This window comes from Trichogramma pretiosum, unplaced genomic scaffold (genome assembly GCF_000599845.2).
Source record: "Trichogramma pretiosum strain Unisexual culture from Peru unplaced genomic scaffold, Tpre_2.0 scaffold39, whole genome shotgun sequence".
Classification (NCBI taxonomy): Eukaryota; Metazoa; Arthropoda; class Insecta; order Hymenoptera; family Trichogrammatidae; genus Trichogramma; species Trichogramma pretiosum.
In genome coordinates this window covers 1,347,305-1,419,393 of record NW_019640828.1, presented here as the reverse complement: position 1 = coordinate 1,419,393, position 72,089 = coordinate 1,347,305, and the positions used below count along the sequence as shown (strand labels likewise).

The following is a 72,089-nucleotide window of genomic DNA, read 5'->3' as shown; positions in this document are numbered from 1 at the left end:
GATTCACAGACACACACAATTATCTGGAAAGACGTTACTTCTGTGCGAACTGTCATCGCGAATCGAACTTATTCTTACTCCGTGTAGTTATACTCGAACCAAAATGTTTCTCGCGAGACGATTATCGAGCGCGAATCTACTGACGAGCCGACGGCGGACGCTGCTGCAGCCACTGCTGGAAAGCGCGGCGAGAGGTATGAAGAGCATGAAAGTACGGGCGCCTCTGTTCTTCGACGTCAAGGGCATCACGTTCAATCCGTCGAAGAAATCGTTGCTGTCGGCGGAGTACGGCAAGCAGCGTTTCACCCACAAGGGAAGGAAGAGACCCCAGAGAGTACAGGTGACCTGGGAGTGCGAGAAGTGCAATAGGCGCGATACCGATTTCATCTACAAGAATCACTTCGAGAACAGCTTGATCTTGTTTAGATGCCACGGCTGCGATTCGCTGAATCCAATTGTCGACAATTTGGGACTGGAGAATAAGATCAGAGAATCTTTCATGTCCAGGACATCTCCGCTGGGCGTACTCAACGAGAAGCAAGACGATTCGGAGGAATCTTCGTCGTGCCTATTCGACGACGAGGATGAGGAGGAGGAGGACAATTGTACGGAATTCTGGATGAGTCTTTTTGACGGGGCGGAAGAAAATTAGCCCGAAGAATTACCAGCGAGGTCTTGAAATTTTTTGCAATTGTATCATTCTTAATTATAACCGTGTACAGTGTGTAACGTGATATTTTTTATATTGAAATATGCACTTGAAGACGATTGAGTGATTTTTAATCATAATTTTAAATAAAAGTTTGCATTATTTTTTATATTAAAAAAAAAATAGAATATCATTCAAGTTACTTTTCCTGGTGTCACCGAATCCTTTCATAGTATTCTTCTGTACAAGTATTTTACAGTTAAATGAGAAACTCATTGGTCGATTTTTGGTCATAATAACGATTCTACACTTTAAATATCATCGAAGACATCAAAGCAGTCGTCAAAGACGTCAAGTTGCCCAAAGCTCAAGTAATTTTGTTATTGTTTTGGTTAGGTACACTATAAGCTGTGGGGCTGAAGAAGCAGCTGCTCGATTTGACTCTTCGTCGAAAGAAAAAAATTAATTACTCAAAAAATTTAATAAAACAAAATCATCGTTGGGTTCGACACACGTTTGCATGTATGATAGAAATAATTAGTTTTTCCAAAAACTTATCAAAATCTTTAATCGCCAACTAGTCGCATGCAAAGTTTTAACGACCTTCGTGGATCGTCCTCTGGTCAAAGAGAAAAGTCGATTATTGTCAAAATTTCTTCCCGCAATTGTCACGTTCAAGATCATTATAACCTTCATGGACTGACCTTTGGTGCTTCAACTAATCTGCTTTAGTTCCACATTTCCTGTCACACTTGTCGCATGTGTAATCTTTGCGACCTTCGTGTACTGTTCTTTGATGCTTGAAAAAATCTGATTTTTGTCCAAATTTTTTCTCGCACCTGTCACATGCGAAATCTTTCTGACGATTGTGGACTATTTTTTGGTGTTTAGTCAAACCGCTTCGTTTTGCAAATTTCCCCTGGCACTTGTCGCAAGCGTAGTCTTTGAGGCCTCATGGATTGTTTTTTGGTGCTTGATTAAATTGCTTCGAACTCCAAATTTTTTCTCACAATTGTCACATGCGAAATCTTTTCGACCTTCATGGACTGTCCTTAAATGGATGTGTAAATTCTGTTTTTGTGCAAATATTGTTTCGCAATTGTCACATGCGAAATCTTTTCGACTTTCGTGTACAATCTTTTGGTGGGAAAGTAAAAGGTTTCTATGTCCAAATTTTTTTTCGCATTTGTCACATGCGTAATCTTTCCGACCTTCATGTACTGTCCTTTGATGTTTCAACAAATAACATCGTCTCCCAAATTTTTTCTCGCAATTTTTACATGCAAAATCTCTTCGACCTTCGTGGACTAATTTTTGGTGCTGCAAAAAATCCGATTTTCGTCCAAATTTCTTCTCGCATATGTTGCACGCGTAATCTCTGCGACCTTCATGGATTGTCCTTTGGTGCATTAACAAATCTGGTTTTTTTCCAAATTTCATCTTGCACGTGTCGCATGCGAAGTCTCTACGACCTTCATGGATTAACTGTTGGTGTCTAATTAAATGAGATTTTTTCCCATATTTCTTCTCGCATTTTTCGCATGGATAATCTTTCCGGTCTTCATGGACTGTCCTTTGGTGAACACGCAAATACCGTTTTTTTCGAAATTTTTTATCGCAATTATCACACGCGAAATCTTTAAGACCTTCCAGTATGATTTTTTGGTGAGAAAGTAAATGCGATCTTTGTGTAAATTTTTTCTCGCATTTATCGCTTGTCAAGTCTTTGCGACCATCATGTACTGTCTTTATATGTATGAGCAGACTTTGTTTATTTCCAAATCTCTTGGCGCATTTTTCGCATAAGTAATCTTTGAAAACTTCGTGAAATATTTTGTTATGTTTGAGTAAATTTGATTTATTTTCAAATTTCCGCTTGCACTTATTGCATGTGAAATTTTCATCATCTTTGTGTACTAATTTTTGGTGCGTAAATAAATTTGATTTTTTCACTAATTTTTTTTCGCATTGGTCACATGCAAAATTACAGCTTTTGTGTTCTAATATTTGGTGTCTACTCAAATGACTTCGAAACTCAAATTTCTTCTCACATTTGTCACATGCATAATCTTTTCTTTCATTGTGAATTGTGTCGCGGTGTGCTTTCATGCTTGATTCCAGTGTAAATATCTCTTGAGAAATATCACTAACGTATTTTTTGTCGTCTGAATCAACAACGTCTTGTGTACTTGAATTATATTCCGAAACAACTGCTTCAGATTTCTCATCACTTTTATTCATTTTGGCGCATAAGATAAATAATTATTATTTCTATTAAGTACCATGAAAATTGAATGAGTAAAATTTGTTTTCTTGTATTATAACTTCGAGAGAGATAACGTTCAAACTAATTTCATTTTACTACAAACAATATCAGTGTGTCGAGGGAATATGTCAAATTTGATACTGATCATATTGTTTACAATTAAGTTACCGATTTATTTGTTTATACATTATCCTAACAATACTTGAAACATTTAAAAATTCTAACTTAAAGACATTCAACTAAGTACTTTAAAAAAACTCCTGATAGACAACAGCGAGTTCACACAAAAAAAAACATTGAGTAAATAGAACGTCGTACATAATCGCAATGAAAAAAATGTAATATTAATTCTAAAATTTGTCCCCCTCCCCCACGACGTGATTGGATTGCTCCATAACCTGCAACTGGTTGCATGAATTTTTCTTGATAGGGGCGTTAATTTTAGCTCGAATTAACCTTCGAAGTCAGCAAATCGACCTAACTCGAGAGAGCTAATGAGATACTTGGTTTTCCTTGGGTTAGTTTTGGGTTTGCAGAGTAGATTATTTAAAAACTGCACGAGCTGGAAGTTTTCAAATATCATTGAAGACATCAAAGGTCGTCAAAAACGTCAAGCTGTCTAAAGCTCAAGTAATTTTGTTATTGTTTGGCTTAGTAACACTACAAGCTGTGGGGTTGCAGAAGCAGCAGCTCGATTTGTCTCTTCGTCGAAAGAAAAAAATAAATTACTCGAAAAATTTAATGAAACAAAATCATCGTTGCATTCGACAATGATGATTCGTTCGTGCTATGTTTCGTTGAGCCAGTCGCTACTACCACCGACGTCGCAGAGCCATAAAGCAGTAATAAAACTAAGGGCAGAGACGAGAGAGAGGAGAGAACAGTTGTTCACCCAGTTGTTAAAATTAATATTTTTACTAAAAAAACTGCTGATCACATCGAGTTCCTTGTATAACCACATATTTTGAATAAATGAAAAAATCAAGACCAGTTCTCAACAACTTAGATACGTATAACTTTAGATTTTCGTTACTAGATGGCGAGTTTACCTTAATCCGTAAATCTGCAAGTGGTAAAGTAAAGGTAAAACTATATATAATGCATGTATTCTATCATGTATTCTATCTATGTATAATACCGATTTTAACGATTTTTGATTACCGATTGAACCGCGAAATCATCTGACGTAATCGCGATCAAGAACAGTCATCTCGATTGCTGCCAAAGTCAATCTGTCTTATTACCTTGATTTTTGCTCTCTTACTCAGAGATTAGACGACATTCGTGGGCGCTCGAATCGAGCTCTTCATTGCGAATTCGGAGCTTGTATCAATGCTCAACATTAATAATGGCCTAATGACAATAAGTTAAAACATATTGGCATTTTCGAAAATATATTATAGATTTTTCCAATAACGTGACTTATATTAAACGAAATTTAAATGAAAATTTGATTGATGACAAAAATGTGGACCAATATTCAACCACCTAAAATATCATAATGTTACTTAAAGTCATCACCGCTAGGTGGCGGGTACTCTAATCTGTAAACCTGCAAGTGATAAAGTGAAGATGATGGCATAAATCAAGCATGCTAAATGATTAAATATTATTATCGAATAGAGTCGGTCCCGAGATGTCGTTCACAACGGACGGGTCGAACAGCGATAAGCGAAACATACATAACCACTCGTTTACTGGAAATAGTACAAATGAAAGTGATTCAGAAACCAAAATTAAAAAACTTAAAACAAATATAACAGATAAAATTAGTTATAACGTGTTACCCCGAATAAATTCAGTGCACTTCAACATCAAAGTGTTACATTGTTAAACAACACACAAGAAAGCAAAAAAGTCTTCGAAAGACTTCCACCCATCCCTATTCCTAATGCTTAGCTCACATACCGAAACCACTACGAAGCTCGAAAAGATATTTTAATTAATGACTTCAAAACTCAACTTAAAAAAAATGGACTCAAAGTCAAGGGAAAATTGAAAAACTAGTCATTAAAGGGTTACCTAACCTATCAGAAGAAGAAATATTACAAGACCTTCAAACTAAAAACATAAAGTGATTCCAGTCTCGTCAAGATTATATAATCTTGAAGGTGCAATTTTATTCTGTGACTGAACAGATTTCAAATTATTAAAAAATATATCTACTTTTTCTTTGGTAAATCCACATATCCTCTGAAGACTTGTTGAGTCAGGCTTTCTGATACTTAGATTTTCATTTCGACTAATGAAATTACGAAGCCACTCGACACCTGCTAATCTTTTGTGGAGTTGAAGGGGTTAGGTAGTTGGCATTTCTCAGCAAGATTAAATGCTATGCTTTTACACTGCCTCCTTGTAACACCATGATATAAATCAGTAGCTTTTAAAACGTTGTCTTTCAGCATACTTTCTTGTTCTTTATTAAATACTGGGAGTCTTCCAAATGAAGGAGAGCTCGACCTATTCCCTCTGGGCGTTGAAGATTTCAAGCGCTGACGAATCGTGCTCTCCGGAATGCCTTACCGTATACCCACTGCTCTGATTGAGTCACTTCTTGGACCGACACTCTTCACACTTTAGATCAACGACATACGAAAAATGACGATTCAGCGTTCTTTGCTTCCTCATGGAGCATATCAAAATCACTAGAACAAATCAAAAAACACATGAATCTACTCATGCCATATTACCAAAAATGGAAAATCAAAATCAATGAGAAGAAAACAGAATTAATCATATTCAGCAAAAAGAGAAGAAAAGACAAAATCAAAGCAATCAACATGAATGGCACATAGATAGAACGGTACTCGGACAAAAAGTTCAAAACAAAAAGGTCAATACCGGTAGGGTCAAAACTATTAAAAGGTCAATGACAAAAAGGTCACAATTAAAAAAAGGTCAAATACCTAAAAGGTGAGCTCGAAAAAAGATAAAAAAAATAAAAACGTACAGTTCAGTACGAGCATATATATGCTACGTAACTTCGTCTGTTTATCTACATAGTTACTATTATTTATCGCCCTCAACCGATTTGCGTCGGTGAGGGAATACCCACTAAAACTTTATCTGCCCGAGCGATGGAAGTGCTCGGACGCGGCTTTATTTCGTGGTGCCGTCTTAGATGGTGGGAGACCACGTTCTCCAAAAGATGTGCGCGAGATGATGCCAAGGCTACCCTATGCCTTCTCTTCGACCTGCAGAGTTAATACCTGTATAACCACTGATGTGCGTGGTCATTTTATTCCACCGGAGCCAATTCATGTACGAACCACGGAGAGCTCTAAACGTGATGGAATCCAAACATTTGCTTAATCCGAGTTCGCACAGACTCGCGGCGGAAGCAGCGGACCAGATACCCCGCCAGGAGATCGTGATCGAAGAGAACGAGATGTTATCGTTCTCGACCCCATACTCACTGGCGACCTGATGACGAATGTCAGGGGTATCATTTTGGCCGAAAGACATTTCACGAAGGTCGCAAAGATTACACATGCGACAAGTGTGAGAAGAAATTTGGAAATAAGTACCATTTGCTCAGACACCAAAGGATAGTCCATGATGGTCGCAAAGATTACGCGTGTGATCATTGCGAGCTGGTATTTGGAGAAAAATCGAAATTGACTAGACACCAAAGATCAGTCCATGATGGTCGCAAAGATTACGTATGCGACAAGTGCGAGAAAAAATTTGGAGAACAGAGTGATTTGTTGAGACACCAAACATTAGTTCACGAAGGTCGCAAAGATTTCGCATGTGACAAGTGCGAAAAAAGATTTGGACAAAAATCGAATTTGCTGATCCACCAAAGAACAGTCCACGAGGGTCTCAATGACTATTATGCATGTAGCATTTGCGAAAAGAAATTCGAAAAAAATCGAAATTGTTCAGACACCAAAAGACAGTTCACGAAGGTCGCAAATATTTTGCATGCCGCAAGTGTGAGAGAAAATTTGAAAATAAATCTACGTTACTCAAGCACAAAAAGATATTCCACGAAGTCTTCAAAGATTCTTTATGTGAAATATGTGCGAAGAGATTTGGAAATAAACGTATTTATCTCAAGCACATAAAGACAGTGCACGGGGAAGGCAAGTAGAAACTTGAACAAAAAAGTCAGTTGCTCTTCCACCGAAAAGCAGTCCAGCCAAAGGTCGCAAAGATTTCGCATGAGATAAATGCGAGAAAGTATTCGGACGAAAAGGGAATTTGTTTAAGCACCAAATATAAGAATCACTGCGATTTTATCACTAAGATATGAGGTTTATTAAATTAGTGAGTACTAGTAGTACAATTTCTAGATTATATTGACTCTTAAAATATATTAAGAAAATTTTTATTGGAGCTAATTTTTTTAAAATGATTAGTTGACCTAACTGTATAATAACTAACGCTCGAGTCCTCGTCCGGGTCTCTGGCCGCGACGTGGCTACCCTGCATCGTCACCTCGGTGTCGCGCGGGCTGTTCTCCGCGATCCTGCCCTCGTACGATGCCGAGGAGAATATCGGCGCGTTGTCGTCCTCGTCGTCCACGATTATCATCACCTGAAGAAGATTTTTTTTTGTTTTTTAATATAGCCAACGTATGGGGTAAAAAGGCGGCAGCGGTAGCAGCGGCATCGACTCACTTGAAAAATGCCGATGCCGCGCGGGCTCTCGGCTATCGCCGTGATGCTGTAATTTTTACGCTTCTCCCGATCGAGGCCCGTGGGCGTGTACAGAGCTCCGGTCTCGGTGATGGCGATCTCCGACATGTCCTGCTGATTGGCGATGAGAAATCGCACGTTCTTGAGGACGCTGCTGCTCGCGTTGACCGGCACCACTTGGCCGATGAAGGCGCCCGCGGCGTTCTCGCGCACGTGAAACGTCAGCGGGGCCTTGGTCGTTCCTCTGGGAAAATTTAATCAACAAACGTGAGGGGGTTGATTTTGGCTCGTGACTCATGGAAACTACGGAAATAACTTTGACTATGGGAATTTCAGTAAATCAATCGTCTTTTTAATTCAGAAAACTTGAGTGTACATACTTACAGCTATAAGAATTTATATACATTTTATCGTTTAGTTTCATTTAGTATGTAAAATTAGAACAGAGTTAACTTTATATTCGTGTCTTTACGTTGCTATCACGTTACAAAGTTCCACGACGTGCAAAAACAATCACGTCGAGCTCGCTTAAAAATTATTTTTTCATTCGTCAAGGGCCGCGCGCGCCTCATCAAGTTCTGTGGTTCTTCAACGGGCATGTCTCCGTCGTGTGTCCTTGAGCGCCGCAATGAGAGCAATTGAATGCCCCTGATCCACCGTCAATAGATTGCGTCTCTAATCTACGACGCAATTGTTCTAATTGTCTCTGCTCTTCCCTGTTCTTTCTCATTTCTGCTTCGTATGAGAGGCCCAATAGTTCCAATCTCTCCAGGCTTGTGATTTGGTCTACGAAAGGCGTCAGCCAGTCGCGATAATCGGGCAGCAGATTGTTGTACACGACCGTCAGCAGGTTGTCCTCGGGGTGCCAACGGTACAGGCGGTGTGTCGTGATGAGGTATCTCACCTCTGCCACGTAGGCCGACACGGACTCGCCCGGTCTCTGCTTGCACCCTAGCACTGACCGCGGAAGCGGCATCGGATGCGGACCGCGCGGAATGTCAGAGGGCGGCTGGTTCACGACGAATTCGGCGGGCTGCTCGACTGCGGCGGCTCTGGCGGGCTGTTGCAGCTGTTGCTGTTGCTGCTGCTGCTGCTGCTGCTGCAGTTGCTGCTGCTGCTGTTGTTGCTGCTGCTGCTGCTGCTGCCGCTGAATAAATCGCTGACCAAATTCCGCGAAAAATTGGTCCAAAGACTCGAAGGACCCGTTCGAGTACCAATCTAGTGCCGAGCCTGAGAAGCATATCGTCAGCGCGCGTAACAAGATGCCGTCGGGCGTGACCAGATGAAGTTCGACGAGATGGAGGATAAATTCCCACACTCCCCGAAGGAACTCCCGGGCGTTGTACTCGCTCTCACCGTCGCCCGAGAAGCGCAAGTTCCGGTTTCGCAGTATCTGGACGATCATTAACTCCTTCGACACTTCATCCAATGTTTGTCGTGGTAGTTGTTGTTGTTGTTGTATTTGTGGTAGTTGTTGTAGTTGTTGTTGTTGTCGTTGTTGTCGTTGTTGTTGTTGTTGCAGTAGTAGTTGTTGTTGTTGTTGTTGTTGTTGTTGTTGTTGTTGTTGATGTTGTTGTTGTTGTATTTGTGGTAGTTGTTGTAGTTGTTGTTGTTGTCGTTGTTGTTGTTGTTGCAGTAGTAGTTGTTGTTGTTGTTGTTGTTGTTGTTGTTGTTGTTGTTGTTGTTGTTGTTGTTGTAGTTGTTGTAGTTGTTGTAGTAGTCGTTGTGGTAGTTGTTGTAGTAGTTCTTGTTGTCGTTGTTGTTGTTGTTGTTGATGTTGTTGTTGTTGTTGTTGTTGTGCTTGTTGTTGTTGTTGTTGGACGGGTGGATCATGAAGGTACCGATCGTGATACGGGAGCGCCTCGGCCGACGAGCCACGTTGCATGGGACCTGGATTGATCTGCGGCCGTTCCGCCATACCGAGCCGGTTCGCCGGACTCGGCTCGGCCGACGCGGGACGTGATCGTACGGGACCTGGATAGATCCCCTGCCACTGGGGCAGCCGTACCTCGCGCCACTGGGCCAGCCGTGAATTTGGACTCAATTCTCCGTCGGATTCCATCTTACGAGCTGGTGCGATTGAAAATTTCTTCGCTTTTTGTCGGTGAAAATTCCTTGCGTGTAATAACCAACGGAGCTACGCACGCTCGTTTGTCGTTCGATTTCGGCGGCTGTCGGCAGCTAACTGAACTCGACACGCGTTGTCGAGGTGACGCAATGTCCCCCCGAGTTTCCTTGTTTTGTTTACAAATCGAGCAATCGAGCCGATCTATTATTAATTTTCTCGCGCCTCGACGTGTCACGACGCTAAGATTTTCATCTGTGAAATTCGACGTTTTGTATACAAATAATCCGGATCGAACTGTGTCACAATGATTTTCTAGTACATAAAAATTCTCTCAACTATCAATTATTTTTCAATTATTCTCGCGCGTATTACTGCAAACGCATAAATCGTTGCAAATGCGCCCGCTAAAAATTTGTCGCAACGAGAGGATAACGCCTCTCTCGAGCACGATCGAAAATTAATTGTACACGATTATCGCAAGTGGAACGAGAGATTATAAAATATTGCATTGTCTATCGAATGCACGACATCGTACATACACAGTCGTGTGCAATATCTATCATTACTGTAAGCGAGTAATTGTCGTTTCTATATGTATACACAACTTACTTGGTGAAAAGGCCGCTGTCGTCGTTGGGATCGACCACGTGTATCGAGACGTTGGTCACGAGGCTGAGGTTCCTCTCGTTCGTCACGACGGCCTCGAAGTCGTAAGTCGACCGCTTGAACTGCTCGATCTCGTCGACCACCGTGATCGTGCCCGATCTTTCCTCCACCGCGAAAGGCACTTTTTGTGGCGGACGCACAAAAGAATAAATATATATCGAAGCGCGTGCGTAATATATAGAAGTATACGTAAAATCTAATAATTTTTTTTTGATCATCTACCTCCTTCGTGATAGCTGTGCAGAAGGTCGTAGACCACGTCTTTGCCCTTGACGGCCTCGTTGACTCGGATCTGGCCGACGCTCGTGCCGACGGGTACGTTGGCACCTACCCAGAACTCGTACGGTGCTCCAACGAAGTCCGGAGTCCTCGAACCCTGGCCTTAAATTACGTAATGGGCAAAAAGTATATAGTGAGAGGAGCGTTCAAGTATTTTTGATTAATTAGGCCAATTGGGAGTACTACATAAATCAAATGCACAGTGCACAAGAGCTATTTCGAATATGCGAAAATTAATTTTCGGCAGTCGCGCTTTCGTGACAAACTAATTGATGATTTATACGATGCACAGTGCGAAGGTTTCGGCTCGTTCAAGATAAACATTTGCATCGATCGGAATATCGCGCACTTACTGTCAGGCCGGAAAACATCGATCGTCACCACGGCCAGGGAGAAGCGACGCTCGCTCGGATTCGAGGGCTGATCCGCCGCCTCGATGAAGATGGCGTGGCGTCCCTCCTGTATCGGACTCTCCGCCACGGATATGACGCCCGTGTCGGCGTTGACGTCGAAGGGTATTTTGCCGGTGACGTTGCCGGGCCGCTGAAGCTTGTAGCGCACCAATCCGTTAGAGCCGAGATCTTTGTCCACGGCGTGTACCTGTGTATCGACGTGAAACGATTAGTGCGTTCGAGTAGTTTACGAAGGAATTGTAGGATCAAAAAAAAGATGTTAATATAATTTTATCAGATAAAACGGTTCGCGTGATACATTATCAACACATTGGACCCTAGTTGAAGTGATCAATATTAATAAAGACCCAATGAATAAAAATGGCCATTTAAAATACTTTAAAATGCACTACAATTAATTTGAATGTTTTTGGATATGTTTTTGTTTAAATTACGTTAAAGATATTAAGCAGATTTTATATGATTTAAACCCGATATTTTTTTTAATTTAGGCTAGTTTCCAACCGCTTCATAAAATGCGTAAATACTACTTGAGGTCTTCATCACTAGATGGCAAGTACCTTTATGTGTAAATCTGCAAGTGGTAAAGTAAAAATACTTGTATAAGTCATAGTATGGGTTTGAACTTTTGCTTTACATTCTCTTAATATTTTCTATTGATAAAAGTACCAAGAAAATGATAAAACAATTATGCGACCTTTTACTAATTTAAAAAAATGAAGAAAACATTTTTTGATTTCAATTAAATTTCAATGGTTTTTACGGTAAAAGCTCATTGTTACTACCGATCGCGTTTATCTTATAATCGCGAATAATCTGCAGTCTATGACATATTTGATAATTTCAAATTCACGATATTATTACGTGGGGTTTATCAAAAACTGAGTAGCCAATTGAATGATCGCCCCATTCACTGTTCAGAACAAGAAGTGGAAAAAAATCTGTGCTGATGTATTTTCACCACACTACAATGACAGTGTACAAAGGTGTAATGACAGTTGCACGCTCGAGGTTTAGGTAAGACACAATTGTTTCAACACAATTTTTATTGAAATTTAGAAAAAAAAATGTGTACAAGTATAATCAATTTCCCGATTTAACTACTTATAAATAAGTATGAATCCCGGCAAAGTATTTTTTTATCCTTTATAAAACACTTCACTCATTGACTTTTTCTCCCATCTCTTAATGGATAACCATTATCGAACTTTTTTATGATGACCATCATTTACTAAGAGAATTTAAGAAAGATTAGAAGTTTGAATGAATTACTGAAAGATTATATCGTCTCATAAAATATAATTCATTAAAATGTTTAAATATCAAAATAATCGTCAAAGATCACTTTGCGTGCCCAGAGCTCATTGGCCACCAAGTACTGTCGTGAAATTTTTTTCAATTTTTCAGAGGCTTCAATTAGTAAAACTACTTTCTATTTCATGTCTAATCTCTAAAAATGAATGTTAAATTGGACTTATTTATATTTTATTTTTATTCAATTTAAAGAAATAATTTAGGAAAAGATGATGCAAGTGTACGCTGTAAATATAGTTAAATTTAATAAAATAATAGACTTCTTGACATCGTAAATAACAACTCAGAATTTATATCACATTAAGTTTGACCCTGAAATAAAATTTCCATAATATTATATTCTAAAAATGGTGAATTTGATCATTTTACTTATTGCATCTTCAGCAACAAGATTATAAAACCAGTCAACACCGTGAATACTGACTTCTTAAATTCGCGTATGTAGATCGAGGGATAGTTGCACAAAAAAAACTGTGAATTAGAAAAAATCGTGGATAGTGAAACCGTGAATATCGAGGTTTCTCTGTATGTACTCGAGAGGATTCAACTAAATGGTATATGAAAAATGGTTAAAATTATTAAAAGTGCGAATTCTTTCGATGCATTAGATTGATTTTGTTCACATATAAGCCAATGAGCTCTGGGCACGCAAAAGTGATCTTTGACGATTATTTTGATATTTAAACATTTTAATGAATTATATTTTATGAGACGATATAATCTTTCAGTAATTCATTCAAACTTCTAATCTTTCTTAAATTCTCTTAGTAAATGATGGTCATCATAAAAAAGTTCGATAATGGTTATCCATTAAGAGATGGGAGAAAAAGTCAATGAGTGAAGTGTTTTATAAAGGATAAAAAAATACTTTGCCGGGATTCATACTTATTTATAAGTAGTTAAATCGGTAAATGAGATTTTAACAATGTCATATTTTGAGTTTTCGTAAAATTGTTCAAATTTAAAAAAATACTTTGCCGGGACTCATACTTATTTATGAGTAGTTAAATCGAAAAATGAGATTTTAACAATAACATATTTTGAGTTTTAATGAGTTTCACATGTTGTGATGTTGATATTTTGAATATGTACATATAGAGTGCGCATTGGATTTTTTTCAAAATTGAAAGCCATTCATTAAGGATAGGATCTCTTCTTACCACAAAGCGACGATTATTCAAATGAATGAAAAATATCGAAAAATAGCGAACGAGTTAATAATCGAAGCTCGAAATTTTCTGAAAAGTGAAAATTCTGAGTGCGAACTATTGTATTACCGCCGAAAAGCTTTCCGAATCACCGGACAGAATTTGGTTAAAATTTTTTTTCGCCAAGATCTCGTGGCTGACACAAAAGCAACGATTTCTCGTGCGTATGCAAAAATATCATAAAATTGCACATGAGTTACGAATCGATACAGAGCTCAAAATTTTCTGAAAAGTGAAAATTCTGAGTGTGAACTATTGTAGTACGGCCCAAAACCTTTCCGAATCACCGGACAGAATTTGGTTAAAATTTTTTTTCGCCAAGATCTCATGGCTGACATGAAAACGAAATTTGAAACATATTTGAAACATAACCTCTAAACGGCACTTCACTCAATTATCGATTTAGAAGAGGAATTTTCCGGGAAATCGGAAATTCTGATAGTGAACTATCGTAGTAGAGCTGTATACCTTTCGAAATCTCGCGTCAGAATTTCGATCGGTTAAGTATGTCCCGAGATCTCGTGGCTGACTCATGTTTGACAAAAAATCGAAAAAAAACGTGTTTTCATGCTAAAAAAAATTTAGATGGCTCTATCTTTTTATCCAATGCACCAAATCATCTGAACATTTGCACGAGTTCATTATTTTCAATTCCCTATCGAATGATACCTATCTGGTAGCACTTCGAATACCAGAAGTACCCTAACTAGAACTACCTTTTTTTATTTCTCTCGTGCAGACGTATAGAATAGGTGCGCCGCACCTAGCCGACATTTCTTAGCTAATAAGCCTAATTTCTATGGATTTCAATGGAATAAATTTATTTTAATAATTATATTTTTTTATAAATATATAATTTTTTTATTAATAATTTTTTTTTTATACTTTGCCGGCTAGGTGCTACCGCATCTCTTGATTTTCATCATGATATTGGAACATAAATTGTCCCAACATGACCTGTGTTTCACCTAACATCAATTTGTTTACACCTTCCATTCTCTGTCGTGGTTAGTGCTTTATTTTTTAATCAGATTCTCCACACATTTTTTGGCTTATCCAACGACCAACGTGGAAACCATTTAATAATTATTTAATTCAAGGAGGTACCTCCGTCGAAAAATTATAAGACGGAATTGAACCAAATTACGAAAACATGCTCATTTTTATAATAGGAATGCACTGTGAAAATTTTGTGCAAGTTCGCTACTTAGTTTAAGAGATACGAGTAGAACATTTTTACACTATCTTATGCAAGATTACATTATTTTGTGAAAGTTTTGTGGTAAGTACAATGCAATTAATTGAAAACTATTTATGAATGCCCACCCTAGTGACATTCCATGCACATAACCTGCACACAACAGCAGATCAATATAATACGCGAACAACGCTAGCCCTAGTTACTTTCATCATACGAGCAACTATGAAAACTTGACTAGAGCAGTACTCCGAGGCAACTCCTTAAATCAATAAGTGTTTTCTACGTTCTTAAAATGATTAGAAGCTCTCCTGATTAATAAATTCTCTTCCTGAGAATTTTATTCTACTTATTTATAATCTTATTTTAATGCATCGATTTTAATTTTCCGAGCTTCGAGAGGCACATAATAAATAATCCGCCCCTGTCAATAATAAACTTTTTTTAATAAACATTTTTTAGCAATAAATTTTAGTGAAAATGATGTTTTATTGCAGGTTATAGGAATTAAACAATTTCATTGAGATTTTTATTTACTTTTACTTTTATTTAATATTACATTGATATTATTAATAATAATAATTTATTATCTACATTTACGTGGTCGATATGGCAAGAGACAATGCATTCTTAGGGTTTTTTATGACACGTCTTTACGTGTTTTAACAGGTAACTTTTGCACGCAAACGATTTGTCACATTTGTCACAATCGACGCGTGGGCCACCGGCGTGCATCACCTCTACGTGTTTCTTGAGGAATTGCTTTCGCGCGAATGATTTGTGGCAAGTCTCGCATTCGAAGGGTTTTAGCTGATTGTGTTCCGAATTCATGTGCTTAACGAGTTCCTTCTTGTTCGCGAACGATCTTATGCAGGTGTCGCACTGGAAGGGTTTGCTGCGATCGTGCACACTGTCGACGTGAACTTGGTAGTGAATTTTTTGCGCGAACGATTTGGAACAGATCTCGCATTGGAAGGGCTTTCTGCGCGCGTGCACGCCGCTCATGTGTTTGACGAGATTACCCTTCTCCGAGAACGATTTCTCGCAAATCTCGCACTGGAAGGCTTTGCTTTCGCTGTGTACGCTTTGTACGTGTCTACTGAGATTACTCTTGTCGCCGAACAATTTATGACAATGGTCGCATTCGAAAGATATTTCGGGATTGTGACGGAAATTGATGTGCTTATTGAGGCTACTCTTGAACGAAAATATCCTCTGGCAAAGGTCGCACTCGAAGTATTTCGTCAGATCGTGGACCGAGCTCGAGTGCTTGAAGAGGCCGTTTTTGTCACCAAACGATTCGTGGCAAATTTCGCAATCGAAAGAATTCGTACCCTCGTGCACCTCGATCGTGTGCTTATTGAGTTCACCCTTGGTCGCGAAGGATTCGCTACAAACGTTACACTCGTAGAACTTGGTGCAATCGTGTACTTGCACTATGTGGCATCTGAGGATTTCTCGATGACTGTACGTCTTGTGGCAAATTTTGCACTCGAGAGCTTTGCCTTCGCTCTTGCTGTGTTTCGATTTTATGTGAGACCGAAGGTTCTCCTTGCGGGCGAATTTCTTGTGACACACGTGGCATTCGCAGTGCTCGCTCCGACCGTGCACGACTCTGACGTGATGTTGAAGGGTGCACTTCAGTCCGAACGATTTTCCGCAGATCCCGCACTCGAAGGGTTTTTTGCCCTCGTGCACCGAGAGTTTGTGTCTTTTGAGATCCTTCTCGAAGAAGAATGCCGTTGTACATTGGTCACATTTGAATGGTTTGCATCGAAAGTGTACCGCATTCATGTGACGTTCGAGATAGCTTTTGTACGCGAAGAAGTTGTGACAAAATTTACATTCGTGCTTCCTCATCTTTTTAAGTATAATATTAATATGTGCTTTCAAAGATTCACTTCTTTACAAATTTTACTCCTAATGAAATAATTTAATTTGATTAATTATTGAAAATATTCGAGAATATTTTTTAGGATAAGAGTGATTATAATAGAAACTCTTTTTATCAAAATTATCAGCTTATTTTCATTGAAATAATTTGTCCGAATTTGATACTTTATTTTCACATAAAGTAGGCAGACAAGTCAATGATCAGATTTGTAGATGGTTGTCGATATGGAATGTTTTTTGTCTGAAATAGAAATTGTATATTAGTTTAAAATTACAGATAAATAGAAAATAATTTAAATCATTGAACTCACAGCAAAAAATTTTTCAGCTTAAATTACTTTTCACTTTTTCAGATTCATCGTGTTATTTAGGTTTGACATCCTTGCACTTAAAATCGATAAATATTTTTGTATCTAAGTTGTCCTGTAGTCATGAAATGAAAATTGGGCAGTAGTTTCAGTATCAGTTTTACCCGGCCAAGTATCGTTTAGCTCTTGTTTTACCCTGAAGAATAATCAAGTTTGATGCACTCGTATAAAAAATTATGAAAGCATGAATTAAAAAATGTGTACCTGCGACTGTATCCTCTCTGCTTTCCATTGAATCCATCACTGAATTATACCGAGAAAAAAAGTATTCACGCCACGCATTTTTTTGTAAACAGATAACGTGTAGATGCGTATAATTACTGCAAATTTTTAAGATATCTTTGCGAAAATAACCAAGTTTCGACACCTCGTGTACAGCTGAGACCGCGTATATCTACTCCTTTTTTATGGAAACACTGTTTAACTCGACTAACACTCGTGTACACCGAGCACATTTGCTCTTCGTTGCCGACTAAACGCACACTTCTGATACAAGAGCAGGGAGACCCCTCGATTGTTGTTGCAGCTTGTTGCGGGGATTATTTTCCCCTCCTTTCCTAGACCGGCCGTTGGCAGTGATGTACGCGTGAAGCGTGTACAGGCGCGCCCGAATATCTCGTTCATTCAGGCGCACGATTTGCGAATACGTACCTGAGCGCTACACGCGGAGATACGTATACACATGAGAAAAAAGAAATCTGAATCCATTGCTAGAGGAAATAAATGTAAATTAGTCAATGGGACTGTTGCCGTTGGCATATGAGTAAAATATCTAGGGCAGTTGCGTTGGCATTTCTAAAAAATAATACGAAATATAATTTTCAATTCTACACAGAGCCCTTTGTCGAACGAAAATTTCGTCATCGGATTCAAAAATTTTTATCCATCGAAATGAAAAACCTCTGACACGAGAAGGCAACCGCTTCAAAAGGAAGCAACAGTTTAATTTCAATTTACAAAACAGACAAAGGGAACTTTTAAGGGGAGGTTCTCATCGAGCGACCAAAAAATTACGTTATTTTCAGATGGTAGTAAATAAAGTTGTCAAGTTTTTTGATACTTTTTAAGTATGTTATTACGAATTTTTTTGAACAAAAATACCGAATAGTTTAATAATAATATGCATCGAAAAAATACATCTCCATAAGCGCCAAGGTAACTTATCCAATTTTTTACTGAAATGATTTGCCAAAAACATTGTCTTTGCACATTTCTTGCTCTACAAAGTGAACTAACAATAAAAAAAATAAATTATAATTTTATATCCCTTTAAAATAACAAAAATTTATCTCGATATCTATAATAGCTTCTGAGATATCTTTGCGCCCGTCTCAAAAAACATGGTTTTTTACAAAATTTTAGCAAGGGATTCTTCAAAGTATAAGCAATTCGAAAATACAACAAAAAAATTTATACTTTGATCGAGCTTATTGAGAACCTCCCCTCAGAAGTGACGAATCCACTTCGAAATAACAGTGAAAATGTCGTATTCACGAAAACAAACCGAAATGAATAAAAATTGCGACTTTTTTGGAATACCTATATTTAGCGTTAATACTAGTTTTAAAGCTACGGTAGGTAAACATTGACGATGGCTCAGGAGGCTGCATGGTCTCGGGTTCGAGTCCGGTTGTGGATGTTTTTTTTTCTTAATCAAATGCTCAGTTTTTGAAATGAATATTTTTATTGCAAGTTTGCATAATTCAATTTTCCCCAAAGCTCGTGAAAATTTGGTCCGAAACGTTTAAATTTGATTTTAAATCAAAGTCAGACAAATTCGCTTGAATTCACTGCGGAAAGACGAAATATAAGACCGATATAAAAATAATGATAAAGACAAATATCGATGAAAAATGTTGCAAAGTATAACAAATATTTTCAAATATTTTGAAATACGTTTTGTATCGTAGTAAGATTTATCATGATCAGAGCTTTTTGATTCCACCGACAGATGGAGTGTTGTAAACCGTCAAGTGGCAAAACAAAGTTTTCTTAGGTATAAATACCTGTCTTCAGCTTATTTCTTTTCAGTTTTCAACATATAATAATCATGGACGTTCATTGGTCAATCCGAGCTTGAACTAAGAAAATAATTCCTTTCTAATAATAAACTAATATAAAAGAAAATTATCCCCTACAAATTTTCGCTCACGAAAGCGATCATCTTCGATTCAGTATTTCCCTTCGCGCAGACGCACGCGTATAAATTTCATGGTCGAGATCGGAGCTTTCGAGCTTTGCATTCAAGAACACGAAAGGATCAGTGACTCGAAGCTATGCCACGTCGTTACGATTTTTGCAACGACTCGGAACTTTGCGTACGAAGGGAAAGTAGACTTGAAATTCGCGGGTTTTTAATAATGCGCCGCGTTTCGTCGTCACTGCACTTGGCAGCCTCGATGCACTACGCGCAGCCGCTGCTCTATATACTACCCATACAACGAAGCTCTTCTCTCTCTCTCTATCTCCGTCTCGCTTGTATCTCTGCGCAGCTGCTGATGCTGATATATAAACATACAATGCAGCGCGTGTATGCACCGTCGCGTGTCGGTGTGTGTCGTTGGAGTAGAGCCTCCCCCACCAGCTCCGGCCGCGGAGATCAGCTGACGGGCTGACACACAGCTACACGTACGTTCGATCGTGCTTTGTGCGCGTCTGTGTGTGTGTGTGTGTGGTTGTTTCTCCTCTCCTGCGCGGCCGTTAAATGCCCTCGGCCCCCGGACTGTCCGCTCTCGAGCACACACACACACCAGCACCAACTCCCCCCTTCCTTCGATTCTGACGGCATTGCACTGTATAGATATAAAGTGCACACATCTTTGTGTGTGTGTGTGTGTGTGTTGTTGGCTTGGTTATAGCTTGGCTGCTGCTGCCAGCCCGCGACGACGACGACGACGATGACTGCTGTGTGCTACAATGCTTATACACAGCCGCAGCAGTCAGCCAGTCAGTCAGTCGCTGCCGCGAGCCCTCGACAGCAGCAATATCCACACATAATATACATCACGACGCCCCGCTAAAACAAAAAAAAAAAAACCGCATAACACGGCGTTGCGCGTTTTACTTCATTACACACCGACACGACACAAGCAACAACAACAACAATAACAAACACAAACATATATGTAATATAAATATATAAATATATCACGTATATAAGTTAATAAAAGTTAAATTTAAAAGAAAAGAACTATACACAACAAGCAATCTTCCAAGTGTATAAATAATTATTAAATATATAAATATATCATCGAACACTTCGCGTAACTGCTAAACCTGCTACTTTTATTTAAAAAAAGAGCAAGAAATAAAAGAGCCCTTATCTACTCTATCTGTACGTACATGTATCTGTGTGCGTCTATCTCTGTATATTAACGTGTAATAATATACGAAAGGAAATAAAGTTTGACACCTCCGTCGTACACGAAACAAACACAGATATATTAAATAGGACCAGACGCAGTTGACAAAAAAAAAGATAAATAATCCATCGACGAGTAGTTATATTGTTGTTATTGTTTTATTCCGAAACAAAAAGCAGAAGAAGAATCAGCAGCGATTTCTCGACTCTGTGCGTTGTTTTGATTCAAGAGTGCTATATACAACAGCAACAACAAACAACAACGCAAAAAGTGAATTTTACGACGACGAGCCGACCAGTGAATCACACACACGTACGCAAGATTAATCACACACGAGCGAGTCAAGAGTTATAAACGAAACGAAGTAAGTGTCGACTGTCAAATTACTGCCTTTATTTGGGGATTGTATATAATTTTTTTCATTAACGATAATAAAAACTAAAAACAACAACACACACAAATATAAACATTAATATAAAATAACGTTATATACGTGGTGGCCTGGTGTGCGCGTGCGTGCGAGTTGGCAATTGTGTTCGAGCGTGTATGTGTGTGCGCCTGTGGGTGTTTGTGTGTGTGCAAACGACGATGATAAGTGTACGAAAAAAAAGGAAGGAAAGAAGGTTTTCTTTTCCGTCTCCGTCTCTCTCTCTCTCTAACTTTTTTTTCTTTTCTCTCGTATATATGCTCCGTGTGTCCGCAAGTGTGCAAGAGAGAGAAAGAGAGCCTCTAGGAAGTGCTGCGGAGACGAGCTTGTGCTCCGACACACGGCTTATGAAATATAATATCGATCCGAATTTCTGGTGCTGGTGTACTTGTACCTTTGTGTGTGCGTGTGATGTATGTACGATACGTGTATATATGCACCGTTGTCGTGTTACATACATAACGAACGAGGAAGCTCGCGAATTTCCGTGTTTCGATGCTGTCATCGCAATGAGAAAACCCCGAAAATCTTTGTTTTTTTTGTCGATTGATGAAGAGAATCGATGTTGGCGAATTCGAGCGTCGTTATATATCCCTGTCTCTCTGTGTGTGTGTTTGTGTAATATACAGTGTGTCTCTTTGTCTCAGAGAGTCTAGAAGCTCTCTTTCTTTCTTTCTTTCTCTCTCTCTCTCAACTCCATCGTTGTGCCCAACGAGAGAGAGAGAGAGAGAAGTGCATCCTACATATAGTACAGTGTGTACACCTCGAGCTCGAGCTCTGCTGCTGCTCCTCCGCGCGCAGCACACAGTTCACTCCCCTTCTCCTTGATTATATATATATGTGTATTTTTGCCTTAGCTACCTAGCAGCCTACCTAGCTAGCTGCCTTCTGTATATAAATGTTTAAAAAGTATCCTTTCGCTGCTGCTGCTGCTGCTGCGCACGCAAACGTATAACTACTACATAGACACACATCCTTGTATCAGCTGCTGCTGCTGTTACTGTATACCCTTTATACACAAGGTTTTTTGTTGTTGTTGTTGTCTGTTTGTGTGTTTGTGTGTGTCAGTTAACGAGTATACCAGCTTCTGTGCCTTTTAAATGCCACATAACGTCGATGCAGCAGAGCCGCTGCTGCTGCTGCTGTCATCGGGAATTGCGCGCTGCGCTGCGCGTTTCGGAGTTTGTTTTGCTTATAACGAAGCATCAAAACATACGCACACATATATACACACACGCGCTATATACGTGGGTACATATGACGACGACAGCAGTAGTAGTATACAAGCATCGGCAAAGCAGCAGCAGCAGCAGAGAAGGAGAGAGAAAGAGAAAGAAACGCAGTGTTTACGTTTTATACACGATAGGCCTATATAGGCCTTTAAATCCCCCGAACGCGCGCGCGCACACTGCGCACTGCGCTCGGAGCTCGGCGCTGCTGATGTATACAACACACACATACAGACACGTATATATATGTGTATCACAACATACATTCGGCTGCATTTAAATGGCCGCGAACTCTGTCGTCGTCGTCTCTCTCTTGCTCCGATATATATTTTATTGTATACAAACGAAAACGACTCTTAATTTTTCGAGCTTCTTCTTGCTCTTCTTTCTTTATCGATTCCTTTTTTTGTCGCTGTGTAATATCGATCGAAATTAATCGAAACGCCATCGTCAAGCACGAAAGACAAAAAAGCTCCGTATAAAATTACGCGTCTCCAAAACTATATGTGCTTATCCCAAAGTTACAAACAAATAACGCACATACATACACAAATACAAACTCGGTCTTTCTACTTTCTGTGTGTTTATAAATGTGTGTGTGAGCTTGTGTACACGTCTGGTGAAAAAGGGGGATTTCGCGCGGCGGCGGGCACTGGCAGGCAGGCAGGCGGACAGGCGAGGGTGGGGAAACGCAAGGGGATCCTTTGTTCGCTCCGTCTCGCTCTGGCTCGAGCATCATCAGCAGCAGCTCGTGTGTCGGCTGCGCACATACACACACAAACACACACAAACACATAGACACGAGCTTCGCTGCTGACTTCGACTCTCTTTCTCTCTCTCTCTCTCTCTCTCTCTAGAACGAGAGACGACGCGCTTATATGGCTCGCTTGTTTACGTGTTATACATATACATGCTATATATGCAACACAAAAAGTCTTAGCCCATTATTTTTCCACGATTAGATTTTCATGCATATATACAGTAGTAGTCGTACAACACACACCTGCGCATAGATATATATATATAGGCTTGACGCGCTATATACGCGCCTTAACGAGCCTTTGTGTAGGTGCATTCATCATTTCGTCGTCGTCGACGCGCGCGGCCCGACGCTAATGCACAACACCACTGCAGAAATTCGTATGTGCTATATACGTATGTAACACGAGCTCAGCTGCCTATATTGCTATTATCGCGTGTCTGTGTGTGTGTCTGTGCGTTTGACGTATGTCTCTCCGTGCCGCACCTAAAGCGACTACTAACTACCACGACGTCTTTAGCGATGAGCCTATATACATATTATATACCTTAAAGCTGCTCCGATACAGAAGCGAGTCATTTTTAATCGAAATTTTCACATTTTTTCCATATCCACGTCTATAATACGAGGAAGCTCGAATTATAGGAAATCATCATTGTCGTATCATAAAGCGTTGACACACTTTCGTTGCGTAGTTTATAACGCAGCACACGCGCGGAAGAGAAAATTAAGGCTCGCGCGTTTGTTTATCTCTCTTTCGCGCGCTAATCCTCGCATATATACTATATACACCGCAGCCGCAACACGCCGCGTATAATGCACATTACGGAGAATACTACTACTACCACTCGTTTATAATAAGAAGGCAAAGTGAAAACTCGAGCTGTTTTCGCTCGAGCTCTCGACCGATTATTATTCTACATGATACACATCGGTGTGTGTGTGTGTGTGTGTATGTGTGCGATTGCACGAGATTTTCTTTGTTGTTGTTGTTGTTGTTGAAAATGGATTTCTTACCGAAATTAATATTGACAATCGTTACGAAAAAATCTTGAAAATATATAGCAATTGTTGCTTTTTGTTCCCATGTATGGACGTGTGCGTGCGTACGATAATGACGATATTATTATTGTATTGCACATCGGTTGCGCGTGCACAGTGCACAGTACTCGATGAGTAGTTTCTCTCTCGTGCGCTGCGGTGGATTAGGAAAATTTTCACCTTATCGCGATCGCGAGAGGGAGATCAGCAGCTACATTAGAGCTCTGGATATGTGTGTGTTTGTGTATACTCGATGATGACGATGATGGTGGTGGCGATGTGTTTTTGTTGCGTGCACATTTGCGGTATACATATGAAATATACGTGTCGCAGTTAGTGGTAGCAAGATTAAATGCGCGCGCGTTATCCTCTCATAATATATGCATGTATCACATACATATTATAATATCATAATACCGTTCTGTGCTGCAGAGGCGAGACTATTTTCGACGTCCGTGTATCGAAAATAAAGAATATCGAAGCCCTATCGAACTCCGCTTTTTGTTTAAACGAGCTGGCCCATCGAAGAGCCCGGCCTCGATCGTTCGGATTACTTCTTTTTTTCGTTCGCGTTTTAATTCGAGTCGTTTTTGGGGCCACGCGATATTATGTATACACACGCGCTTCGAGTACAACTCCGCGCGAGAGACTTTCTCTTTGCAAAAAAGAAGACAAAAAAAAGAAAAGAGAAAAAAATGGTTATAATCCACGCGCGCGTATACGTATACAAAAGTTACGATACGATATTTATTATGTTATACTTACCGATTCTTAACGATATTCCGGGTTTTTCTCCGTGCATAATAAGTTTGTAAATCTGAGCTTGGATTTTCTCTCTCTCTCTCGTTTACGTCGATATCCACGTTATAATGATAACATATTTTATTAAATGCAATTGCGATCATCGGCACATATATAGGCCCTTTGTTTCACTTACTGCACTGCTTACAATGCGCGCGGCCGCAAAAGAGATCGCGCGGTATAGCGCAGGGTTGCATTATATACATACTGCGCAGTTCGTGCAGCAGCAGCAGCAGCAGCAGCACACATAAACACAGGAGAGCACACACATATATATACACTCAGAGTTGTAGAGAGGAACGCATATAGTAGTAGCAGCAGTAGTAGTAGTCGAGTCCGAGAGCTAAAAAGTGAGAGGAAGCTCGGGATTTATATACGTATAACGTGCATATGCGCGCCTCTCTCGCACGTGTGCATATATGTGTCTGTCTGTGTGTGTTTATGTTTACTCGATGTTTCTAATCGTATTTATCCAGCAAGAGAGACGCGTGCGCGATCGGCTGTATATTACATACAGATTTAATATGTCCACGCTCGATGGACGTGATCCATTCGGGCTAGGGTTACTTGGGTTATCATCGTCGTCGCGTATCGTAAAAATATCGGGTATTATAGTTGGGTCACGTTCGCCCGGCTCTTGCGAGCTTCTATACACCCACAGCAGCCGCAGCTGCGGCGACGGCGGCGTTAGTGTACGCACGATTCTGGCCCATCGCTTCTTCAAGCTCGATCGTAACGCAATCAGAGGATCATCAAGACAATTATAATCAAATTTAAAAGACGACAGCATCGTATGAGCCACTGACTTTGCTAATTTAGCTGCGAGTTTTTAATGCGACATCTAGCGACAACGAATGAGTTAACTATACAAACCCTAGATCTGTCCCAAAAGCGAGAACACCAAGAGAATATCTATGTATTTTTGGACCTCTGGAACGATCGCGCTACTTTTCGACCATGTAATACGCATTATAATATCACGAGTGTCTTTTAATTTTTTTTTTGTTGCTTCCTCTTTTTATCCATTTATCCTCCCGTCCACCCGTGGTGATACATCGCAGCAGACGGTGTACAACGAACGTGATGTTATTATATATTCTCGCGAATTTTTTCTCGTTCGATTATATACATACCTATATTATTTATCTATGCATACGATATACACATTCGTAACAAAGCGCAGTTACACACAATCTTACATGTCTCGCTACGTAAGTGTCGCGATCCGCAATATAGCCGAATCATTACGTAACGCGTACCGCCGATCTCGACTTTGGAATATTACGACTCGATAATCGCGTGACTCTCGTCATATACAATAATATCGCAACGGCAGCAGCGCATTGTCATCTTTTTCGTCGGTATACAATTCGTCGTCTCGCGTGATTAATCGCTCGTAATGTGTAGCCTCTTATATATTTGTATATATTCCCAAATGCGGTCGCGCGAATTATGTCTCGAATTCCGAGTAGTACAGAAGTATAATGGTCGGTATAACGCAAGAAAAATAATAAACAAGCTCGCGGAGAGAATATATATTACCTATCTCTATCTGGCGTGTAGGGGTGTTGGTTGGTCGGACTCCAAAAAAAAAGAAAAAGAAAAACGCGAGTCTCGTTGCATCTGCCAAAATGTGTGTTATACGTATACGTCGATAATATACATCCGGGCGCAGTGTAAAATATTTTCGTATTTTCGAGAGATGCAAAAAACAATTTCTCAAAACGTCAAACAATTATGTACAATGAAAGGCAATGGTATATATCAACGAAGTAAGCTCGCTATTACCACTGCTCTCGAGCTTTCGCGAGTGAGATTATCAAGTATAAATCATCGGAGCTTAATGTACCCGTGCTGCTAGCATCTCTTTTACTCTATTTTTTTTTTTTTTTTTGAAGAAAAATTTTCCATCGACGCGCGAGATCGCCACCACACGCACACACACACGTACTTATATTTTATTATCGGTATTATTATATCCGCGCGGCTAAGTGCACTACATTATATATACACGTGTACACGTCACGCGTCTCTCATACCTATATATGTATAAAACACGTGTGTGTACATACGTATATATACGTATATCGATTTTGTTCGTGTTACATAGCTCACGCAGAAGAGGCAAGTCGAGAGCCGCGCTGGCTGGTTTATACTAGCGCGCCAGCAAAAGCAGAGCTCAGAAATAGAGGAGCCGAGCAGAGCAAAGGCAGAGGCAGAGCTAGTATTATGTACGCTCGGCTTGGCGTTGTTATAAATTTAAACCTCGCGCGCTGCCACGCGTGTATATTTGTAAAATTTTCCCTTTCCAAGGTCGCCGGCAGCAGCAATAATAATATCGTATCGTACATATAGACACGTTGCAATTGTAACACCAGAGCGATAATCTCTCTCTCTCTTTGTAGTTTGCGATATTTTTACTAGAGATAGAGACAGAGACACACACACGCGAGTATAGAACGAGAATCCACCGATTTAATGCAGAAGTTTCTAGATGCACAGACACACACACATCCCTCCTCCGCCTTTTTTCCGCCCCCGCGCCAGCGAGCCGAGTATTGGTCGAGCTTTTATCTATGTATAGCGCTACTATTATATATATGTGTGTGTGTATATAATACCGGAGTGCAGCTCGCGCGCGCGGAGGCTGCTGCTGCTGCTGCGGCCTTGAACTTGCTCTTTGATACCAGTCTCTCTCACTCGCTCTCTAGCTCTTTCTCTCGCTCACCTTCGAGATTTCCGAAGGTACAGCAACACACACACGGGCGTTTATATATAATACATTATACGTACAAAAAAGAGGCGAATTTTCGCGCCGGTTTATATACATTATATATATACACGTCTGTATAACTTGTCACGTGCGCGCGGAGGTCGCTCGTACTTTTTTTTTCGTCTTCTCCTGCTCGTCGTCGTCGTGTCGCGTTTAATACAGCGACGATAGAATAAAAATGTCCTGACGCTATACTTAGCTGTGTATAGGAACAAATAGTTTGACATTCGTACCAACGCGTGAATTTTTTTCCCCAATGTATAGAAATCGGCGAGTAACGTCGATACAGCGATCGCTTCGAGGTCGTTTCGAACTTCGTTCGTACATATACCAGAATGATGATGTACCGGTAGTAATCGCGCAGCAGCGCACTCGTCATTTTCTCGCGTCAACGGTTAAATTTAGTTACGTACACGTATACGTGCACTACCCACACACACACAAAAAGCTCGGCGATCCACGCACCGTACCTATATACCCACTGCTTGTTTTTTCACTATAAAAGCTCGTTGCGATACGCCGCGATTAAGCTTATAAAAAAGTTTATAAAGCACGACGCGCGCGTGCATATAGTATAGGAGGAAACGTGCATATACGTAAGCCTTAAATAACGTTATTATTACAGGCTTTAAAGTTTCTTTATGGCTAAGTGAGTATATAGAGGGAGAATGAGAGAAAAGCTCTTTAAATACGCGCGCGCGTGTGCGAGCTTGCGGCGGTGGGCGGGTGTGCCCGAGCTTGCGACTCTCTCTCTCTCTCTTATTTCCTTAATGACTATCGATTGCACTAAAGCTATACGTATGCAACTACTGCTGCTGCTGATTGCCGCGCGATTACGATTACGATTTTGCGCTTGCCTGGCCATTACGTATATAATGTGTGGCGGTCGTATATATACTTCTCGCGTGTGTGTGGGTATGCGTGCGTGTGTGACCCACAACAGTGGTGCACGCGGGAGAGTAAATTAATACCTCGAGCTCTCTCGCGCTCGCTTATATAGGTGCATATATATAATAAACGAAGATTGGCCCTGTGCGTTACGCGATGACGCACACAACATACATCGTGTGTGTACGTATGATATTTAAAATATTTAAAATAATAAAACCACGTGGCGCGATTTATATCGTATAGTGCCCAAGATTATATGCAATGTATAGCTGCAGTGTGCCGAGAGAGACCCTATACGTGTGTATATGTACGTCGAGCGCGACTCTAATGCGCCTAATAACGAGCGCTTGAACGCGTGCGCGATGATGTAAGAGCTTAAAAACGATGATGCTATGCTATCATTAGCCAGCTGCTGCTGCTGCTTCTGCTGTCGTTGTCAATGTCAAAGCTCTTTCTTTATCGCACTGTGTGTACGTGTGTGTGTGTGTGTGCATACAAAGAAAAATAGAGACAGAGAGAAGAAAATATATATAAGCACGCACGTGTGCCGATGTACGCTATACAAAGGGTCGAAAGTAGTAGTGCGTATACCTCGACTATAATGTTCTGGTTCACACAGACGATGTATATGCATAAACGTGCCTGTGCTTGCGGTTATAATTGTGTGTGTGCGTACATGTGTTTGGATACACAATGACGTAAGGTTTTTAACGACTCGAATCTAATTGCCACCGCGTTACATTGGCATGCGGCGAGCAGCGGGCACGGAGCGGGCGCGAATTATATCATCCGCGAGCGCGTATATAAAAGCTCGATCATCGCATCTCGATCTTGTGTGTGTGTATACGTGCTCCAATATACACAAAAAAACGTGTTCTCGAAACTTCGGATCTGTGCAGCTGCAGCATCAGCAATAGTATAGCGGCGAGCGTTTATTTTCAACGCTCGACTCCGACTACGAAGTCGCGCATTGAGTTTCGTAAATTATACACACAGATATACGACGCATCGATATAGATCGCGCGAGCTTGCGCTAAGATTCGTATAAACGTGTGCGAATATGCGTGCGAGCGAGCGAGTCGCCGAGCCAGCTCGTCGCCAATATAAACTCCTTCCTCCTCTCGTCGTCGTCGCACATGCCACACACGTGTATATATGTATATAATACACACGTAACTCGCTGCTGCAGTACCTATATAGATATATATATTATGCACTCGCACGCGTGCTGCTGCGTGTATATAGCAGTGCTATATAACGTCTTAAATAATGCCGCTAAGCGAGAATACGAATAGCGGCGGCTTTGACTTTTCGCGCGCGCGCAAAGGTCAGACTTATATATGTACTATAAAGCTTCGTTGCACAGTATAGTTGTTTGTAGTCGTCTAGCCGTCGATATGCATATTTTTATCCGTTTTTTTTTTTCGTTTATTTCATTGTCTGCGTACGCGTGACTTTTTTCCATTTCGATTAGGCTAGCACATGTATAGAGTCGATCGATTAGACACTCGCGCGCGGCTCGTTGGACTCTTCCGCGTGCGAGCTTTTATTTTATAGTTATATAGAGAGCATACACACGATGATGATGATAATAATAATAATGACGCGAGCGAGGCGACGTATACGGATTATCGATCGACTTTTGTGTACATAGATATACACTCGAGAGTCGCACAAACTATATAGCCGTTGACGAGGCATATCGAATCTTTGTCTAGTCGCCGCTGCTGCGACTGCTACTGTCCTTGACTCTTGCGGGTACGGGATGACGACGATGACTCGCGGAGTCTATCTCTCGCTCGAGTTTCATTATTATCTATCTATCTCGACTCGACCGTTTTCCCATATAAATGCAACTCCGAGATACATAACGTCATATAAAGATCGAGCGAGACAATTACGCACGCGTACGGATGCGATTTTTTACAATAATGTATTTTATATACATTTGCGTTAGACGCCGTCGTTGTAGCGGCCTCCAAAAGACTATGTGTGTACCTTTTTCCGAGTCCCAAGGATGATCACAAACAAACATTGCGCACACAATATGTGTGCACACGAATCGCATCCTCGTTTACCATGACCGTTTTTTTTCTCTCTCTTCTTTTGTTTCGTCCGCGCAGCCGCGTAATTCGTTTTATCTCGCGTCGAGTGAAAAAAAAAGAGAGAAAAAAATTTAAATCCAGCGGCAGATATTTAGCCGAGTCTCGAAGTATCTTTAATGTACGTTCAAGGTAATGGATCGTGTCGCGCACTCGCGCAGACTAGAATATTAAATATTGATATGTAAGGCTTTATATATGCACCGTCCGATGCACACGCGGATAAAATACGAATGTATACGCGTATGGCGAGTATCGTATTACTTTTTTTTTTTTTTTGATAGATAGTGGAAAAGTCCTCCGATTCGTTTGAAGAAAGCTCGAACTGCGATAGCGCGTATGCGATATCTATAAAGTTCCATTGATTATTAAGCGGGGAAATTAATCGCTAATGCCGGTATGGACTAGTTTCGTATAGCTGTATCAATGTGTGTTACAAACAAAAGTCGCGCGTTCAATTATGCGCCCAAACATGTATGTGGTACCGCATGATTTGTATACAAACGCCTATAACCGCGCGTTTATTTTGGGTTATTATTACGTATAGCTACTTAACCAGTGGCCGCGATATTACACGTAACGAAATGCGCGCGTATTAACGTTTTGGTGAGGAAAATTTGTTTGACCGAGTTTCACCGCGTTAAATATGGGAAAAATTCGAAGCGAAGTGATGATATTTTTAAAACGTGTATGTGTATTTTTTCCCCCGAGCGACGTCGAGTGTATATACATACGTATATATACACAGAAGTCACTCGAGCGCACGGGACAATTTAATTTTAACGAGCCTCGAGTTTATACGTTTATTCCATGAGGAGTGTAATATATAGGGTATGATATCTACAGAGTCTAGGAGATATAAAGCGCAAGGCCTGCAGGACAAATAAACTCTTCTTTTTATATATATTGCATTATATATAAAACGCGTTATTTTTAATGGATCATCAACGACGCGCAGTGACGCTTTTTCCAATATTACGTTGATAAAAAGAAAAGGGTTCTCGACGGTGTAAAACGAAAAAAAAAAAAAAATGAAAAAGAAAGGAGGTAACGAATCGCGAGGGAATAATCGATTATTTGTCCGAGAGCCGATACGAGAACGAAAAAAATAAAAGGGAGACTATGCGCGTTTTGTTTGTCGCTCGTTCAGCACTGCAAGTCGAGCAGGCAATTTATGAATAAAAAAAAATATACGTATGCATATCGTGCTGTACGATTTTTCTCTCTCTCTCTCTCTCTCTTTATTCTCTGTCACTCTGGCGTCATTCGAGCTCGAGCTTGCATATAACCGCTGCTTCTGCTGCTGCTGCTGCTGCTGCTACCGAACTCTAAACTAAACGCGTATGCGGAGATTATTATTTTTGAGCATCGATAAATTTAGCAGGCCAGTAATACGCGAAAGGATAAACACACAACTGCGTAGTTAAGAAAATCGGTAGCGTTACATATGTACGTCTTTTCGTGTACGTATACCTTCTATATATCTGCAAGTTTCGTGTGTATATGTATGTTATAATACGAGCAGAAGCAGAAAAAAGAGAAGAACAAAAAAAAAGGAGAGAGAAGAAGAAGAAGAAGGTCAACGGCACCGCGCAGCCGAGTAGTCGCTTATAAACTCGCGCGCACACGTACACATACATATACTCGAGCTTTTCCATTCGTTGTCATCTTTCACGAATATACTATATATCGTTTATACGGAGATCTCCGTATATTCTCCGATACACGCTATCCTATACCGCTCGTTTTTGAAATTCAAATTTTTCGGTGGGTACTGTATACGATCGAGAGCGAGCTTTTTTTTTATTTATGCTTTTTATGTAACTCGCTGCTGCGCTGCTGCTGCTGCTGCTCTATATCTTATATGTACACTTTATCTCTCGCTCTTCGTGCGCGCGGCGCGCAAAAAAAGAAAATTTGTCGCGTTGCATATAATATCCGCGCGATATATATATGAAGCAGAAGACGAGCATTTCGTGCTTAGAGCTAGCCAGCCAGCCAACAGTAGCAGCAGCAACATTTCAGTCTCTCGCCAACTGCTTTATTAGCAGCAGCAGCAGCAGCAACGGCACAAAAGCAGCACAGCAGCAGTAACAGCACACATCTAAAGTGTTCCCCTTATTTTCTAAAACGATTATTATATTATTACCCAGAAGCGATCTCGAGTCGATCGAGTATATAGTGTGTGCGTGTGTGGTGGCTCTACTGGTGCACGTGACGTAGACATTAGTTGATATATATATAAATATAGAACACATAGAGAGAGAGAGAGAGCCACAGGATGCACAACGCGCAGAAGAGGCAAGTTTCCTTTTTTTTTTACCTCGGCGTTAAGCGTTTTATAAATTTTCATGTTGTATAGTATTTTATACATTACGCGCGGGGAGAGGAAGTGCGCGCCGATTTCGGGTCGAGCGATGATGATAATGATGCTGCCTCAGCGGCGCGCTGTCCGTAGTAGCGTTAACGACGCAAAAAACGCGCGTATACGTGTGTGTGTGTGTACGCGAGTGTATTAGCGAGAGATCGCTCATTGTTTTATTTTTCATGTATATTATGTGTGTGTGTGTGTGTGTGCGTTCGTGACTCTATGGTATAGTGGCAAAGTCGCGCAAGTGTGCAGCGTACTTTTTTTTTCATGATTTCATTGTGCGCTCAGCATTGTTTTTTTTTGTTTCGTTCTCCTTTTTTTTTCTTTTTTTTTCTTTTTTCGTGACCGTCGTTGTGTATGTATATTATGCGTCACCGCACTTAACTTACGCGCCGTTACCTATAGATGTGCCTTATATACATTTATTTATTTATTTCGAGCCGATGTCCGAGTCGACTAAAAAAGCACAAAGTATCGAAATCGTTATCGCGTCGTAGAGAGAAAGAGAGTCGATCGCGCGACACGTGCTGCTCGCACACGACTCGTATCATCGTCGTCGTCGTGTCGTCGTCGTTGAGCGATGCATACGACGCAGTTTGTGCAATTGCTTTTCTTTCTTTCTTTTCCTCGAGCTCGGGGCGGCGATAATGAATTCAATGTCGTCGCAATTATTGTAAAGCGCGTAATTTTCGTGCCTTTGTTTTCGTTTTGCGTTCGAAAATTGAAAATTAGCGACGCAATACAGTTGCGGATTTACAGTGGCTTTAAAGGAGTGACGAAACGCGAGTATCGGTCAGTGGGTCGGGTGTATACATACGTTTAAAGATCCTTAAAGTGAGGACTTTCTCTTGAGCTAAAAAATCATTGAATTTCGTGATACGATGAATTTTGAAAAAAACAAAGCTTACGGAGAAACCAATATGTAGGAAAAATTAAAAAAATTTTAGTAAAAAAGTGACATTTCTGTCTTGTAATAAAATTTACTATAAAATTTATCAAAATTTATTAGAAATATAGTAAAAATCAGCAGAAACATAAGAAAAATTACAATAAAAGTAGTAAATTTTGTCATAGGTTAGAAATATCAAATTTTTACTATAAAATATAGTAATTTTTTCTATACATTTGGCAATTTTTTCTATATAAGTTTCTCCACGTACTTATATCAATTCGTCTATTCTACTTCGAAATTTCATTTGCCAAAAGTTTGGAACAAGAGTGTGTATAACGTTTCAAAGAGTATATTGCGAAAATTCCGGAAAACTATTTAATACCTTCGTGCGTACGTCACTTTTTTAATTTGGTCAAGAGAGAGAGAAACGGATAAACGACTCTCGAACGCGCGAATGAAAAGTTTTTAACGCTTCGTCCATACGCGATCGAGTGCCAATATAACAAAAATTGCACTCGAAGATCGATGTAACAAAGCGCACGAAACGCGCGTGCACAGTTGCCTGGAAGTAAATTGCAAAAATTTTTCAAAGTAATAAACAGAAGAGGCCAGCTGCGCGAAACGAAACCCGTAGTGCGATCCGATTACTCGATGCAACACATCCACATCGAGAGAAATAGATAATAAACGCGCGGCGCGTCTCGTATTTTATTCATTTCGTCGGTATGCGACGACGAACAACAAAGGCTTGTGTGCTTGATGCATCGCGCGCGATTTGGCAAGCACTAATTGCTAAAAGTATCGAGTACGACGAGAATTTCTATCTCTCTGTGTGATTCTTTCTTTCCATTCGATAGATATCCTCGATTGTGTCTATATGATACAGAGAAAAAAGGAAAAAAAAGAATCGATAAATCGACTCCATACTACTCCAACTACTGTGTATTATTATTACAGCAGCAGCTCTTCACCGAGTGGTGCTCACGCGACGCAAGCGTGAAACTCAATATATATATTGGCGCGCGCGCGTGTTATATATCCCCCCACAGATGTAACTACGCGAGAGAGAGAAAAGAGGAGCTTTGACATTCGTTATTCTTAGTTTAGTATTTTAATATAAAAGCGTATAGAGCACGAGTGGCACACGAGAGCTCGGCCAGATCTCTCTCTCTCTCTCACTCTCGCTCGTGTGTAATTGGCTTTCGTTCAAAAAAAGAAAAGAGAGAAAAAGATGATGTTATATGTGTTGTGTATACGGGTTTACAGGTGGCGACCAAAACGAAAACATACACATCTATACTCCCACCACTTAACATATGCGACGAATGATGAAACGCGGACGATATGTTTCGTACCTATCTGGATTTAGGAGAGAGAGAAAGAGAAAGAATAGATGTTGTTGTTGTTATGGGTGGGCGAACTGTTTTGGAAGAGATGTAGGCTCGGTCAGTCGCTTTTGACAAGTCGCGCGTGCAACATCGCGTACGGTCCAGGATCGGAGTAGAGACGCGAGCTCGTATACTTTGGCGAATTTAGAGTTTGAACTTAGAATTTTTCTAAGCTGCTGCGATACATAATCCTTGCTAGCGAGCGAATCGGTCGGATACATTTAAAAAAGCACCTGTTTATCCGTTTCTGGTATTATTTTCCGTGAGTTATTATTTTCTTTATTTTATCCTGCAAATTTTTAATTTTAATTTTTGCGCGCGTTTTACGCGAAACAAAAATAAAACATGTCTCTATCGGTAACCCTCTACGCGCCTCGCTATTTCCAATACGTTTTTCAAGTTCGAGAAAAGTACGTTCCTATTTATTTGTTCCTATTCTTTATCGCCCTGGCGGATATTATATCGTTGATGTGTATGCCCGCGTTGTTCGTGCTGCGCTACCTGGTGCCCTGGCTGATGCCAAAGTTGCAGATACTGCTTCCTCTGCTAGTCTTCGATTTTTTCGTGTGGCTGATACTATGTGCGTGTACAAAAATGTATGATATGAGACAGCAGTCGCCAGAACATAGCGACTAAATGGGCTGGGTAAATAATATAAAATAATATAAAGGGATCACCTTCGACTTTGTTGCGCGTGCCTTCCAGCACTACGCGATCGCGTCAACCTTGCCCAGCTGCGGCTCGCGGGAAGTTTCTCGCTTATCCTCCGCGCATCTATATATATATTGTATCTCTTCATCTCTCTCGCGAGCGAGCAGCGGCTATTCGATTAAACTTCAAATTCAATTACCATGGCATCGCGAACTCTCGTCGTAATCTCTCTATCCTCTCTCTCTCGTCCTTCGATAGCACTTACTAACCATTTTTTTTTTTTATTATTATTTTAACTCTTATAATTTTTTCTTTTTTCAATCATTGCAGTAGCTCGGAGAGTACCAGCAGCGGCAACAGGATGCTGAGCAGAATCGCCAACTTCTTGATGGGCGCCGGAGGCACCGAGGACGGCGAGGTCGATTCCTCCTCTTCGGCGGCGGCATCTGCGGCGGCGGCGGCGAGCAACAACAACCTTGAAGCTGCGGATCTGGCCTCGGCGGCGACGATGGCCCAGCCCATACCCAACAGCGCGGGAACGGCGCTGGCTAACGCCAGGCTCAGGCAGATCGAGGTCGAGGGCGACGATTGGATCCTCGTCGATCAGCATGGTGAGTGCCGGAAATAATTGGATATATAGGCAGTCTAATTTCGAGCCCTTTAATTCATTTGGTGACCATTTGCAAAAAAACTTCTTTTTAATTTATAAATTTGGCCGTGTAATTTCGTTCCTTTTGAAAGAAATTTACATTTAAATTTACCTCGAAAATAAATATTCGAGTGAAATAAAGATTCAATTATTAATAATTATAATATATAAGTAATAATTAATATTGAATTATTCATTCAAAGAAATTTTTTCGAAACCTCTCAGGTGGCAATGCTCGATAATTTATGGCTAGTTTTCTATCAACGAAAAATCAGTTAACAATAAATAAATTTTTTTATGAATACCTACTAATTTTTATCATGACTTATACAAATATTCTGACTTTGCTACTTGTAGCTTTACGAAAAAAAGGTACTCGCCATCTAGTGGCGGAGGTTTAAAGTTATATAATCGTGTAAACTAGTCTAAATGGTTGGAATCGTCATTTAAAATTCTCTCAATATTTTTATCATAATTGAAACAAAAAGTTACTAAAAACAAGCCAATTTAATAATTACATTTTTCAACATTTTAAATGTTCCATTTTCATTAATTAATTAATTTCTTCAAAAACTCCTCAATTCACAAAATTCTCTAATCTATAATTTTTTTGACCGAATACATTTTAGATGACAAGATCTCTGAATTTGATTAATCTACGTACCTTTGAGTATTACTCCTTACGTATTGAACTAAAAACAAATTTTTTGAGGGTCTTAAGACACATTTTGTCGACTGGAGATGAAATTTACTGAAATCCTCGTTTCAACTGGTGAACGATTAATCCTCATGTTTCATATATCTTTTTAATATTTATAACTTTTTCTGACGGATAAACCTCTCAAAATTTGATATTTTTGCTTTTTACGATTTTGGCATGAGTTTTTTTGAAAAATTGAAAAAAGGCGGGTGAGTTCACCCACGTAAAAAAAAATTAGGGATAATTTTCTGAACTTTTCAGAAGTTCGTTTATTAGAGAAAGATGTAACGATTGAAAAGACAAGAAACATGAAGATCGGACTCTCAATAAAGTGGTTTCCAGAAAAACGCGTTCAAAGTTTTGTTTTGTAATCGGTCATAACTTTTTTCTCTATAAATTTCGTTCTTAAATTTCAACAGAGTATTTTGTTGATGTTAAAGACAATTTTATTTTAAAAAAATCCTTTTAAATTGCCACACATATACAACGATCACATCGATAACATAAAATCTTAATTTTTTTTTCTCGTTTTCCCAACAGTCGATGGACCGAGCACGACCGGTGCAACCGCTCAGCAGCAGCAGCAGGCGGGCATGGACGAGTCCTGGTACGTCACGCCGCCGGCCTGCTTCACCCAGCCCGGCCCCGTCCACGTCGAGACGTCGCCCCTTGAGGATCTTCTGATCGAGCACCCGAGCATGTCGGTCTACCGATCGGCCAGCAGCGAGGCCAGCCTCGGTCTCGGCTCTCAACTGCGCAGCGTCAGCGGCAGCGGCCAACAACATCAACAGCAACAGCAACAACATCCTCGCAAGAGCAGCTCGTCCAAGCAGCATCGTCAGCGTAGAATCGTGCCCAAGTCCATGGTTGTGGTCAAGGCCGCCGGTGCCACGCCAAACTCGGCGGCGGCGGCGGTGGTGGTGGCTCCGTTAGCCGCCAACGACAATCATCGCGGAGGAAGACTGGCGACGATGACGACGAGGATGCCCCCCGCCGCTGCGATCATCGCGGCGCCCACGTTGCCACCGCGGTACCCGCTGACCTCGAGGAATCACAATGTCCTCCAGAACCAGCAACAACAACAACACAATCAACAGCAGCTGATGCAGCAGCAGCAGCAGCAGCCGATGATGGAACCGAAGCTGACTCATCGGCAGCGTCAGCATCAACACAATCATCATCATCATCACCATCATCTCAACCAGTCTCATCATCACAATCAGCAACACAACACGTCGCCCCATCGGTGCAGCAACAACAACAACAATAACAATCAAAACTACAACAACAACAATAATCAGCAGCAGCAGCAGGTGGTCGAGCAGCAGCCATCCGGGCAGAGGCGCTCGAGCGTCAAGGACCTGCGGAACGCCCGGGGCGACGAGAACCTGCGGATAATACAGATGCGCTCGGCACAGAAGGTTTGTGAACGAAATTACGCATGGTGGGATAGTCAGGGCACGCGTGATAATCAGGATCATCACGATCTCTTGGCCGATATAACATGGCGGAGTTCGGTAATTTGACCTTCAATACCATTTTTTTTATAATTATTTATTTGGCAGTATCGTGGCACGGAGAAATTTGGCGAAATAGCTAAAATTATTAGGGCTGTGCGAGTACTCGAAAAAACTCGACTCGTCGAGTTCGAGTTTTTTCCTCGAGTTCGAGTCGAGTACTCGATTTTTTGAGTACTCGAGTTTTTTCGGGTACTCGAGTTTTTTCGAGTAATCGAGTTTTTTCGAATACTCGCAATATATTCAAGTTTTAAGTGAATAAATGATGAATTAACAGTCTCTAGACCCCTCCTTTTGTGTGTACGTGATTGTAAGTGTGATGAAGTGCGGTACAATTAAATTATTTTCTTCTTCCAATCCAATCCGCTGCGAATATCAAACTTATAAGCATGTACACACAAAGAGAGGTGGTCTAGAGACTGATGATTCACCATTTATTTACTTAAAATTGAAATACATTGTGAGTACTCGAAAAGAATCGATTATTCGAAAAAATTCGAGTACCCGAAAAAACTCGAGTACTCGAAAAAAAATCGAGTATTCGAAAAAACTCGAGTACTCGAATTTTCCCGACTCGACTCGAACTCGACTCGCCGAGTTCGAGTCGAGTTCGAGTCGAGTAAAAATCGAAAAATCGGATACTCGCACAGCCCTAAAAATTTCTATGACAGTTCCACGCAGATAGAAGATCGATTATATAGACCAATATGAATTTCATCACTTGCGGGTTGGCAATGAGACATCTAGTGGCCGATGAGTTAACAGTAAAATCCTATTCAAAGACAATTTTACTATAGTAGTTTGAAAAATGTAACTAATTGTGTTATATAAATTGATTATTATGATTAAAATTTTTGCGTGGAAATTAAAACAAAGATCATTACGGTAATTTATTCTAGCTCTATTTCTCCGTGCGCAGTCATCGAAACATATCAAACTAATTATTTTTTTCATCTTTTTTTTTCTACATCTTTAACTTTATAACGAATAGAACGGAGGGTGTTGACACGAGTTTTTTTTACCTATTTCGTGTACGAAAAATAAAAACTTGATATGTACGACTTTAGATGCTGGAGAAGCGGTCGGCGCAGTCGTCGAAGCGCAAGTGCCTGGAGCGCGGCAACAAGGTGCGCGAGGTCGCCTCGACGGGCAAGGCTCGCCGGCCCCGACGCCAGGACCGTCTCAGGCTCAACAACAGCAACGCCAACAACAATCGCAAGTGCTAGTCCCCCCCGCGTTCGCGACCCACCGAAAAAACGACGACGACAATCGCCGCCGACGCCGCCGACGTTAGCTGCGAATTGTTGTCTCTCGATCTCTCTTTATCTCTCTGTCTCAACGACGACGACGACGACAACAATGACGACGACGATGATAATGGTAATGAAAATAAAACAAAAAATAATACGAAAAGACCAGGGTGCACGTTATACGCGTTAGAAAACTGATGATGATGATGACATGATGGTGATGATGACGATGACGACGGCCAAGAGCGAGCCGTAAAGACGCTGCGGTGGATTATGAATTCTTTTCTCTCTCTCTGTCTATATCTCCGCGTCACTTGATCTCACGAATCGCGTAATATATATCCTTTACAAAAAAAAAAAGAAAAGAACAATCGGCCTCGCGCGTTTTTGGCTCGCTCTTCGGCTATTATAATAATAATAATGATAAATAATATAAATGCTGCAAAAATTTAAATGTGTATTTGTACGTACGTGTGTGATTTTTGGAAGCGCTGCGAGACACGCGAGTGAGAAACACAATAATTATTACGAGAAAACAAAAAAAATTATTACGATCCCTTATCTCGATATTATAATCCGTAAGTTAATCGCAGACGATGTGAGATTTATAACGATAAAAGTAAATATGATATACATAAAATAATTGTAAGATATATCGATAATGAAAGTTTATTATTTTGTTATACTACTGAATGGACTTTATGATTTTTCTGTTCTCCTAAAATTATGGCGCCCAAGACGCGGTATGATCGTTCTTGCACGACGATTTGCACGGTTATTGTACGACTAATTGCTTGAGAAAAAAAAACAAGTGGAAAAATGATAAAAAATTTTTTTCATGTAAAAAAAAAAAAACTAAAATAAAATAATTACGAATTTATCAAATGCTATGAAAAAACGAGCTCTTTCAGGTCTGTGCAAACGACGTATGTTTAAACGAAGTAAAAGAAAAATAAAAAAATTACGACGTATAATTGTAAAGAAAATGAAAGAATAGCGATAAAATTTAATCATTTAGGAATGATATAAGGACTATCTCTCGTGGTGTTTTTTTTTTCAAACTTTTTTTTCTACGTCTTGCGCTGCTGCGACGCCGCACACGCAAACGAACGAACCAAAAGTGAAAAATTTAAGAATTGATTGTACAAAAAATGCATGCTCGTGTTTTTTCGAAATTTTTCAAGGCTTGTGAATTATCTATATTGTATCACTCTCTCCTTTTCTCTCTCGGAATTGTCGCTGACGTTCGATCGTACGAGTAGGAAAGAGTAACCGCTCGAATTTATTCAATTACTTTTTCTTTCTTTATTATTATTTTTTTTGTACTACGCTGTAAAATATTCATTGACATAAAAGTAAAGTACATATTTAACATTCTATCGACTGCTTGTTTTCTTTTTTGTCTCTCGCGGTATTTTTTTTCTTCGTTTTATTATATCGCCTCTATGACTTTGACAAGGGTAAGTTGACGTTCGCGAACGCGTTAACGAATGCGTTTTCCGCGCGCGGCTGAATATTTTCCGGCTAAGAGAGCCAAATAATTATAAACAGGGAAGCTGGACGTGGTCGACAAACAAAACATAAAATAAAAAAGAAATAAATAAATAAAAATTCTCTCGCTTTTCGTGTTCAAATTTAGCTCTCGAGAGTTTTTCCGTTTGACGCGACGCGTGCAGAGGAGGGTTATGCCTTTATGATACAAAAAAAAAATCATAAACAATTGTCAAATTTCCACGAGCAATAAAAATGCGCGAACGAGGTGACCCTCTCTCCGAAACAATACTCACACTGACGTCGTATAAAAATAATAACTAATAATATCAAAAAAAGTTCAATTTTATGAAACGCAATAAAATAAAAACAAAACAAGTTTAGAGTCATTATTAACTTATTGCAAGGAAAAAAAGTATATTAATATTACGATAAAAATATTGTACCCTAAGAGTCAATAACGAAATCTTGTAACACAATAGTTTTTTGCAAAATCGAAATTCAAAATGCTCTGTACATAAATATTATAAATATATCTTTAAACGTACGATTCACGCTCCGTTTGTTTATTATCGTGTACATATATACGACAAACGAGTTGAATAGAAAAAAAATAAAAGAGTACCGCATTTCTTTCATATCCCTACGAGTAACGAGCCGTATGCGCGCATTGTAATTTCGTGCAATATTTATCGAAAGTCTCGAGAGCAGCAGCAGCGGCACTCGATTTTATCGATTACGTCAGTGTGAGTGTGGTGTATTTGTGTCTGTAGATGTCTGCGTGTTTGCGCGCATCTTTATGAATAAAATATGAAATTGTTTAGCCCCGCAACGCCTCTCTGTACGTGCGCGACTCTTTTTATTTTCTTTGTGCAATAAAGTGTTTGTGTCTGTGTGTGTGCGTGTGTGCAGGAGTTAAAAAAAAAGGCTTTCCCAATCGGCTTAAAACTCGATTTCGCGGGGAAAAAACACGGTTTAAATATAAAGTATAAAATATTATAAGTGCAACCGAAAAGAAACAAATAAACAAAACAAAACACACAAGTATTCAAAAGCGCTGTGAAACATACATAAATCACTTTCTCTCTCTCCTCCCGTCGTTTTTATCAAGTGCAGGAAAATAAACAAAAAATAATCAAATCCCTCGAGATGCATCGAAACCTGCTACTGCGTTGATGAAAAAAATAATTTAAGATAATGCGTGCGTGTGCGTGCGTGAGTGGATGCGAGCGTAAAAAATGTATCGACGATCAACGAAAAAAATTACGCACAACTGCGATGCGTAAAAGAAAAATCCGCGATTCGTTCATTAACTTTAACACTGAGCGAAACAAATAAATTTTAATCGCGGTCGAGTATGCTCTCAGCTCTCTCATCGTAAATAATAACGTTGTGCGTGGGTGGTAGCGGCAAAACACACGCGCGGAAAAAAAATCTCGACTCGATTTTCCGACTGGACGATATGAATGCGCGTGCTACGGCCGGCCTAATGAAAAGTTCATTCGGTCTTCAATTTCGGACCCGCGTTGATTAATTTTTTTTTTCGTCCGTTTACATGAATTTCGCGAGAATGAACGTGTGCGCACATGATTAAAATAGAATTAACTCGTTTTACATTTTTAATTATAAAACGAATGAACGTATATACGTTTAATAATATAAACGCGACGACGATACCCCCCGATTGGGAAAGTCTATGAAAGACGTAATAATAATTGCGTTTTGACCCAGAGAAAGAGAGGAGGCTTTGCCTGACGCAATTTATATAATACGGCTACATAGATATTATGTATACAAAGCGCGTGGGCGTCGCCTCTCTATCTCTCTATGCTCGTCGTTTTAACTGCAACAACAGCACACGCACACACAATCGCACTCTAGGCTATTTCGAAGCTGCGTGAAAAAAGCGTATCGATAAATCATACGCTTCGAACGACGTCAACTTACCTGATTACTTGTAAACGTGTAAATTTAATTTTCAACAAACTAAGTAAACTCACATATTGCTTCGTAATCGAAACCGACCAATAATTCATATTATATATGTATAAAAAAAAAAAAACGTATGAACAAGAAGTTTTTTTTCTCGCCTTTTACCGCTGCTTGACGTATACAAATATCTTACGCATGTTATTATATATAATATATAATAAATTATAACTGTGTATGCTTGTTCGTGTGTAATATGAATATAGACAAAACATAGCGGATTATATTAATATTAATCGTCACGAAGTTTAACGCAATTTAAAAGAAAACAAAAAACAAAACATAATTAAACAAAAGTAATTTAAAAAAAAAAAAAAAAAAAAAACAAATCTCGATGAAAAAAGCATTGTGATCAAGTTGAATATATAATAAATGAATGGGCCCCCCCTATCTTAACTCATAGAGAGTGGTCAATTTCGTAAATTAATTAACGAAATCAACAAAATGAAAAAGACAACAACAACAAGTAGTTTTTCGTGTCTAACGCATTAATATAAAAAGAAGAAAATTTATAAAGTATATATGTACGCATGCATTAAAATGAAAAAAAAAACGATGAAAAATAATGTGTAACACCACCCCTTGTTCACGACCCTTCTTACGAATAATTAGAAAATTTATATATAATTAAAATAGTTGTACGTATAACCCGAATAAATGAGTAATCTTCGCTGTGTCTTTGACGTTAGGCAGGTGGAAAAATAATAATTAATAATAATAAAGTAAATTAAAGTCGCATGTGTGTGAATAAACGTATAAATATGGTCGTTGTGAATCAAAATGAAGCAAACAGTAAAAAAAAAAACATTAAATAATAATAAACACCCGCAAGTGGCTATATACAACGTATTTTAACTAATAATTAAAATAATTGTAAAACGCAATAAGCGTGCGTATGGATATATCTAATCGTAATAATTGTAACATAACGTCGTGGTATATAAAAGTTTTGTAATACACGTATATAAAATAGAGATCCGTCATAGAACCACTAGACATAGGTAAAATTAGTTAAGTTACAACATTATTAAAGTAGTCTCTCGTACGAAGACGAAATAATAACCTTACAGAATCACGTGAAGAGTACATAGAGTTTAAATGTCAATGTCTCGGGTCCGTCGACACGCGGACACGCATAGATATGCCGAGGCAGATTATATAGCCAACTTCTTCTCTTCATTGTTTCCTCGATTCATCAAAGCGTGAATCTCTCTCTTTTTCTCTTTCTCTCTCTCTCTACCCTAGCTGATGATCGCCGCGGAGATATTTCAGCCCGGAAATTCATACCGATATACCGGATAGCGCAACGCTATATGTGCCCTTTTTTCTGTCTCTCTCTCTCTCTCTCTCTCTCTATTCTCTCTATTTTCTCTATCTCCTGCGCGTTTCGCCGTTGCGTTATGTATGCGGTGGCCGGCCGCTATGCACATCGAAAAATGTGTGTGCGCTGTGCATGCATACATGCGCGAGCGAGCGCCCGTGTAATTAAATGTGTAACTCCCCCGTCGAGCTTTAAAAAAAGGAAAAAAACTTATATGCATATATGATGCACACACACAGAAACGATATAAAAAAGGGACAATGTAAGTGTGTGCATAAATATATAATTATTATATCATTATCATAGATAGATCTATGTCAACGCACGAGATTATTTAAACGTGTAATTGTATATGCACGATATTATTATTATTATCATACCCTAGTGAAACGTGAAAAAAAAATTACAAAACAAAAATATAAATAATATAATAACGATGATATAAATGTAATAACACTTTGCGTCGTGCGAACGAGCTGCGAGGACGTTTATATAGAACCGTATATGAGATATTAATATTTACGATTGTATTGTAGCAAGAATGAGGAATTCTTCTTAAATCCGATATATATTGATATTATATGTACACGATAGGAACGTAATGATTAATATATTAATTGAAGTAGACGTTACTTGTACGTGCACTTGTAGATAAGAAGGATTATAAAAACAAAAAAGGAAAGAAAAATTTTTTATTATTGTATACATTAATACTTGATTAAAGCGACAGAAAAAAAGTCAAAAATATATTATTTCGTAAAGTAACGATATTATTTTTTCATATTATTATTACGATTGTAATAGTTTTAGATTACGAGATGATTAGCCGAAATTAGCTAAAAAAAGTTTGTGAATATATTTGTGTGAAAAAAATCGCGTACGTATGATTTATATGTGAGTAAAAAAAAATTAATTATAATTATCCGAAGATGTACAATCGATCTGCGTGCGTGTATGTGTGTTTAAAAAAGCAGATTACAAAAAACGTGCACCTTGGTCACACCCACACACAAACACACCCACTCACACGACAAAACATATACTCAACTATATTCAACACGAAAAAAAAACAAAAAATACAAGAAATATTATAAACAAAAATTATCCCCGAGGAAGCGATCGCGCGTCGATCACGCGTCCACGGGTGGCATTCACGGTGTAATGAAGCAAAATAGCGTAATGCTCGTCTTAATGCGAGGCCGTATCATTCCTCGTTTTTTCGCGGTGGAATTTCGCGTATATGTGTGTGTCTAATGCAAAGGCAAAGCTAATAATAATAATAACATTGTACACGATGAGTTGATAATTTACGGATGTATCTGCTATATTTATTTCTCTCTCTTGTATGTGTGGTAAAAAAAAAAAAAACTTTGCGCATACATTAAAACACATATATATACAGTTACGCACCACGTATTATATGTATAAAAAAAATTAAAAAAAAAAACTAAGCAAAAAAAAAATAATAATTCAACACACACAACTGGAGCGCGTGCGGAGTTGCGCTGATGTTCGAAGGCTCACGGCAGCGTACAAAAGAATTATAATATTTACAATACAACATATATTATATTATTACATATAATATTAATTAGGATTAATAATTGTAATGACGAAAAAAAGAAGAAAAAGAAAAGAAAAGAGGTTTTAAAGTTTTTTCACTCATCTTTATGAAAGAATGGCGAAAAAAAAGACGATTATATTTATTTATATTATGTTAATTGATTATAAGGAGATGAAAAATAACATTTAATTATATTACGTATGACGTCGAGTGTATGTCAAAGCTGAAAAAAGCGTAATAATAATGTAACGCAGAGGTAAAGTAAAACAAAAAAAAACTAGAAAAAATTTTAATATATTAAGTTGTTTACTGAGAGGCGCAAATCGAGACTCTTGATAAATATATAAATACAATTTATGTACTCGAGAAGAAAAACAAGCGTACCACGCGTCGTTTGCGATAAATAATAGAGAATTGATTTTGGAGTAATGATAATTTTTTTTTTCTGTTCAGTCGATAATTTTCTGAATATTGTATCATGATTCCGTGGCGAGTGTCGCGCTAATAATGTATTGTGGATTAAGTTTTATTGTATCCTTACATACATACATAATTATTATAAAAAAAAAATAATATTCATTGTTACATGTGAAGAGTCTTGAAACAATTGATGTGTAAAATGTGAAAAACTCAAACGAGAAAATGATAAAAGACAAAAAAAGCATAATAAGTATCGATCATTATCAACAGTGCACAGGTTAAAAATGAAACAAAAATAAAAAAAAGGAAAAAAAAAACAACAAAAAATTAAATGAAGTAATAAAGAGCAATTGACAAATCTAAGATGAACTCGCGCCGTTTTATTTTTCGGATCCTTCTTTCCCTTTTATTTAGCAACGGGCAAGGAATGAAAATTAGACGATGAATATAAAAACATTGCTTTTATTCCATAATTCGTGTGTAAAATCTACAATATACTCGATTTTGCAGCATCAATGATTCTCGAATCAAATTCGGATTTACAATTTGTTCATTGAAAAATGAGAATAATCGACATAAAGTATCGGAAAACGGAACTGCAGTTATAAACTAAAGTTTTATTTGGGTAAAAATACTGTTCTTCAAATCTAAAATCCTAAAATTATACAATGAATAACTAAGAAATAATTGTTCTTAATTAAAATGCAGACTTCCAGTTGGAGTAATCGTTGACAATCGTTTCAAAGGTAAAAGCAAAAAAGATCATGAAGGGTTTGTACATTTTAAATCTTTGAAAAAACATCGATTAGATTAGTTTTACGCTTAAAAACGATTCATCAATTCATTTTTCTCCCTTTTTTTCTACACAAATTCGTGTCGTGATCCCCTCCTATCTTATTTGTACACAATATGTATAATTAATTATTTTGACTAGTGCCGCGACTGCCTCCGTTGTACACAATTAATATAAATGCAAGTGTCAATCATCATAACGGTATTATACTATAATCATCAATCATCGTATCGATTCGTTCGTCGGTGCATCAATAATAACGTTAATTATAATTTTTTCTTCGCGTCGTCGAGGAAGTATAGTCATGTGGAGGCATTACAGGCGTTTTTTTTCGTATAATATATATTTTTTCAACGAAAGAACAAACGATACGAATTGATTTTCTTTTTCGCCTTCTCTTTTATCCATACGGACTCACTTACACGCAAATACAGTCTACTACGTAAGTTTTGTACAGAATTTCCTCGCTTTGGAGTATATCAATATATAGAAACTTGGCCGGCACGCAAAAAACAAGGGACGCAATACATTTTAGTGCCAACCGCGTGGATTAATAATAATAATTTTAGAAATATCTGCAGCGAAACAATTATATATCTAGCTCTTCGTATCTTTCTCTCTCTCTATCTCTTTCACTTTATAATAATATCCAAGCAACGTAGATATGCAATTCTTTTGTTTTTTGTTTTTTTTATCAAAAAATTCACGAGGGGTTTCGCTTTTACTGCTGCTCAAGCCAGGAGGGCAGCGACGAGTTGGGCGACTTGACCTTGACGCTGAACTGTTTGAGCGTCTCGTCCAGGGCCAGCTGATTGCCGGAAAAGTAAGCCGCCACGGCGTTGTGAAACAGCAGCAGCTGCTTGTGCATCACTTTGATCTATCAATTAACAAATGAACAAAATCATTAATGCTCCTACGGAAATGAGTTTTCAAAATCCAACCATATATTACAATTTAAAAAAGTTTATAAAAAATGTTCAAAGTTGTAAAACTTTTATCAATATTTGGCTGAATATTTCAGCAAGTTTTAATTTTAATTTAAAAATTAAATATAAGTGTTTAAAAGTACTTAAAAGATTTTATAAAACTTCATAAAACTTTATAAATAAAAGTTTTTATATAAAAGATTATTTCAAAAAATTATTTTAATTTCATAATAATTTTAATTCCGTCTGACTAGAAATTTCAACTGGTTTTGAGTTAATTTTGGTAATTGAGTTTCGGTTGTATGTGTCCAAAATTCGAAGTTTTATTTAAGTATGTAAAGTGTATAATAGTTATTCATTAAATGGATTTCTGTCGGACATGGGAATCGAAATTGAAAAAAAAGAAGAAGAGAATAATCTGATTATATATTTACTCTGTTCTCGTCCAAAAACTTGAGCTTTATCGACACGTCCGACCTGAGCTTCTCGAAGTTCTGCTTGTGCAGCTCGTAGCTCTGCTGGGCCTCCTCGAGCCTCGCGAGACTCGCCGGATCCGTCTTGGCGGCCAACGCAAGCGCCTCCAGATCCGTCCTGTAGGCGTCGTACTCCACCCTCGCCGCCTCGTACTGTCTCACCGTGAGCAGCGTGTCCTCGATCGTCTTGTTGCACAGCGTGTTGACCGACGACACGAAGAAGTTCAGCGCGCCGAGGAGCGTCTCGCCGTTGCGCTGCAGATTTCGCTGCGTGTCGGCGTTGTACAGAAACTCCTGCTGGAGCTCGGGCGATTTCTGGGCCAGCTCGGCGAACTGCTCGCCCAGGGCCGACTGGGTCGCCACGACGTTGCCGAAGTGCGAGGCGAAGGCGCGCGCGAGACGCAGCAGATTGCAGTACTTCTTCTGGGTATCGCGCAGCAGCTCGATCTGCTGCTCGAGCTCCGAGTCGATGGTGCGCGACGTCTTGCCGAAGGTCTCGTAGACCCGCTGCTTGGTGCACTTGTACGTGGAGATGCTCCAGTTCTTGATGGTCTCGATTTTGCTCTGGGCGTTGCTGCGCACGTGCTCGCCGCCGCTGCTGCCGTTCGACATCGGCGAGCACGGGGTCGTTTCCACTGTGTGACATAAGTAATAATCATGTAATTTTAATTACCGGATGGCATAGAAAAAAATGTATAGCTTTACTTATTAACTATTAACAATTGAATCTTCTTTTTTATACGATTTATAACTCTACCATAGCCATAACTACGATAGCCAGGAAAATGGCCCATCCAATTATTTATATTTATTCAAACGTTTTAATTCGATTATTAATAATGACAGAAGATTCAAGTCTCAAAAATAAAAATGTAACCAAGTTCAATGTTTAGGGACACTGATGGCTCATCATAACTAGTTAATTCTCATTTTTTAACTTCAATCATTTCTTGAGAAATATTATTAGCTTTTTTTATCAAATGTAAGTATTTATTCGAAATGTTATCATTTTTTCAATCAAAAGGTATTTTTAGAAAAATTTTTCAATGTTATGCATGATTTCCATAAGGGAACAAAGTAAACATTTCTCTTATGTGACCTTAATTGGCCAATTTATCCGACAGCAAAATATTATTTGTATATCACAAACTCTGATAGTTACGGTAACAAACGGTTGATTTTTTAAAGTTACAACTAATTTTGGCACATTGTAACATAGCTCAAACAGTTTTTCAATCAATTATTACTAAAAAAACGAGGAAACACTTTTTTCAAGACCAAAAAAGTATCGTTATTATTAACAAATCAGCTTTATGTTACGGTAACTAACATTTTTTGTAAATACCCACTAAAAGTGAAAAATTTTTTTAATGTAAAGAAAGAGAAAACCAACATGATCCCGAGGCGTACGTCGCGCAGAGATTCATCGTGGCCGGTCTCTGGGGCTGATTTTCCTTGGACGAGTTGCTACCACCGCCACGATTGTTATTGGGAAGTTGAGGCGGCGGGGTGCTGCCTGAGAGCACAGCGGCCTCGCTCTCGTTCAGCGACGGGGCATCTTTGAGCATCTCGTGGATGCTGCGCTCCATCCGCGGCGATGCGACCGTCACTTGGGACATGACGATGATGATGCTGCTGATGCTTAGGACGACGAGGATCGCCTGTCAAACGCACCTGTAAAATTTTGAAAAGTCAATTTTCCAAATAAATACGTCATTTCGGACAGCGTGGGTAAAAAATATGAAAAAAGAACAAATAAGAAACAATCGTATTTCTTCTTTTTTTTGCGGACTTAACCTTCAAAGAGTCTCGCGCAAAGTAGTATAGGTATTTTTTTACCCACGTTATAATACACGAGATCAAAGACTAGAACAGGCGAAGCATCGCAATGGAGAGAAAAAAAAATTGCTAAACAAAGAGAGGTGTGTGTGTGTAATCTTGCAACAGCTCACCTTTCGAGAGATCTCTTCGTGATCTATGTGTGTATATTATGTATACGGACGGAAGCTCTGTTATCAGTCAAACTGACTGTTGACCAGATCTCGTCATCTTGCCTCGATTCTCCGATGATAATAATACCCGTGAAAGACGAGCCGAGAAAGAAAAATAAAAAATTCAAAACCCCCTCGAATCAGTGGTTGTCTTTGTCGTTGTTGTCGTTGTTGACAACGAGTGCAGAAAATGATACAAGCACTCAAACACGTCGGGTCGAAGCACAAACGCACGTCACGACACGCACACGAGACGTGCTTGATTATACGTGTATAATAAAAAAATCAACGGGGCGTGGAGAGAGAGATCCGCGAAGTACAACAACTTATATATATGCGCCTCGTCGGTTAACTACTGTGTGCTGCACACACGATCGTGACTGCTAGCTGTATAAAAAATATATAAGGGTTTTTTTACAATGGGCCGAGTACACGGAGGCGCCGTGCTGTATAACGCGATTCGAGCATAATAACAACGTTAGGATGATGCGCGACTCGAGCCGCGAGGGGGTTGATGCGATAATGCACGAATTGCATTAATCGCGCCGCGCACACATGGTATGTGTAGAGACGCGAGAGGAGAAGTTACGAGGTAACTTCGTTACCGATTCGATGGCGATCTTATCGACGATCGGTATTGTAAGTAGCCGTTGAGCCTGAAGCAGGTGTACTTTTGGAGCTTCTCCGTGAGATGGCTCTAATAGTACGTGATGAGCTCGTTTATTCATCTTCTTCGATTCATTCATTTCGATTCGAAATCATTCGACTCGTTATGATAATGCGCGGCCACTCGATAATAAAAATTCATCGTTATTACAAGTTCATTCTCATTAAAATATATAATCGAGAGACTCCTTTTTTTCTTCTTTTTCTTCTTCTTCTTCTTCTCGTCTCCGCCGTATACACTTTGCATTTGTATATTGCGTATATGGCGCATAAATCATTGTGCTCCCTGTTGAAATTTTATCTCACAATGATGTTTTTCAGACCGGTAACAACCGATTCGCGGAATATCGGTCGTCGTTGAGCACAACATAATTTCATTACTCGGACGCGCGCACGTGTACGTCGAAAAACGGTTTCGGTAAGATCGTTTTGTCGTGAACTTATTTTGATGATTTAATTTTGCTGCGCACAATTCGCGTATACAGAATGGAGGAAGGAGAGAGAAGAGAGAGAGAGAGAGAGAGAGAAAAAAAATAAAATACCGAATTACCGCTCGACGTACATATAGCGAAGGATAAGGTCGTTGGTTTTTTTTTACTTCTTCGGCTTCTTCGCTTCTTCTTCGTATTAACTGAAAAAAAAAGAAGAAACGACACACAACGAGCCGAAAACGGTCAACGGGGTCGTAACGCGGGCTTTTAACTGGGCTGCACTTATGCGCAGGCCTCGAAGATATATACGCACGTTTCTTATGGCCAATTGAAGAGAGTGAGTGGAGAGAAGAAAAAAAGTTGAATAAATCGAACGTACGCAACAAAATTATCGAGGAAAAATGTATTCAAAAAACGTAAATAAATTCATAAATCAGCACCAAAGGGATTATACAGGATGATCGTTGTCCAATCTCGAAGATTTTCACCGTGTCGAATCTATTTGCCTCGTGTATATAATAATAAAATACCGCCCCCTTTTCCCTCCACGCCAGCGTCCGCACCACCGCGTATATACATTTCTCTCGGCTCGAAATCCGAGACCAGCTTTCCTTCATCCCTCTCATCTCATCTCTTCTCGGCTTGGCATGGCTTGGCTTGGCGGCCAGCAGGACCAATCTAATTTACCGATGCAAATGGTAGGTTTCGCGATTTGTGTATATTTACACACATCCTTTGGGAGTGCGCTTAGGCACGTTCTTTCTTTCATTTCTTTCTCTCCTTCTACGGGCTCACGATCAGCTCGCAGGGGGTGTCTGTGTCTGCGAGTCGATAATTGGCCTATGTATAATATAACGTGTACCGATGCTGCGGCGATGCTGCAGCAGCAGCAGAGGCCCACACCATGAATGGAAATTAGCCGGGAAATTGGAGGACTTTGGGGGATTGGATTAGAGACGTTTCGAGTCGTCGTCGTCGTCGTCGGGGGCCGGGGATAATTCCGTAATTTTCGGATTACACACCCGTGCGCGCGCGAGCGCCTTGTATTATATTTGCACATGCTTATAAAATAATAATACCCTAACCCGAAGTTTGATGTCCGCATATAAATTCGAATAGCGCATTATACGCCTTTCTCTATCTATCTGTATCTGCGGTGTACGGTGAGCATCAGACAACACACAGAGCAGCTATCATCCTATCATCGGTTGCGGCCACTACTATACTACTTCAATATATAATAATAATCGCGGGTTGTCGCCTCAAGGGGGTTGGGGGTTCTCTGCTGTTGCTGTTTTTCTTTTGATCTTTGACGCTGTGGTTGCTGTACACACACACATAAACACTCCTGTACATAGCATACACTGCTGTCATGGGATTAATACTTTCTTTAGATATGGTAATGCGCCTTGTTGTGTCGTGTGTTTTGGGTTTTCAGTCGTATGTATATCGCGTTTCGAAAATGTCACAGTCACGATGATTACGATTGTATTATATTATCATTTTGGACGAAACAACTTAGTTATAGTATTTTCCCAAATAGCGTACAATACCGTGAATTCAATCTCTCGTGTTTTTCCCCTCCGCACTCCGTTGCGTACTCTCGCAGCGTAACTCGAGATACACAGACGTATGCACATTTACGAAAGGAGAGGAGAAAAAAAACAACAACGTATATAGAGGTGTGTATGCGGCGGCTTAGAGAGAAGAGAAGGAGGACTTCGTACCGTATGCACTATATAGTCCGGTACGCGCGCACGTGTGTGGTGCAGCAGCAGCAGCAGCGGCAACAGCGATGAGTAATCTTTTTCTCGGAAATCAGAGGCAACTTGATTTTTTTTTTTTTACATTCGCAAGCGCCTCGACGTATATACCACTGCTGCTGCCTCGCGCTCGACGTGCGTGTACATTAGTCGAGTCCGCGATTGGAAAACCTTTCTGGGAATAATAGATATATACGCGGGAGAGCAGCGGCGGCAGAATTATGGATTGGTACCGCTGGATTATAAGTAGTGTGCACGTTGTATATGGACGACACTATTGTTGTGCATCCGACCAAGGTCAACAGGTGGAAGTTTGTGAGTGGCGCTTGTAAACGATGAGAAGATTATTAGAAAATTAGAAAAAAAAATTCTCGTGGCCGGAAGAGGATCACTTCGATTGTAGACTTCAAAAAAGTTTAGCGTTTACTAGTTTAGATGATTCACGATTCATTATTTTGATTTTTCGTTTTTTCGAATTCAGAATACAAAAATATTACATTCGAAAAATTAAATCGTGTATTTTTTGTGCAAAATGTATGTATAGACAAAGTACTAGCTTATACAGATTCGAGTTGAATTTATGTGTATAATGTTTATTAAAATATAATTAAAGTTGAATACTTTGTAAAAACAATGCATGCATTTTTTGGATAATTATTAATACAATTATTAATCTCGAAACGAAAAATCATTTTTGCATTTCTTAACGTAGAATATTTTTGTTTACGTAATTTTAAATACGAATTATTGTAAAGATGGATTATTTTCCATTTTTCAGTATTCGCGTTTATCTGATTCAAAGTTTACGAATAATTCCAGTAAAATTCGAAACAAACACGTAATTAACTTTAATTAGTAATATCTGAGAGAGAGAGAGAGGTTAGAATAAAATTTTCGCTGCCAAGAATGAATATTAGTTTGAAATACTTTATTTTAATTTACGAACTTGAAGGAAATTTATGAGATACATTATTTAAAACTATGTGGTGTATTCATGTGATTGTCTTAAATGCGTCCAAATGGTTACGGACAAAGCTCATATTTTTAAGGATTGCTCCTTTCATGTACAGTCACTTTATACTTTTCGGGTTTATTCTGGTAACCAGATGATTTGTGGCTAAACTCCCTCGAAGGATTTCTTACGACCGTGTATTACTTTTATATGTTGAATAAGATTCGTTTTTTTTACTAATGATTCGAGACAAATTTAACACTCAAATGGGTTTGTACGATAATGTACTGCATTTATGTGTTTATTGAGGTTACTTTTTTGTATAAATGATTTTTGACAAATGTCACATTCAAAGGATTTGCTGCGATCATGTACTACATTTTGTGAGTTTTAAGGTAGTTCTGGCACCCGTATGATTTGTGATATATTTCACATTCGAAGGTTTTTTTCTTACTATGTACAACATTTATGTGCTTACTAAGGTTACCCTTAAATGAAAATGATTTGTGACAAATTTCACACTCGAAAGATTGGCTACGATCATGTACTGCACTAATGTGAGTTTTGAGGTAATATTTTTGTTCAAATGATTTTTGACAAGTATCGCACTCGAAGGGTTTGCTACGATCGTGTACTGCATTGATGTGAACTTTGAGGGTACCTTGTTGTCCAAATGATTTGTGACAAATCTCACATTCAAAGGGTTTATTAAGTTCATGTACTGCGCTCACGTGACGTTGAATTTGACATTTTTGTCCAAATGATTTGTGACAAATGGCACACTCAAAGGGTTTACTCCGATCATGAACTGCAATTATGTGTTTATTGAGGTCACCCTTCAATCCAAAAGATTTGTGACAAATATCACACTCGAAGGGTTTCATACGATTATGTACTAAATCTATGTGATTTTTGAGGACACTTGTGTATCCAAATGATTTGTGACAAATATCACACTCGAAGGGTTTGCTCCCAGTATGTACTGAATTTATGTGAATTTTGAGATAATTTTTGCGGCCAAATGATTTGTGACAAATATCACACTCGAAGGATTTGCTACGATCATGTACTACATTTATGTGAAATTTTAAACTATCCTTGCGACCAAACGATTTGTGACAAATGTCACATTCAAAGGGTTTGCTACGATCATGTACTGTAATTATGTGAAGTTTCAGGTCACCTTTTCTTCCAAATGATCTGTGACAAATCTCACATTCAAAGGGTTTGCTTCGATTATGTACTGTATTCATGTGAATTCTGAGGCTACTCCTTACTCCAAATGAATTGTGACAAATCTCACATTCAAAGGGTTTGATCCGATCATGTACTACGTTGACGTGACGTTTGAAAGAGCTCTGGTAACGAAATACTTTGAGACAAATTTTACATTCATATTTTCTAATGCTCTTATACTTTTTGTTGATATGTCTTTTTAAACTCACTTCTTCTTCTTTTTCTTCATTAAGTTTTCGATTAATTTTACACTGGTGAGAGTATTTGGTTTGAGGTGTTCTTTTGAATATTTTCTTATCTTTATACTCTACAATTTTCATTCGAGGATTTATTTTAAAGAGACAATTATTATAATAATCGAAATCTTTTTTTATCAAAATCAATAAACTTTTTTCTTTTAAGTAACTAGTCGGAATTTGTTTTTCTACTTTAATAACGGATGAATAAATCTGATACTCATTTTTGCAGATGGTTGTTGATGGAGACGTCTCTTCAAGTTTCACATGTTTGCATTCTATATCAACAAATATTTTTTCATCAAAATTTTCCTGTAGCGCCATAACCTCATTCACACGATGTTCCTAAAATCACAATTGTTTAAAAATTTTTTACGATAGTGATAAAACCAAACATAATTCAACATAATAATTTAATCGCTCACCGAAGATTTAAAAACTTTGCATGTTTTAACGTTTTTGACTTCGCAAGAGTCCATCGAATCAAAATTATAACCGTTGCTTACATCTGGACAAGTTTCCTTCGGCTCTTCTTTCACTCTGAAGAATAGTCAAGTTTGATGAAATATTCGCTTAAAAAAACATCATGACATTAAAAAAAAAAATGTTTACCTAACTGTATCCTCTTTGCTTCCCATCATTGCTTCATTATAGTTATTTACTGATAATTTGAGAAAATATTCGAGGCTAAACGCCCTCCAGTAGACAGCACTTGAAATCGATTTAACCTATACTCGTTCACTGATATTATTTGTAAACACTAACGAACTGAGAAATTCAATTCCTCGCTTGCGACTGAACTCACTACTCTACTTATGATAGCGAGGCTCTTTGACTATTCTCTCCTTCTGCGATATTTGACTGTGAGTCCATCTGATGGGTTTTCTCGAAAATTGACAAAATTCAAAATCTTATAATCTAAATGAAACAATGTGAACAAAAATGAATTATTTATTCTTCTTTCTTCTTATAATAAATTCTAACATTTTTATCGGTAAAAATTTATAATGTAAAGTCGGAATTTTTATAAAAGCTTGAAAGGATTTCCGAAGTACAGAGTTACAAAAATAACATAGTTTCATAGTAATATTTAGCATAAACGTAGCAGAAAACCCCCATCACTTGAATCTGGGGTTTTTCGCTAAAAACATTAGCATTCGATTCAATATTATTCTCCGTATAAACGTTTTAATTTGAACTATCTTCTCTGTTAAGTATAGTTGAACACGATAGAAAAATCAATAAACGATTATCTAATTAATGGCCCAGTTCTCAACCAAAATATACAAATCTACGTCAGAGTGAGATAATACTTTATAATCTAAAAGTAAAAGCCTTACTAATGTGCCGTATAATCGAATAATTTTTATGTGTCAATCGACTTTGTTGATTTATTCCGGATCACGCCGGTTCAATCTCAAAATTAATACGATCTCTCCGATACACGCGTATTTATGGAAATTTCTGTCATCTTCCGGTTTTTTACATATAAAAAGGTACCTGCGCGCGACATATTTGTTACGCGTATTGTACCACCTCGGGCAAAGAACGAAAAAAAAGAGTCGGATGAAAGTCAAGAATGCAACCACGATTCGCACGTGTTGCTCTCTCGAGGCGCGCAGGTATATAGAACTCGTGGATGACTCATCGGGCGGGAGCTGCATACGAGCACACGCGATACACTCTGACAAAAAAAAAGAGCTGAAGAAGCATATAGCAGCCTTTAGCTTAAAAACAGAGAGAGAGAGAGAGAGAGAGAGAGAGAGACGCGCGCGCTTTTGTGCGCGGACCCATATTATTATAAAATAGCACGTGTATGTAAAACTCCGAATAACATCCGGTGATCGTTAAGATAAGATTTTTTGAGGTGTATACAATACGATACCGATACTATATGCTACATTGCGCGCTATATATATATCGTTGTAATATCTTCGGAATAATTCATAAAGTAGAGCGAAACAATTAATCTCGCGCGCACGCAGAAACATGTCGATACGTGTTTTCGTTCGATTCGCGGAATTTTTGAAGCATGTGTGTATTGCGCACTTTAACTTATGTGTAACACATGGGAATGTATCGGTATCTGGTCTTTTTTTAAAGGTGAATTACCCAAAAAATTAGCGCCAATCGTAAACGAGCGCGTCTGGAAAAATTATAGATAAAGAGGAGAAAAGTTACGACCCCACGAATCCACGGAGATTCGAGGGTAAATTTTCAGATTTCGCATGTTATCGTCTCTATATGTGGTTGAGTCATCTGGGAGAGAGCATAAAAAACATAATTAAAAAAAAAAATTTTCTGTTTTCGAATATGGCAAAAACAACAAACGAAATGATATGGGTTTTTTGGACGCGATAGCCAAGATTTTTCATTCGAAATTCCCCAAAATCCTTGCAATAATAAAGTTGTTTGTAACTTTCCAAAATAGATGCGGCTACGACATAGCATTCCAAGTTCAAAATTCAACGCGTGCCATAAATTACCTTGAAATTTTCATTCGCACTTAACATTGTTTTTTTCTGTCTAATCACGCTCGTTGCGCACACAATACAATCGACGGCGCGTCTTCGCCACGCTATTTACATACCTCGTAGTATTTTATTATTACGTTGGACGCGCCGTCGCGGAGACATAATTTGAAAACAATACAACTGTACTACAAGCGCCTTTGGCGAGACAATCCCACCTCTCTCTCTCACGGGATGACAACAGAATATCGCCGCGGCGGCGCTAAATTACAAAAATAACCGCTGTTATTACTATCCGCGCATATTGTTTATGCGGCTTTTAAAAAATTATCAGCTCGTAATATGAATGCTCGTATGTTTCAAGATCGTCTGTGCAGCTCTCCATAATGATGATGCTATTGCGTATACATAATTACATCTCGCGCGCTGTGGGCTTTATAAATCAATTATCGTTTACGCAGCATCAGCAGCAGCAGAAACTGTTTGCTGTTGTTTTCATTCACAGATTTTTCAAGTCATAATCGATATATTACTAAAAGTATAGCCACGTTGGCAAAGTGCAATATATATAAACGCATTGGCAATTTTAAATGTCCCGGAGAATTACGATAACGAGATTCGTATTCAAATTTTCCGATTCTCAAGGATTTCTCTTTTATTTTTTTATTCATTATTTTTCTATACTATGAGTTCGATCTTCATCTTCTTCTTCGTATATAAACGTGTGTCTAGCGCCTCGTGGCCGAGCGCCATTCACGAAATACCTCGGCATCCGATCGTCGGGATTCCGAAAAAAGAGAGAAAAAAAGGTAATATAAAAAGAAGAAGAGATGGTCTTTCTCCGGCTCGAAGGGAAAGGTGAGAGAGAGAGAGGGAGGGAGAGAGGAGACTGCTTGTATATTACCTGCGGTGAGTGTGTGACTCATCGCTTCGTCATCCCCCGCGAGTCTACATTTCTTCGCGGAACATCGTGTATACATATAGGATATATACAGTATAATATACCTGTGTCAGTCGGTAAAGACCACCTGTTGCTCGGGCAAAACGCGAGCGTCTATATATATCGGCCATTGAATTGTCACTTATACGCACATACAGACGTGCAGTTTACTCTCCTCTTTATTATTTCTCAATGAACATCGATCCTCGCGACTTTTTGGAAAGCTCGAGTAATAATAAGTATATCGTCCCTTCTGGGCGAGTGTACCGCATCGATAGCCTTTTTTTCTTCGTTCTTTACACCGAAAAGAAAAAAATTTTCATTCATACGTATAGATGTAATTCGGCGTATATATACAACGGTGTGGAAATCCGAAGACTACGCGGATCTATTTTCCTTTTCTTTCGACGCAATTACGTGTGAGTGTGTGTTCGAGCCCGGCGTCTATATACTATAATCGGTATAACTGTGCTATATGTTCTGTGTGTGATGCGTCGTGTTCGCGCGCGCGGGTCGACGACACGCGTTCTCGCTTCGTTGTATATTTCATTGAATGAAAAGAGAGCTATATACATGACACATATTATGTGTATTACGCGCGTAAGCTCGATTCATTCATAAAACTCGGGAAAAAAAGAAACGAACGAATTGGGTGTATGCGTAATACGCCGGCGTAACAGCAGCAGCAACAACAACAGCTGCTTCTGCTTCTTGGCTTTTATTAGAGACTCATCCGTACTCGTAATAATAACGAGGCTAAAAATAAAGCAATTGTTTCAATGCATACTTTAAATCGACGCTGGGCAAAAATTCCTCAATTAGTGGTAGCGCGAACCCCATGGATTAATGAAGGGAACGAGAGGAGCAGTAGTGAGTAGTTGCTGCAGCCGTGCTTCGTTTTCTTTTTGGAATTTAATCGGTACTTCTGCTGCTCGCTCGCGGATAGCGATCGCGATCGCATGCGTACGACGATGGTGAATCACCGATTTATATTTTATATTACGCACTCGCGAAATTGAGAGAGAGAGAGAGAGAGGAGAGGAGCAAAAAATGTACGTAAATTACCGAGAATATTGATTCGTATATGTACGCGTGTCGCCGTCGTCGATTATATTATTAACAGCGATCGAATCTTAATAATATAATGATGTACAATCTCGTTACACCTGTGCGCGGCGTGACGTTAATAATGTGCCAATGATATATATATCTCGGCGCACGGCGGGCACTTGATTCATTTATTTTTATCGCCGATCGCGGCTTCCGGTCTTTCGTATCGATTTTAATATTTTTTTGTTCGATTTCAATTTACGTATTGTTGCGCGTGTATGAATTTTGTTGATAATGACGGGTGGAATCTGCCGTTTGAAAAATTTTCGATTTCGAGTAGAAAATTAGAACCATGAAAAAACAAGATTAGTAGAAACAAGACCCCTGTTTTGACTTATACCATTATTTTTGGTTTAACCACTTGCAGATTTAGCCGTAGAGATACTCGCCATCTAGCGGTACGGGTCTGAAGCAACATTATATGGTTTTTAAAGTGGTCGAAGACCGATCTAAATTTTTTTGACAACAATTAAATTGTTATTTAAAATGCTCTTAATATTATTTATATAATAGTATTTCTAAACATTTTAAATAGTCTGTTTTTAGTCATAAGGCCATTTACGTTCAGCATTTCTAACGGATTGAGGAAATTTGTTTTTGTAATTACAATAATATCTTTGAATCAAATTGTACTCAAGAAAATATGCTTGTTGGTTAGTATGATATTCCCTCGCTTCTAAGTATTTGCCAATAAAATTTATGTTAATTTTTTCACAACTTTCAAACTCCCAAAGATAAGCTTGAATTTTTCAAATGTTCATATATCATAAGATGTATGATAAAAATTAAACATGTTGCTTTGTTAACTGCATGTTAAAAGTATCGAACGGATTCAAAGTTATATTAGCAAGTATAAAAAATAATTTTTTCATTACAATTTTATACATTTCGATAAATTCATGATTTCGACGCAAATGTATCTTCTCGACCGATCGATCGGATAGATCAACGGAAGCCACCAAAAAAAAAGTCGAGAGGGAGAAACATGCCGATCGAATGACAATCAAATCGTTCGTTTAATCTCGACCCACGCACGCCCGCGATAACGACTTCCGGTTTTCCTACCTACCTGCCGCGCGATTTTTTTTCTCTCGTTGTTGTTGTCGTCTCGTCGAGCAAAAGAGCTCGTAATAGCTCAACGAGTTCGCGCGCAATTTCTAGGAAATCTGTATTTTTTCATTCATTCATTCATTCATTCATTTAACTCGATATAGTCGAGATGCCGACGATGAATCATCGCGTATGCGCGAATGACGATTGTGTATAAAGAGGTATAATAAACGGCGAACAAAACGCACACACAAACACCTCTCGAGGCACACGATAAGCCAAATCTTATATACGGGAGGCGGGAGAGAGAGAGAGAGGCCTCGGCGTATTATGACTTCCGATCTTTCGAGAGAGAGAGAGGAAAGCCTTGGAAGTAGCATGCACACGCGCACACAAAAAAAATTACATTTCTGCGATCTCTTGACATTGACACACTTCCGCAGAGAGAGAAGCTGGGAATTTCGACGAGTGGGATAAACACACACACATTATACTTATTGTAAATGCAGTTTTCGAGCACACGGAAATATAAATTTTTTTTTAACCCATAAAGTGCCATACCACTCGATAAATAAATAAATAATAATAATAAAATGAAAATGTCCGCGATCGAAAGTGAAAAGATCGGTATACACAATGTAACTATACCTACGTCACGATCCTTTCCCGTGACGTAGGAGTAGCTCCGCTTTTCACCGGGGCAATTGCAGCATGTGCGGTGCAGCAGCAGCAGCGGTATAGGGAAGGAGGAGAGAGTATTACATATGCTGCCCCATAAAGCCACACACATGGGTTTACGGTATCGCGGGCGAAGAATTAAAACGCGCGTACTGCTATATGCACGATGCGGTGGGGAGTCGCGAAAACCTGTTTTTTGCGCGTACAGACACGTGTGTGTCTGTGCTGCAACACACCGTGCGCGCGGAGTAGTATGTATAGTATATGGAGTCGAGGACGCACGCGGAAATTTCGAACGCGACACGCACACACGTATAGCCTTGAATTTACGGTCAACGATTAATGCAATTATACTATTGATTTTTTATCATATTCCTGCCCCGTAGATTTACACATATGCGTGTATTGAAAAAAATATTTATAATATATCGTTAATGCGTCGACGGTGTTTTTTTTTTAGTAGTTGTAGTAGTAGTAGTAGTAGTAGTAGTTGGTCGAGGCTCGACTCGAGATTTGAATATGTATGCCGATCGCGCGAGACGTGTATATTATAAAAATGAATATTATAATAACGTATTTTTTTCTTCTTTTTCGATCGCGCGATGTGTATATTATAATACCGTACGAGATGAATAGTCAAGTGGAAACGAGAAAAATAAAGGAGGAGTAGGAGAACGGAAACGCGACGATGCTCAATTAAGCGCAGACCGCAGCAGTAGCGCAAAAAAAAAATCGAATGATTCAGATATAAATTCGCGCGTATGCGAGAGTTACAGTACACGCGCGTATACAGTGGATATATAATGTCAATCTGTTTTCCGAGAAACGAGAGTGATTCACTTTCGCGCGCGGCTCGATCTCGTGCAATAATAAAAAAAAAAAAAAAAGACAACAACATTATATAGCGACTCGTTGCTATCTGTATTCTCGCGAGATTATTCAATTTTTACCCAAACGATGATGAAATCAGCCCGAATTTTGCGGTGTATCCGCACGCTCGCATATCCGATTTTTTGCCTACCCCGAGTTTTTTTTTCGTCGTTAATAAATTCATGCACGATTGTGCGTTTCTGTGTGTTTTGTGCGAGAGACATCCGAGACCGTGCGTATTTTTGCATTGGTAATTTTTCATTCGCAAATCTTTGAATATACTCTACGGTCGCGCGTTTAATATTTTTATCATGGCTCTATTAATGGCATTCAGAATATTCTTGCTGCGAGTGTGTGTGTATAAGGAATGCCTCGTCGTCTCGTATCCATTCAATGAGGTTTTTTATTTGCTGCTCCTTCCTTTTTTCTTCGTTCCTTCGATTTTTCAAAGATCCTCGCGCTGCGGACGAAGTATATGAAAAAAAAATGATCAAAAAGAAGAAGCAGAAGCTGAAAGAGTAAAAAAATAATAGGAGACACGTGTAAAGATCAGCTTTTTAAACGAACAAGAGATATACGAAATATTGCCTCTCGCACGGATTAGTCATCGGTTTTCGTTTCTTTCCCCGAGACGAGACGACGCTCGGTATAAACCGAGCCAGAGATGGAGAAAAAAATGTTTAAAAAAAAATTGCAACGCTGCACAAAGAGTGCGTACGTACCTATATGCGGTGTACGTGCGATCGTCGCGAAATTAGATTTAAAAAAATCGCCTCGTTGCGCGAGAGATAATGGTCGCGAAAACGAAAACAAAAGAGAGAAGAGAAGCTTCTAAACGTGCAGCAGAGGTGTGTGCGTTCGATCTTGTTTAACCATAGGTACAGATGTGCGCGTACACTGATCTATATGGGTGGTTCTCTGTGAATTTCAATGGTCAAAAAATATGTTTTTGATGTAAAGCCTCAAAATTAGAACGCAAAAAAATTCAAATCGAAGCGAAATATAAAATTAAACTAAATAAAATAATTTTTATTTGAATTAAATTAAAAATCGGCAACAATGAATGACTTAAGGTCTAATAGGGGGCTTAATTATTTATCATTTTTCAATTACAGTACTAAGCTATAAAAGTGAAAAAAAATGTTTTTTTAAGAACACACAAAACCCTTTTCGAAACCCTATTTGAAAGTATTTTATCCAGTAAGCTACTTAGAAACAGTTAAGTACATCAATAGTGGGGCTGTTAATACTCAACAAAACCTTTAAACATGTCTAAGCTACCTGTCGTAGAAATCCAAGAGCAAGCATTAATCCATCGCAGCCCATTTGATTTCGTTTTGTTCGATAGCCAATTGGCCATGGTCGCAACCAAAAACTAGCCATAAATTCTAGAAAATTGTACACAGGAGTAGCTACAGTTCATCTTATGGCTAGCTTTAGGTTGCGACCATGGCCAATTGGCTATCGAACAAAATGAAATCAAATGGGCTACGATGGATTAATGCTTGGTCTTGGATTTCTACCACAGGTAGCTTAGACATGTTTAAAGCTTTTGTTGAGTATTAACAGCCCCACTATTAATGTACTTAACTGTTTCTTAGTATCTAACTTGACAAAATACTTTCAAATAGGCTATTGAAAAGGGTTATCATTTGTGTTATTGTAAAAAATAATTTTTTTTCATTTTTACAGCCTAGTACTGCAATTGAAAAATGAAAAATAAGTAAGCCACCTGTAAGCCCATAATATCCTAATATCACCATCATAAGCTCTGGTCCGTAGCCGCCAAGCAAACATTAAATAAATCCTCGTTAATTAGTTGATCCATGATCTTGTCACAGCAAAGAATCGGGAGTCGATAGTTTGTCAGCTTTAATAAAGGATCCAGAGCCCATCGTCGGAAAAACTCTCTCGATACTTTCTCGCTCAGATGCTTGGCACAAATGTCTCTGAGTCCTTGTGGCAGCTGATACATCGCCTTCAGGTTCCACAAGTCCATGTAGTCACTGTACGTGAGTATTCTCGCCGCTTGTTTGGGTCCTAATCGAATCGCGTAGTAGAGCGACCGACCCGAGAGCATCAATATCTTTTTTGCCTTTGCCGCGAACTCTTCGTTCTCGTACCAAAATTCGTCGATATCCGCCGACTCGAACAATCTCCACTTATCGAAAAATTTCATAATCGCCAGGGCGTCGTTTCGCCGCAGTTCGTATCCTCTTCTCTGCAGACGCTCGACGACCTCCATGGCTTGAGGCGCTGCGCTCAGTTTAAACACGATATCGTGAAAGTCAACTCCCGACCATTCGAATCCATCGACGATGTAGCTCTCGGTGGGGAAAACGAAGTTGGACAGATCGGCGCCACCATCGAAAAGAGCATCGACGACATCCGGCAAGAAATACGCCACGGCCCATTGAAGCGGTGTCCGACCCAACTTGTCCTTGGCGTCGACCTCTACCATCCGATCGACTTCTTTGGCGATCTTGAAGAATATCTCCAGGATGTCCACGAACTCCAAACGTCGCTTGCAAACAGTGTGCAGAGGTGTCGATCCCTCGTCGTTGGTCGCGTTTGGATTGGCGCCTTGTCTCAGCAGAAATTCCATGAAACATTCATCCATGTCGTACATGGCCATATGCAACGGTGTATTACCCAATTTGTCCCCGGCGTCGAGGATCTTTTGTTTGTCATCGCTGCACCCCAATAACACATTAGCCGTGACTTCATCATAAGTATACTCGCAAATAATGTGTATAGGAGTCTTTCCATCTTTGTTGGCCAAGTTAGGAGCGGCGCCTCTTCTCAGCAACGATTCGACAACCGTCTCGTTTCTATTCTTCTTCAGAGCGAAGTGTAGCGGCGAGTCACCTGTTTCTGGCACGAGGAGATTAGGATCGACTTGGCCGAGATCGAGGAATTTCTCGACGATTTCATCACAGCCATACTTGCAGGCCACGTGAAAATGCGTTAATCCATTTTCGTCGGTGTAATTCACATCACATCTATCGTATATTTTGAAAAGATCACGAATTATGCAATTTTCATTAATTCTAGACGCATGATGAATTGGCGTAGTACGACGCAATAATAGCTTGCCATCTTGATCTACGTTGGGCTCGTCTTTGTATCCGGTGTTTATTACAAAGTCGATAATGGTGTTGGATTCATGGTCGAAGTCCTCGAAGTTGTAATCGCTCTCTATCGCAGACTGCGCAAGAAGCCATTCGACTGCTTCGGGCCGAAAAATGTCTCGGAGATTAGGAAGTCGTCCCTCGTAATCTCTGATGGAATACGAAAGATGACGAAGAAAATCGTGACTCTTTTCTTCGATCTTGTTCGAATAGTATTGGTTTTCTTGAGCCATCGTTCTTTACACTCGCACAACACACAATCGCCTACGACACTATAACAATATTTTTCCCTATTTTTACAAAAATCACTTGCCACGGTCGATGTGATCTTTCTCTGTTTACGCAGTGGCGTCGGGACTTGCGATGATAATAAGCGTACCCCTACCAATATAGAGTATAAACGTGTGTGCGATGCTGTAATCGCCGTAGCAAAGGCGAGAGCGAATCGACTCAATTGGGATTCGACCAATTACATCACAGCGCGCCAAAAAGACTCTCTCTACGATATTTCTTCAATTACAGTAAAACTTCGATAATTCGAACTTCGATAATTCGAACTCGAGCTCTGTTTTTAGCGTTTTCGATATAAATTCAATGTTAATTTACCTTGATAATTCGAACAATATCATAATTCGAAATTTTGATAATTCCAAATGAAATTTTGCATTTAAAGTCTAGATACCATATAAATTTACTTCGATAATTCGAAATGATGTTGCGTACAATCAATTTTACGGAGAAAGTGGTAGTGTGAACTATGAATCGGCCGCGGCTTGGATGACATCGCTCGATCCAATTTTAACAGAATACGAGCCCTGGAATAAAGTCCAGCCTGAAACGATACGTCATTGTTTCGGAAAGGCTGGATTTACAATTACATTTGAACCGTTCATTCAGATAATTGAAGAAATTGATGAAAATTGGGATTGGGAAGAATATGTTTCTGTTGATGATAATGTATCAACATTTGGAGTATTAATATTAAGTGAGCAAGAAATAATTGCTGATATTTTTAATAAGAAACGGAAATTGAATGAGGAATCATCTGATGATGATGACGAAGAAGGAGAAAAAAGTACCTGAGAAATCCTTCCTGTATCGAGTGAAGCAATGCAAAAAGTTGAATCCTTTCTAATGAAAAAAACAAAAGCTGTTCGTTTAATCTAAAATGACTTCTTATTTTAATTAGAATAGTGTTAACATATTAAATAAATAAAAATACCTGCGTTTTTCTATAATTCGAAATTCACTTAATTTGGCCTCTCTTTTACTTCGATAATTCGAAATTATAGCCTGTATTTAGGATTTCGAATTATCGAAGTTTTAATGTATTACACTTGCTAATTTTTTACAGATTTACTCTCCGTACCCAATGCATCTATGAAAGTTGTACTTTAAAAATTCACCAAGGTGGTCTGAGACATTTGTAGGCACTGCTACTGTAGAGAGGAAAAAAAAGTCAAAATATCATCAAGTTCGGTTCGGAATTTCATCATAAAAAAAATTCACAGAGCGTATGTACCTATGTGCCGTGTAAGGCGATCGTCGTAAAATTGGATTTAAAAAAAATTGCTTCGTTGCGCGAGACGCAGAGATAATGGTCGCGACAACGAAAACAAAAGAGAGAAGAGAAGCTTCTAAACGTGCTGAAAAGATATAGATGGGTACAACTCGGTGAAATCTAATGGTCGAAAAATATGTTTTTGTATGTCAGGCCATAAAATTAGAACACAAAAAAAAATTGAAATCGAAAATGAACGTATTTATTTGACTTGCATGAAAAATCGGCCACGATGACCAACACAAGACTATCACGAGCTCTGGTTCGAAGCCGCCAGGCATATATTGAATAAATCTTCGTTATTCAGCGAGTTCATAATCATCTCTGCGCAAAGAATCGGCAGCCGATAGTGCGTCAACTCCACGAGACAGTCCAGCGCCCATTGCCGGAAAAATCTTCTCGTCGCTTTCTCGCACAGATGCTGGGCGCACTCTTTTTCGAGCTCTTCCGGCAGCTGATACATGGCGTTCGAGCGCCACCCGTACGCGTACTCGTTGTACCTGAGCAGCATCACCGCCTCCGCGGGTGCCAATTGAAGCGTGTCGTAGAGCGACCGACCCGAACGCCCAAACTTCTGTTTCGCTTTGTCGTGCCAACCATTATCATCGGACTTCTCGAACAATTCGAACTTTTCGAAAACTCGCATAATTGTCAAGGCATCGCTTCGGTCCAGTTCGTATCCTCTTCTCTCCAGAAGCTCCACGACCTCCATGGCGTGAAGCGGCAAAATCATTTTGAAATCCAGCTCAAAAATTATATCTCTTGGTAATTGGAATCCGGAGACCATGTAACTCTCGATGGGGAAAACGAAATTGGACAAGTCAGCGCCTCGATCGAGCAGAAGCTCGACGACGTCCGGCAAGAGATTCGCCACGGCCCATTGTAGCGGTGTCCGGCCTGACTCGTCCTGCGCGTTGACCTGCACCATCCGATCGACTTCTTGGGCGACGTTGAAGAATACCTCCAAGATGCCTCCGGATTGCCAATTTTCCTTGCAAACGATGTGCAGAGGCGTCGATCCTTCGGCATTGACTAGGTTGGGATCTGCGCCTATTCGCAGCAGAAATTCGACGAACCATCGTTGGCCGTACGACATGGCCACGTGCAGCGGCGTGTTACCCGATCTGTCCCGGGCGTCGATTCGTACCGGCTGCTCGCTGAGCTCAAATAACTGCCTTATAAAGTCACGATCGTTGTCAGAAGGATCTCTCTGGCAAAGATAATGCAGAGGTGTCGTTCCCGCCTCATTGGCTAAATTCGCCATTTATCAGCAGCAACTTCGCCACCTCCGTTGAGTTTTGCTTCACGGCCAAAAGCAACGGCGAATCGCCCGTTTTTGTCCAGAGGCAGTTGGGATCTACTCCGTGATCGAGGAATCTCTGGACGAAAAAGTAAAATCCGAACCAGCAGACCACGTGAAAATGCGTCAATCCATCTTCGTCGGTGTAGTTGACATCGAATCTGTCGTATATTTTGAAAAGATCCGGGAGGATTATTCTTTTATGATTCCTCATCGCGTGATGTATCGGCGTGGTGCGACGCAACAGATATTTGCCATCTTCGTCGACTTCGGGCCTGTCTTTGTAGCCGGTGCGAGCCACGAATTTGATAAATCCCCGAGTCTCAGCGGTATCGTTGATGCGACTGGCAGACCGCGACAGAAACCAATCGATGGCTTCGGGCCGAAAAATGTCTCGGAGGTTTGGTAGTGGGCCGTCTTCGAGCTCGTAACAACACATACAGGAATGAAGTTTATGTAGAAATCCGTGACACCTTTGATCTATCTCCCGATTGACTTTCTTGTTCAATCGATTCGAACGGTTTTGGTTTTCTCGGGCCATCGCTCTTCGCACTCGCCCGACGCAGAATCTTTTGTAACACAAAGTATTTTTCGCTACTTTTACAAAAACCACTGGCTGCTGTCGACGCGATCTACCTTTTGCTGTTCTCTCGCTTCGATGTTATAAACACGCGCGCAAAGCTGCTGAGAAATACGCGGCTAGCCCGAGCTCCTATTCGCTTGAAAGAGTTACTGTTACCCAAGTCACGACTATTAGCGCCGAGCTGTTGTCGCAGCACAGCGGAAGCGAGTGAGTATAGACTCGAACATCGACCAATTCCATCGAGCCAGCACAGACTTCGTTTTCGAGATTCCAACAATTATCGCGCTCGCTGATTTTTCATGGGGTGTAATCCACTAACCAATGTCCCTCAATAGGAAGTTTCACTTCAAAAATAATCAGAGAGGATTCGAGCACAGTTACTGTAAAAGTCAAAATGGCATCAAGTTCGCACTTGGAAGTTGATGTGCATGAATCAATCATACGTCAAAAAAATAAAAAAAAACACGCATGATGAACTCTGCTTTTCGCAACTAACTCTTGCACTCTGTTAGGTCAAATTTTAGCTTTTCTCAAGATTTTTGGTACTTCTTGAGCCTAGCGAAGCCTTTTTCATGACGCAATATGGTTATTTTCTTCAGCGTACTCTTCATTTTCAAAAACATCGTCGTACATGAGGCCCGAGAGTCGATGATTGTACTTTTACAGCCACAGTTCGTATCGCAGTCGGAATTAAAGGCAAGAGTGTCGACGATCCCGAGATCTAATCCGCTCGGAAGGGCTGCGTATATAGTATGTGCGAGGCTTGTTTCATTTTATTTATTTTATTTTGTTTTATTTTTTGTATCGTTCAATATTAGATTTAAAAAAATTGCCTCGTTGCGCGAGACGCAGAGATAATGGTCGCGACAACGAAAACAAAAGAGAGAAAAGAAGCTTCTAAACGTGCAGGAGAGGTGTGTGCATTCGATTTTGTATATCCACGGGTACGACTCGGTGAAATCTAATGGTTGAAAAATATGTTTTTGATGTCAGGCCATAAAATGAGAACACAAAAAAAAATTGAAATCGAAACTAAACGTATTTATTTAAATTAAATGAAAAATCGGCAACGATGACCACCACAAGATTATCATGTCACCATCACGAGCTTTGGTCCGTAACCACCAAGCATATATTGAATAAATATTTGTTATTCAGTCCGTCCATAATTATGTAGCAGCAAAGAACCGGCAGCCGATAGTGCGCGTCAACTCCAAGAGACAATCCAGCGCCCATTGCCGGAAAAATCTTCTCGTCACTAATTTCTCGCAGAGTTGCTTGGCATCAGCCTCTTTGTGCTGTTGTGGCTGCTCGTCTATGGCTCGTCTATTTTGTCTTACTGATTTTCAAAATTAAGTGAAGCGGCGAGTAACCTGATTTTGTCACGGGGAGATTGGGATCTACTCCGTGTTCGAGGAATTTCTTCATTGCGTCGCGGCAGCCAACCGCGCAGGCTATGTGAAAATGCGACAATCCATCTTCGTCGGTGTAATTCACATCGAATTTGTCGTAGATTTTAAAAAGATCTGAGATGATGTAACTTTCACCACTCTTAAAGGCATGATGAATTGGTGTGGTGCGCCTCAACCCATGTTCGGCGCGACCTTCATCTCTGTAGCCGGTATTGATCACAAAGTCAACGAATGGTTGTGCACTCATGCTGGAGCCCACGGAAATAGACTCCACGAGAAGCCATTCGATTATTTCGGTCCGAAAAATGTTTCGGAGGTTAGGAAGTTGGCCCTGCCAATTACAGATTATGGGATAAACTTGACGATAAAATTTACGTCGCTCATCTTCCTTCGCCCAATCGACTTTATCTTGCAGTCTCATGAATTCGCTCAAACTGTCTTGATTTTCTTGTGCCATTGTTTTACGCAATCGGAAACTGCCAAACACACGATCGCTGACTGGATGAAATATTTTTCCCAATTTTTCGCAAAAATCACTCGCTGCGGACAATACGATCTTCCTCTGTTTACGCCCAGTGACTTAGCAGCCGGTATACTGATCGTGTATTACCGTTATAAAGTGTAAACATGTGCGTAAAGTTAGCTCGAGCTGTATTCGAGAGGGACCAATATATAGCAAAAGCGAACGAGTAAAGTATGTTTCAATTCGAAAATTATCAGACGGGGTTTGAACAAAGCAACTATATAAAGAGAAATATAAAAGTCAAAATATCATCAAGTTCGATTGGAACTTTCACCACCGAAAAATTTACAGAGTTTTCTCTGAGCGTCAACGGATACTTTCTAAATTTTTTTCCCGAATAACGATTTTTTGTTACTGTCATTATTTTCTTCTACTTTTGTCCATTTTTTGACATTCGATTTCATATGAAATCGTCCATATACATAATGAAATTCAAGTC

At 39.5% G+C, this 72,089-nt stretch overlaps 5 protein-coding genes across 8 annotated transcripts; 1 reads left to right on the top strand and 4 right to left on the bottom strand.

The window, feature by feature from the left end:
* Positions 1-15,314: 15,314 nt before the first annotated feature.
* On the bottom strand, positions 15,315-17,418 carry LOC106659529 (zinc finger protein OZF). The gene is made up of 3 exons (XM_014382115.2): positions 17,170-17,418; positions 16,909-17,101; positions 15,315-16,838 (listed from the first exon to the last, which is right to left on the bottom strand). Exon 3 carries the CDS (start codon positions 16,562-16,564, stop codon positions 15,335-15,337), a length of 1,230 nt encoding a protein of 409 aa, XP_014237601.1. The 5' UTR covers positions 16,565-16,838; positions 16,909-17,101; positions 17,170-17,418; the 3' UTR covers positions 15,315-15,334.
* A 2,470-nt stretch (positions 17,419-19,888) lies between these two features.
* LOC106659617 (GATA zinc finger domain-containing protein 10-like) lies at positions 19,889-45,949 on the top strand. Of its 4 annotated transcripts, none has more exons than XM_023463366.1 (4): positions 19,889-20,691; positions 35,987-36,264; positions 37,543-38,423; positions 39,587-45,949. In XM_023463366.1, exons 2-4 carry the CDS (start codon positions 36,015-36,017, stop codon positions 39,743-39,745), a joined length of 1,290 nt encoding a protein of 429 aa, XP_023319134.1. In that variant the 5' UTR covers positions 19,889-20,691; positions 35,987-36,014; the 3' UTR covers positions 39,746-45,949. The 4 variants fall into 4 exon arrangements, with proteins under 4 accessions (XP_023319134.1, XP_014237719.1, XP_023319132.1 ...); XM_014382233.2 differs by having other exon boundaries at positions 19,890-20,691; positions 35,984-36,264; XM_023463364.1 differs by lacking the exon at positions 19,889-20,691 and adding an exon at positions 32,348-32,652.
* A 1,053-nt stretch (positions 45,950-47,002) lies between these two features.
* LOC106659525 (arfaptin-2) lies at positions 47,003-51,196 on the bottom strand. The gene is made up of 4 exons (XM_014382107.2): positions 50,699-51,196; positions 50,140-50,420; positions 48,708-49,381; positions 47,003-48,224 (listed from the first exon to the last, which is right to left on the bottom strand). The coding sequence occupies exons 2-4, from the start codon at positions 50,363-50,365 to the stop codon at positions 48,069-48,071; spliced, it is 1,056 nt and encodes a 351-aa protein (XP_014237593.1). The 5' UTR covers positions 50,366-50,420; positions 50,699-51,196; the 3' UTR covers positions 47,003-48,068.
* A 3,727-nt stretch (positions 51,197-54,923) lies between these two features.
* LOC106659508 (zinc finger protein 529-like) lies at positions 54,924-56,802 on the bottom strand. Its single transcript, XM_023463345.1, has 4 exons — positions 56,634-56,802; positions 56,447-56,561; positions 55,620-56,366; positions 54,924-55,037 (listed from the first exon to the last, which is right to left on the bottom strand). Exons 1-4 carry the CDS (start codon positions 56,660-56,662, stop codon positions 54,924-54,926), a joined length of 1,005 nt encoding a protein of 334 aa, XP_023319113.1. The 5' UTR covers positions 56,663-56,802.
* An 8,100-nt stretch (positions 56,803-64,902) lies between these two features.
* Positions 64,903-66,504, bottom strand: LOC106659507 (serine/threonine-protein phosphatase 6 regulatory ankyrin repeat subunit A-like). The gene has a single exon (XM_014382082.1). The coding sequence runs from the start codon at positions 66,502-66,504 to the stop codon at positions 64,903-64,905; it is 1,602 nt and encodes a 533-aa protein (XP_014237568.1).
* Between the last annotated feature and the right edge of the window lie 5,585 nt (positions 66,505-72,089).

Excerpts from the sequence above, each read along its gene's own strand:
- LOC106659525 (XM_014382107.2), bottom strand. The coding sequence starts at position 50,365 with ATGTCCCAAGTGACGGTCGCATCGCCGCGGATGGAGCGCAGCATCCAC. Across the intron at positions 49,382-50,139 it reads GACGTACGCCTCGGGATCAT|TGGAAACGACCCCGTGCTCG; the intron begins GTTGGTTTTCTC and ends TATGTCACACAG. Across the intron at positions 48,225-48,707 it reads AGTTTTTGGACGAGAACAGA|ATCAAAGTGATGCACAAGCA; the intron begins GTAAATATATAA and ends GTTAATTGATAG.
- LOC106659508 (XM_023463345.1), bottom strand. The coding sequence starts at position 56,662 with ATGATGGGAAGCAAAGAGGATACAGTTAG. Across the intron at positions 56,562-56,633 it reads AGCAAAGAGGATACAGTTAG|AGTGAAAGAAGAGCCGAAGG; the intron begins GTAAACATTTTT and ends ACTATTCTTCAG. Across the intron at positions 56,367-56,446 it reads GCAAAGTTTTTAAATCTTCG|GAACATCGTGTGAATGAGGT; the intron begins GTGAGCGATTAA and ends TTGTGATTTTAG.
- LOC106659507 (XM_014382082.1), bottom strand. The coding sequence starts at position 66,504 with ATGGCTCAAGAAAACCAATACTATTCGAACAAGATCGAAGAAAAGAGT.
- LOC106659617 (XM_014382232.2), top strand. The coding sequence starts at position 32,633 with ATGCACAACGCGCAGAAGAG. Across the intron at positions 32,653-35,983 it reads ATGCACAACGCGCAGAAGAG|TAGCTCGGAGAGTACCAGCA; the intron begins GCAAGTTTCCTT and ends CAATCATTGCAG. Across the intron at positions 38,424-39,586 it reads AGATGCGCTCGGCACAGAAG|ATGCTGGAGAAGCGGTCGGC; the intron begins GTTTGTGAACGA and ends GTACGACTTTAG.
- LOC106659529 (XM_014382115.2), bottom strand. The coding sequence starts at position 16,564 with ATGAGGAAGCACGAATGTAAATTTTGTCACAACTTCTTCGCGTACAAA.